Source organism: Phaseolus vulgaris, chromosome 9 (assembly GCF_051622355.1).
Source record: "Phaseolus vulgaris cultivar YP4 chromosome 9, ASM5162235v1, whole genome shotgun sequence".
NCBI classification, from domain to species: Eukaryota; Viridiplantae; Streptophyta; class Magnoliopsida; order Fabales; family Fabaceae; genus Phaseolus; species Phaseolus vulgaris.
The window spans coordinates 19,033,030-19,105,118 of NC_143506.1; the positions used below are offsets into that span (position 1 = coordinate 19,033,030).

Sequence of the window (72,089 nt, forward strand, 5' to 3'; positions counted from 1 at the left end):
AATATTTTTAGTATTATTGTCTTTCGTTCTCATAGTAGTTTTGGAAAATACCATGTGATGCTTGGTTGTCTCTATATACAGTACGTGTTTTTCTTCCTTCACACGTTGTCAATGCTTGTAACTTCTAACCTGTTACTTTCCTTCCTTGTTTCTTCTTCAAATGCAGACAACATATTACTTCGGATTTTAATTTACTATACCCAATAAGAACTATGTTTAATCGTATTTTAACTGCGAATTGCATTAATCTACTTGATTATCTTAACAAAAATTATTGTTTAACATATATATATTTATAACAAGATATAATATAATGTAATTATATCATGTTAGAGAGATGAGACCTAGAGAATCATCGAAAACTTCGTTTTCTTCCTTGCTATCGAGCGGTCGGTCTATTACTACAAAAAAAAATCAGTATTATCTACGGATTTTTATTCACGGATTTGAGTCCGTAGGTAAATTCAGCATTATCTATGAATATTACCTACGGAGAACATTACATACGGACATTACTCACAGATTCTGAATTTGTAGGTAAATTCAGCATTACCTACCAACTATTACCTACGGATCTTATTATCTATCAACTTTTACCTACGGATCTCTATTACATACCAACTATTACCCATGAATTTTTATTACCTACGAACTATCACTCACGGATCTCTATTACCTACGAACTATCACCCACGGATCTCTATTACCTACCAACTATTATCATAATAATTATATACATAATATTAAAAATATTAATATAATATGAAGAATTATAAAATCATAATTAATATTCATAAATAATAATAACTAATTTATACATATTATTAATATTATAAAATTAATAATATTAATATAATAATTTAAATAATAAAATTAGTATTAAATTAATAATATTAATAATAATAATATTATTATTAATTATATTAGTAATATAACAAAATTAATAATATTTAATAATATTAAAAATATTTAATAACATTTAACAATATTAATAATATTTAACAATATTAATAATATTTAACAATATTAATAATATGTAATAATATTAATAATAATAATGATATTAAATATATGAATAATGTTATTAATTTTTATTTTATTAATTATATTAATATATAATAATAATAATCATAACATGACAACAAAACTTGACTGATGTAATGGTTAAAGCTTTTATTAACATTCAAATCACACTTACTGTAATTGAAAAAAAAAATTCAAATAATAATTAAAATTTTAAAAATAAAGTATACCATTACTTACCATTACAAATCAAAATTTTATTTGAATTAAATTATCTGTTTGTAAGTATGTATTCATTTTCATTATAGAAAATGAATACACATTATCATTAATGTAGAACATAGACACCTAATATTTATGTTACCAGAATAATTTTTCAGATAAATTCTATTATTTAAAACAAACCCAATGTGTTTTTCTACTATGTCTCTGAATGTTTTCTTTAAATTGATCTACTGTATATGTACTGTGGATTATGTTTTTTTTTATAGAATTTTGGTAGTACAGTGTTCTACCCCCTGTACGTATCCATAACTATCACAGACTGAATTTAATTAGTTGATTCCACATCCTCAATTCCCTTTAGTAATGCGATCCACTAATGCTTCATTTTTATTACTGTATATCAATAAACCTTTTATAAAATTAAAATTGACTACTCAAACACCTAAAACATTTTGATAGTAAATTGTTTGCACCTAATAATTTATTTTCAACCAAGTGTAATTTAAATTTATACATCAAGATTAATAATAAAAAATGTATTTAAAAAATTGAATTTATCCTTTTATTAGTGACTTCTTGTAACATTTCATTTCGAAATAATATAATAGTTTATAAATATAATAATGTATATTACATCATATTGCAAGAAAAAAATTCTATTTGTCAGATCGAATGCTTTTCAGAATATATATTGTATTTAAACTTGATTAATTATTAACATAACAAAAGTTTATCATCACATTTTTATTTAACTACACTACATGCATATATTTTTATGAAGCAATATATCACACGTGTATCACAATATATATATATATATATATATATATATATATATATATATATATTACATAAATCTACAATTAATATTACATATAAACATCAACATCATATCTGTGTTAGTTATTATTTGAGCTTCTTATTATTAATAAATATTTTATCGTTGTAATATAATGTTACAAAAAAATTATTAAATAAAAATTAATTTTAGAAAAAAATAATAATTATATTATTGTAAAAATTAAAAATTATTAATATATAAATTAATTTTTATTATTAATAAATAATTTTTAAATTAATATTTAATCAGTTACTAATTATTTAAATTATAGATTTAGTAGTTAAAACTTGATAGTTAATTAGATATTAATTTAAAAAAATTTATCAATAATATAAACTATTTAGATACGAATAATTTTTTTAGTTTTTAAAATAATATCTAATTTAGTTAATATAACAACTAATTATTTTTTTTATAAAATTAAATTTTATTTAATATTTTTCTAATAATAAACTCTAAAAAGCATAATTAATTTTATTTCTTCATCGTTCAAATGCTCATATTTGTTCTGAATACCCATCACTTTGGAGTTCTTGTAATGTTTAAGTTACTACAGAAAAATTCATTAATAGTAACTAAAAATTAAAGACAAAAAATAATTAGTTATTATATTAATTAAATTAGATATTATTTTAAAAATTAAAAAATTATTTGTATTTAAAGTGTTTTCTATTATTAATAAAAATTTATAAAATAGTTTTTAAATTAGTATCTAAATTAACTATCAAGGTTTTAACCATTAATATTTTAGATTTTAAATTAGTCTCAATTAGTCTTTTAGAGACTAATTTAGAATCTAAAATATTAGTAGTTAAAATCTTAATAGCTAATATTATATATTAGTTTAAGAACTATTTTATAAATTTTTATTAATAATAAAAACTAATTTAAATACTAATATTATTTTTACTCTCTAAAATATCTTTAATTTAATCTAATAACAATTAATTATTTTGATCTTTAAAATTAATTACAATAATTTGATAATTTTATTGATAATGTACTCATTGTCTCCCCCAAAACAAGTTTTATAAATATAAGGTACACCACTTCAATGTCATATTATAGAGAATAAATTTGTCTGAATCTCTTATAAATTTGAGTTATACACCTTATGATTTGAATAATATATTTTATTTATTAAACATCCATTTGTTTGTTGTGGAGTAATAAATAATAAATATAATTATACACACATTACTAAATACAGTTGAAGGATACTTCATTGCTTGACAATATCATGATAAAGAACGAAATTCCACAAAAACAACTATACAATTTATACATCCAACACTTCACACTATGAAATATATTCACACCTATTTAAACTTATATAAAGTTAAGAGAAATTGAGTTTAGTGAGATAAAAGAGTAGAAAGTGACGGTTTATATTATACTTATAAACTTGTTTATTTCAAATGTGACTTTATTAAATAACGGGTCTTACCCTACTTAATTTGTTTTTTTTAAAAAAAAAAAAATTGTGTTGAGATTATTAACATTTAATAAATGATAAAGAAAATTTATGTTTAAAAGGACATGATATAATGATATTTAATGGAAAAAAAAAACTAAATGTTAAAATCAGAATAATTGGCAATCAATAAAGCCATGATTCATATTGTTGTTGGACTTGGCACATCGTGTGTATGCTGATGTTGAAGCTATGAACTGTAACAGCAACAATAATTATAGTAATAATAATGAAAATAAAAGTTAAAAAAGTTGATAAATGTTAAGAATAGGGAAGGAAAAGGATGAAGGCAACAGCTGGCTGATAATGGAATAATGGTTCGTTTAGACTTTCCACTTCTTTTACGCGTTCTTGCCACTACTATTCCACACCAAAAACACCGCAATCCCAACCATTTAAGAAAAACATATAATCAAATAAATCCTATTTTAATTATTTTTAGCACATATTTAGTTTTTAAAATACATGTCAAAATAATTTCTAAAAAAATATCGATGACTAATTTATTCCTAAAAATCTATAAAGTTCGGACACTTCTCTTAGATGGTGTGTCCGTGTCGGACACACGTATCGCTGTCGACACTCGTAGGATACATATCGATGAAATGTTCAATTCAAAAAATATTTATTGAATTTCTAACAATTCTAGCATGGTTATAACACAATTTTAAAAAGGATAAATATAATAATTTTCTAAAAACTCAAATTTATTTGTATAAATTTTTATTACGATTATAAAAGTAAGATTTTTTTTTTAAACTAGTCATGAAAAACATCTTCTGCTTTCAAAAAAATCTGAAACATACTTATACACATATATATTTATTATCAATTTATATAATTCATAATTATATAATATATAGATTCGTGTTTCATTTCCTATCTCTTAAATATACGTATATCCGTATCCGTGTTCGTGTCAATCTCACCTATCTAAAAACATCCATTGCATTAAATGAATAATAAAATTGCCTCTATAAACTAAATTCACATGAATAATGCCTTAACAGTAAAACTATATACTTATGCTCGATTTGTTTTAAATGAATTCCAAAATTTTAATTGATATCCTTTATTAGATATGATGATAATACAACACCATGTGATTTTTTAATAATTATGTACAGATACTATACTTTCCAGGTTTGTATATATATTAAGTTCACTTTAGATCTTAACAGAATTAAATTCACTGTACATACTAATTTAGAATTTAGAATTTAAATTTAAAATATTTAATATTTAAAATCTTAATAATTAATATTAGATATCAATTTAAAAGTTATTTTATAATTTTTTTTATTAATAATAAAAATTATTTTAAATATTAATAATTTTTTAATTTATAAAATAATATTTAACTTAATCAATATAATAATTAATTATTTGTTGTCTTTAAAATTAATTTTTATTTAATATTTTTTTAAGTGATTTATCATATGTTTCGTTATAATTTTAAAAAGAAAATTCTCTCTTAACAATAAAATACTAGTTTAATAGTATAATATTTCATATACACGAGTTTTTATTATTTTTCGTGTAAACTCTTTTTATATCTACGCGGAATATTTGAAATATAAGAATTTGAATAGTCATATTATGTTTTCCTTTTTCAAAGTTCTGACACTCTAATTAATTTAAGTGTTTTTATTTCAATTTTTAACTATGACTAATTTATCATATATTTTTCTTTTGGCAATTAAGTTCCTAAAAAAAATAATTCTAATTCAATTATTGACGAGTTCAAAAAATTTGAAGAAACAAAAGACATTCCTTTAAGTATGTGAAATATTCTTTAGTTTAGTGATAATAATAATATATATAAAAATATATTATTTTGACTTCCTAAAATTATTTTTCAAGATTTTTCATCCGTTATAATTTTGTATAATTGTGTGAGAATTTATCTAGGTAGTAATCTAGTTCGACATGAGTATAGTAAGTATTGGGTCATAAATGTATCAAAGAAATTATTTACCTTAAATATAAGTTAAGTATTAATCTCACGTAAAAGTATTCAATATAGTTTTTTTTGAAAGTTTTGAATTGAGTGTGGTGTGATCCTAAGTGACCCTTCTAAATGCAAGAAATGATATTTATATATTTGAACTAAAGAAAAATGTATATCTCAATCATTTTTCCGGAGCTTATATTGTGTGTTGTTGTGATTGTGTAAGTTATGTGACTTTGAGGCTGAGATAAACATAAATATACTTACTAAGATAGTATTCGAGTCTACTCTAGCGAGATTTGTTGAATTTATTGAATTACTTATAAATATTTAGTTTCACATATAATATATTCACGTTTAAGTGTGAGAGAGTGTATTCAAGATCTCATATTTACTAAAAATAAGATTAATTTATAGTATATAAGTTAAGAAAAACTTTAGCTTGCAATTTAATTTTGTAATAATGAGTTACACTCAAATTAATTTCTTAATTTCATTTTCCATAAATTATAAATAAAAAACTTTATATCTATATATAATTATTTGATGTCTCATTTATATTAATAAAATGAATGTAATCTATATTTCTCAAAATATTAAAATATAAATCATTAAATTATATTGTTATTATTGTTCAATTTTAATCAAATTTAACATGAATAACTATATGTTAACATTTAAATAAATAAAATCCACTTTTTTATAAATATAATCGACCATATAACATTTAGTTAAAACTACATTAGTATAATTTGGTATCTTTCCTTTTCCTATGTATAATATGATCATGTATATGTAGTTTATTTTTACTACTTTAAGTTTGATTGTGAAATCGTTGCAAGAATACTAATAGTATATATACTTTTATTGAATCACAAATTGTTATATAAATTGAATTCATGAAAGTTTAATTTACATTAAATAATGAAAAAAAAACTTAAACTTTATTCAATTTGTGTGCATAATGTTTTCATTGTATGTCATAGGTGCCATTTATTTTATTCATTTTTTCAATATTAAGTAAGGACAACCTTCTATACATTTAAGAATCTTAATGGAGATTATTTTTTCTTATACCAACCATAGCATTTAAAGGTTTTTCACTCTCAATTATATATAATTGACTTTAATCCAGTTTATTTATGGGTTAAACAATGACTTACCAACTATCAACTTTCTTATTTAATGCATTTCTTTTACCACCATTAACTTTACCAATGCTACAACCGACAGCCAACAAACTCTTTAAGAATAAAGTTTGCATTGATTAAAAAAAGAAGAAGATGAAGTGGCTCTCATTGTGATCTTCTTAACATATTTGGAATAAACTACCTTAGATATAAACATTAGATATAAACATGAGTGGTTGATGATATCAATGGAAGTTGATTTCTTCTTTTTTGGTGAATACCGAAAGTTTACTTCTTTTGTTAAGGTTATGTATCACTCTTTATACATTTCACAATTTATTACATTTTTTAAGGAATAAATTAAAATTATTATTATTATTATTATTAAATAGATGCATGCATAATATGTGTTATATATATACACGATAAAAGTTGGAATGTGTGTTAATAAGTTGACTAATTTAAGATTTATTCATAAAGAAACATTTTTTTTTATAATAGATTTCCATTTAATATGTTTTTAGAATTATTTATGAATATAATCTATCTTTGTATTGTTTTTTTAATATATGAATTTTGGTATAGTCTCCTATATTTTTGTATTTTTTTTCATTTTTTTTAATAATACTATTTTTTTCATGTGAGATGATTGTTGTTACTTGAAGTGTCAGCTTAGTTGAAATGTCATGCATAATGATGTCTATCATGAAAATTTTTATAAAAAAAAAAAGAAACAGATGCATGCAATGTGTTATATATATGCATGATAAAAGTTAGAAGCAATTTATCATAAATTGAATAAAAATCAATAATTTAACATATTTTAAAATTTAATGTACACTCACAATATAAAATGCAACTATATAAGATATGAGATTAACAAGTGGTTGATTTAGATAATATTGAATAAGGCTTTTATGTGAATCTTGTGATTAAGGGAAAAAAATATGGTTAACCTATGTTTGAATGGATTAATTTAGAGAAGATTGAAGCTCATGAGTATATTGAAAAAGGAAATCATTTTAATGGTTTAGATTAGATTGAAATGAAAAATAAATAAATAATTAAGCAAGACTTCAAAAGTTTCTTCTATTAATTTTTTAAAATTGTTATTTTAAAATAAACTATTGTTATTTTCAATAATTTTTATCCAAAAATGTCTTTTCAGCTTTTATTTTAGGAAGAAGAAAAAAAAGATAGACTATATACTACATAATACATAAGTTTAGGTATCATAATAGTGCATTTTGTTTTCCCAAATTTCATTTCACGAAGAGGTTTTTGAGGTATAATAGTTTATAAATTGTGTTTATTATTAATACTCAATACTAATAAAAAATGATATAGCATTCAGCAATGATTGTCAATGTGTTGTGTAATATATATATATATATAAAAAAGACTTAAAATTTTCTTCTTCTAATGATATGAAAAAGTAAAAAAAAGTGTAGTCAAAGACATGTTAACATATATGTGTTAATATAATAGTGGCATTGTCATAAGTGTTACATTATCATATATAACTTCGAATATATGTTGTGAAAGTTACAACTTTTTTTAATGACACTATAAAATTATTTTACATAAATAGTCTATTTTTACATTTTTTGAAAAAATATACAAGTATTTACATTAATAATATATTAAAATTATTTAAAAATATTTCCCTTATTTATTATTTTTTCAATAATGATTATTTTTAAATTTAATTAAAATAAAAATTACAATGCGTCCAATAATAAATCGTTATGTAATTATATTTGATTGTTTCTGATTTTTTTTTCTGTATATAGAAATTAACCTTTATTATTTTAAACAAAGTTTTTTATATTATAAAAAAAAATTATTTGAGGAGAATGCATTAAAGACTGTGTATTAGATGACAATTTTAAAGTTTTTTTTATATATAAATAAATATATTTATATTAAATTAGAGTAATATTCTAAAAATAACCATAGAATCCGGTAGTAATTAATTAGGATTTTTAATAACGTATACACATTTATTAATATTTTTAAGTATATAAATTCTGATGAATTATTTTTTAGAAAAAAAAAATTGATTGGATTTATGGGATATTTTGAGTAGGAAGTATAACATCCCTCAAATAATTTTATAAAAATCGTTTTCTTTTATTATATTATTTTGTCGGTTGATATATATTTTCCCTATCTTCCCGCATAATTCATTATCCATTTATTAAAATTGACAAAGACATTCATATATAGTACTTGTGATATCATTTTTTTAGGCTGATTAATATTAATTGAGAAAAAACAAAAGTGTTCATTTTTAATAAACCATGCATGTTTTTGATAGATGTTGCATAAAAGATAAAACAAATTTTCTTTTCTACACTCAAATAATTACTTGCTAATTATAAACTTAATTATAAAGAAAATAAAAGAAAAAATAAAATAATAGATGTAAACTAATTCTATGAATTTATTACTATTCTACTCATTCTATATTGTAGTTTTAATATTCAAAAAAATTTCAAACTTAAAAATATTTAAAGTCTAAAAAAACAATATTGAGATCCAATTACGTATGTAGAGTTTGACATTCAACTTTTATTTTTCTCTAAGCAACGTCTCATATTCAAATATATATTTATACTTTTACTTGCTTCAACCACTTATTAATATTCTCACTTCCTATCGTATTCAAATTTGACCCAATCTTTATACAACTCTTCAATTTTCAGTAACTGCGTCAGTTCGCAAACACAGCATGTTACACGGATGAACAATTCAAATAATACGAAGAAGAAGACATAGTGTATTTCAATTAAAAAAGGAAAATAATTAAATGAACCTAAACTATTGGTGTAAAATTATATATATTATGTAATATAATACACATCCTCATAAACTAGTTTAAAATTAATATAAATTCTCAAATACATAAAATTTCAATTTCTACTCATTAATAATCAATTTAATCAAAATTCCAAATTGCTCATGATCAACTACAATTTACGATTGATTTTCTTAATTGCACTACAATTAATTATTATAAAAAGTTAATAAAACACCAAAATTATTGAAATAATGTAAAATTTTTAGTCAATAACTAAACTAGTTGAGGATATAAATTTTCTCAATATTAATGAGCTAAAATACTAAGAAAATTAGTAAATTTTTGGGGAAAAAAGACATTTACACTAAATGAGAAATTTATTGTAGTAAACTTGGTCCTTGACATACCTGTAGAATTTAATTTTGAGAGAGAGCAAAAAATTAAATTATGAATGGAGAGAAGGATTTGGCATAAAAGAAATTGAATGAAGAATAAAGAGAAAAGAAAAAACTGATATGATTTGTCGAAGAAGAGTGGGCGAAAGTATGAAGAAAGAGAGAGATAAAAATATAATGTGAATATGAAAGTTGTGAAAAGAGGAAGAAGAGTGAATTGATTTAGAAGGCATGAATAAAAAAAGAATAGAAGAAAAGTAAAAAGAGAAAGAGGAGAAAGAGTGTGTGTCGCTATCTGATCTGAACGGGAGTTTTACCGTGTATGTATGTAGTCCATAGTCTTGACTCTCTCATCTCTTCTCTTCTCTTCTCTTCCTCTTTCTTTTCTTTCTCTCTGTTCACGCAATGGCTCATCTCTTCAGGGACCTCTCACTGGGCCATTCCAAGAGAGACACGCCGCCACCGCCGCCAACAATAATGCCTCCAAAACCTTCCGCTCTTTCTTCCGCCGACGACCTCCCCTCTCCGCTCGGCCAACTCGCTGCCACACTCTCCGATTCCGACCTCTCTCTAACAGCCTTCGAGATCTTCGTTGCCGCCTGCCGCACCTCCTCCGGCAAGCCTCTCAGTTCCGTCGCCAACCACTCCTCCGCCAATTCACCCGGCCAGAACTCGCCGAACTCGCCGGCACTCCAGCGATCCATCACCTCCACCGCCGCCAGCAAGGTTAAGAAGGCCTTCGGCTTGAAATCGCCTGGTTCGGGGTCCAGAAAGAGCCCTGGCTCCGGTTCGGCTTCCGGTTCGGGCCAGGGAAAGCAGAGGCGGCCGTTAACCGTCGGAGAACTCATGCGGAACCAGATGAGGGTTTCCGAAGCCATGGATTCGCGCGTGAGACGCGCTCTTCTCAGGATTTCCGCTGGCCAGGTCATAACACTATTCGTTTAATGCACTCTTCACGTTTTTCGCGCGTCCTGCAATGCATGTGACAAGTGATGGTTGATCTGGTTCAATTTTACTTGCTTATCGGTCATCACTGAGGTTTTAAATTGCGGTCACTATCGAGGTTTGAGCGCAATCATTGATATTGCGAGAAATTGCGGTCGCCGAGAGTTCAAAATCCTTTGATCTGTAATTGGATTCTCTCATATTTTTCGCTTGATTGTTACTTTGATCCAAATATAACTAACACGTTCTCGAATAATGATATTCACGAAGTGCTAGTTAACTGTTCTTAATTGTTGAGTGTGTTGAATTGCTCGATATATGAATCAATATTGTGTCATTGAAGCTTAATTGAGTGTTTGTTTGTTGTAGGTTGGAAGAAGGATTGAGTCTGTGGTGGTTCCGCTTGAGTTGCTGCAGCAACTCAAGGCTTCGGATTTTACTGATCAGCAAGAGTATGTTGAGTGGCAGAAAAGAACCTTGAAGGTTCTAGAGGCTGGTTTGATTTTGCATCCACAAATGCCCTTGGATAAGTCGAATTCTGCGGCACAGCGTCTGCGGCAGATTATTCATGCTGCATTGGATAAACCTATCGAAACCGGGAAGAATACTGAGTCTATGCAGGTTCTTCGTAGTGCTGTCATGTCTCTTGCAAATAGATCGTATGATGGATCATATGCTGATTCATGTCACTGGGCAGATGGGATTCCTCTGAATCTGCGGCTTTATGAAATGCTTTTGCAATCATGCTTTGATGCTAATGATGAATCGTCTATTATTGAGGAATTTGATGAGCTGATGGAACAAATCAAGAAGACCTGGGGTATCCTTGGGTTAAATCAGACATTGCATAATCTTTGTTTCACTTGGGTTTTGTTTCACCGGTTCGTTGTGACTGGCCAGGTGGATTTGGAACTGCTATCTGCTGCTGATGGACAACTGGCAGAAGTTGCAAAAGATGCAAAGACAACAAAAGATGCAGAATATTCCAAAGTTTTGAGTTCTACGTTGACTTCAATAATGGGGTGGGCTGAGAAAAGGCTCCTTGCATATCATGAAACTTTTGACCGGGGAAATGTTGAAACCATGCAGGGCATAGTCTCTTTAGGGGTAGCAGCAGCTAAGATTTTGGTTGAGGATATATCCAATGAGTATCGCCGGAGGAGAAGAAATGAAGTCAATGTGGCACGCGAAAGAATTGAAACCTACATCAGGTCATCACTACGCACTGCTTTTGCCCAGGCAAGTTCATCTGTCACCCGTTGGTTTTTCCATTTAGTAAAAGGTTAATGACTTGAGGTTTATTATCTCCTCGGGTTGCAATAGTGCTTGAAGAGGGAGATTGGGGGAGGGGGCGGGGGTTAAAATAACTCTTTAAATCACTAGTTTGTCGCGTATGACAATATAACGTCTGTACATTTTTTACTTATTATAAAATCATTGTGAAATTATATTGGTATGCAAACTGCAATTCCAGGTGATTGCAAGTGGGAAAACTAGGCAACATATTGTACAAGGTCTATAGGGAACAAAGGTTTGGATATCCATATGCGGTCTAATGGATAGTTTTGTTGTGTTAATAGATTTTGATCGTCAATTACATTTATGCCTTTAGTATTCATGTTAAATTCTTCATCTATCAGCCTCTCTGTTTTTAATGGATGCATATGCTGAAACTTGCTTGTTTTTCTGCTGCATAGATAATGGAGAAGGCAGACTCCAGCAGGAGAGCATCCAAAAATCAGCCAAATGCTCTCCCTGTCCTTGCCATCCTTGCAAAGGATGTAGGTAGCCTTGCAATCAATGAAAAACAAGTCTTCAGCCCAATACTTAAGAGGTGGCATCCTTTGGCAGCAGGTCTTGCTGTGGCCACCCTTCACTCATGCTATGGAAACGAATTAAAGCAGTTCATATCAGGTATCACAGAATTGACACCTGATGCTGTTCAAGTATTGAGAGCTGCCGATCAGTTGGAGAAAGACCTTGTGCAGATAGCAGTGGAGGATTCAGTGGAAAGCGACGATGGTGGTAAAGCAATTATCCGTGAGATGCCTCCTTATGAGGCTGAAGGGGCAATTGCTAATCTTGTGAAAATATGGATTAAAACTAGAATAGACAGACTAAAGGAGTGGGTCGACAGAAATCTGCAGCAAGAGGTTTGCATCCATTATCTTTTCTTTTGTTACCAGTTGATGATTTTCATTGACACCATTACCCATAACAATTGTTGCGGATGAGCATTTTGATACAAATTAGGAGGGGTTTGGAAGAACTTTTATGGAGATTATTTGAGTCTTTGAAAAGAATTTATGACTCCTAGAAATTCTTTGAAGAGAGCTATAAGCTCCTTGGTAAAGATTATCAAAATAAGCACTTTAGCTTATTTTGATGTTTTTATTGTCAAATATATAGCAAAAGCTATCATGTGATAGGAACTTGTTGGATAAGCACTTAGTTAAGTTGTTTGTCCAAACACACCTTTAGACTCACGATTTTACAGATCAAACATCATAAATTCATTTCTGAACATTTGTATGCTGTGTATTTCTTTGCATGATGAAATTCTATTAATTGATTAGAGATAGCATGTTCATTTATGCACGTGATTAATTTTCATGTTTTCTGGTTATCTGAATTAATTGAAGGCCCATATCATGAACTGACTTAGTTTACTGTGTTATCCAATCCTAGGTTTGGAGTCCTCAAGCAAATCAGGAAGGATATGCTCCATCTGCTGTTGATGTTTTGCGAATTATAAATGAGACTTTGGATGCTTTCTTTCAGCTTCCAATTCCCATGCATCCTGCAATGCTTCCTGAAGTGATGAATGGCCTTGACAAATGCCTTCAGTATTATGTCATCAAAGCAAAATCTGGCTGTGGTAAATGATGTTGAAATTTTATAGTTGAGCACTTGAGCTCTGATATTTGGCATCTTTAGTAACTATTCTTTGTTTTAATATTCAGGATCACGAAACACATTTCTTCCAACAATGCCAGCGTTGACTAGGTGCACTATCGGTTCAAAGTTTCAGGGCTTTGGGAAGAAAAAAGATAAATCTCCAAATCCTCAGAAGAGAAACCCTCAGGTTGCAACAAATGGGGATAGCTCTTCTGGAATACCACAACTCTGTGTTCGCATAAATACTTTGCAATGGATCATGGGTGAATTTGATGTTCTGGAAAAAAGAATAATTACCCTTCTACGGAACTCTGAATCTGCTCACGTGGAAGATTTTTCAAATGGATTAGCAAAGAAGTTTGAACTATCTCCAGCAGCGTGTCTTGAAGGAATTCAGCAACTCTGTGAGACTGCAGCGTATAGAGTTGTCTTCTATGATCTAAGCCATGTTTTGTTGGATGGTTTGTATGTTGGGGATCCATCATCTTCAAGAATTGAGCCATATCTTCAGGAACTTGAGCGGAAGTTAATGTTCATTTCAGATACTGTTCATGAAAGAATTCGCACACGAATTGTTACTGAAATAATGAGAGCTTCATTTGATGGGTTCTTGCTTGTATTGCTTGCTGGAGGTCCCTCACGTGCTTTTACCCGTAAGGACTCTCAGATCATAGAGGATGATTTCAAATTTCTCAAGGAATTGTTTTGGGCTAATGGGGATGGCTTGCCTTCTGAATTAATAGATAAGTTTTCAACAACTGCGAGGTCTGTCCTTCCCCTTTTCAGAACTGACACAGAGACCATCATTGAGCAGTTTAGACGGTTGACCATGGAGACATATAAATCCTCCGCCAGGTCTAAACTTCCATTACCTCCCACTTCAGGACAGTGGAATCCGTCAGAACCAAACACATTGTTACGTGTTTTATGCTATAGAAATGATGAATCAGCTTCCAAGTTTCTGAAAAAGGCATATGATCTACCTAAGAAACTTTAACAACCTTGAGAACCAGTTAATGGAATGGAAAACTATGATGTGCTGGGAATGGGAGATGCAATCTGTTAATTGTCTGGTTCTGCTGGTGTTTAGTGCAACGTTGCGAAGCAGGTAATTTATGTGAATTGTTGAGCAAGACCTACATCAGGATGGGGCCGTCCTGCAAGGCATTGGGAATATTATCCAGAGGCTTAGTGCTACCGGCAGCGTATTCTCCAAGTCTGAAGTGAGGCAGCATAAATGTGGGCCATGATTATGGCTGGCTTATTTGCGAAGGTAGTTGGATATTCTTTCTGATTCATTAATTATTATTAGAGATATCTCACGGTGGTTTATTCTGTGATTAGCTTAATTTCTCTTTTTTTATCTTGAGAGTTCTATATATAATATGAAAATGGTATCTACGTTCTCATTATTCTTTTGTTAAATTCCTTTGGATTGGGTTGCCCCTTCTACTAGTATGAAATGCAGGAAATGTATAATAGCCCATTTGTTGATTGAAGTTTATGCAACTTTTTCTTAGTATGAATGAAAAGGCCGGCGTTGATTGTAAACTGGGATTTAACATTGTATTTGTGTATATATATATATATATGCTAATTCAGTACTTTTATGTTATACTTACATCCTTCTTTAGTCAGACATTTTTTATTTTTGGACTTTCCCGAAGGAAGTTTCTGGCCATGTGTGGACAGCTAAAAACACCTTTATGCTTCATCATGGAAAACGCAACGACCGGAATAATTGATTGCTCTTATTGTACTCGTCATCTAAAATTTTACACTTTACTGATCCACCAAAAAATAAAATATGAAAGTAATAGCCAAAGTTACATAAATGCCGCAGTCACACAAATTTCTGGATTATATATAGGCCCTTATACCAGCAAGTTCGGTTAGCTTTACATTCATGATTTTTTTAGAAAAAGGGAAAATATGTAGTAAAATGTAGAAGTGAAAAACGAAAAGAAATTTAACACCTAGTAGTCTAATAATGTGTTTTGGATCAGGAAATTGGAGATATGAATTATCTCAATATATTTTCTTTTCTGGTATGATAAAAAATTAAAATGAAATGAATGCCGTGATGCTTTTTTCCCGTTTTATATCTGGTATTGTAAGAAATTAAGAATGTAATAAAATTTATACGCAAATAAACGATGTTATCATTTTCGGTTTTGTTCCCGTGGGTTCCACTGGCACTAAACACGTAAGGGTAAGTTTCTGATACCGATAATGTGGTACCGAATTATACAAGTGGATGATCAAATAGAGTGAGTAATAAATGGACATACCAATGGTGCAAAATGGAATGATCAAATAGCTTATAACTTTTTATGTGAGAAATCCTTTTGTTCGGAATGGTATCTTGTTTTTAATTTTAGATACTAATTTTACACCTCTGAAGATTGGAGACACTCCTTTACAATTTCCTTGATCCTTCTCCTCATTAGTTCATCTTTTACTCCAGCAAGCATGTCTCGGTAAAACATTTCCAACCTAATTAGCTTCCTATGATCTGCTGTACCTAACATCTTCTCCCATTCTTTTCCAATGTCAAGTGAATCTGAATTCTGTAATGAATCGGGAATATCTTGCTCCTCAAAAGGCTTTCCAAAAACAGAACCATGAAGTATACTGACATATTTTTTCATCACAGATAGCTTTGTTTGAAGCAGCTTCAGCTCAATCAATGCTGAGGATAGTTTCTCTTCTGCTTCTGTTGTTGCTTCAGTCTCTTCTTCTCTAGCCTTATCTTGCTCACCATTGCTTTTTACTTCCTCTTCCTCAGAATCCTCCATCATTTGAGGCCATAGTACGAGCGTAGGAGTGTAACAATCTTCGCCTTTGCCATCTCCAAGAACTCCACTTCTTCCCCTACCCCAAGACCACATTCTATGTCCCCCTTGCGCAATTATAACAGTATGTGCGGCTCCACATGCAAGTTTAACTGGATCTGGAAATTTAGGTTGATTTGGCTTCCATGACATAAGACGGGGAGACAGTGCATCACCAGAATCTGTTCCAGCTCGACTAGCATCAGGGCATAAGCCAAGACCCTTTTCCATTCCCCATGACCACACATCCCCACCTGAGGAAACTACGCTTGTATGAAACAAACCACAGTCAACACAAATAAGGGATACATTTTGTGGCAATTCTTTAACAGGTGTAGGAAATATTGTGCTTTGTGTTGTTCCATGCCCAAGCTGGCCATTGTCTCCAAGGCCAAAGGTCCAGCATGTGGTGTCTGATGTATCACTAGTTTTCTTCATACGAGTGAGCAAAGCAGTGTGATAGGCACCACATGCCACCTCATAGGGTGATGACTCCTCATCAAATGTTTTAACTACTTCCGGATGCAGCCTGCTCTCTCTATCCCCCAAGCCTAATTGGCCACGGGTGTTATAACCCCAAGAGTAGCATACTAGATCTTCACCATTGTATGATTCCCCAGCACTAACCAGCACTACGACATGCTCATTTCCACATGCAACCTTGACAACAGATCGACCCTGAAAATCCCAAACTGGAGTTGGAGTGAAACTGCTTACAAGGGCTAACTCACCTTCTTTGATTTGTTGTGGGCAGTTTCCCCACATCCACAGGGTCCCACGGTTATCAATAGCCAGAGACATCATTCCTCCAGCTTTGACAGCACATATCTGCGAAAGTTGAACGGTTCAGAATACATCAATTATAGAGTCACCTTGCTTTACGTTTTAGATTAAGAAAATTAATGCAATTCGTGTTAACCTTCAGTGATGTTTTAGCTTCTGCTTCAGACACACCCAATGAAGAATTGACGGGGTGCAATTCATCAAACCTCTTCAGTAAGCGGGGCACTAAAGAAGAGTCTCCAACATCAGATTCATGGTCATGTGATTCCTCTCCATTTGTACCAAGTTGACCATCCATACAGTAGTCAAGGGTGTAGGTGCTAGTACAGAACATAAATTTAACAAACGTCTAAAGTAAAAGCAAGCAATGTATATTAACTGAGATGAACCAAGGGACTCCAAGCATATTAAGGATACAGAAATTGTAACCCCAAGACCAAACAGCTCCATCTTCTGTCAACACAGACTGAAGAATTAGATGGTGGAATACCTTCAAATTCAAAATCAGAAGAACCAGCCTAAGTTACATTAGATAACCAATACGCACGGTGTTTCTAAATGCAAGCACACATTTGAACCTCTTATGAAAGTTTAGTAACAAGGTTAATAATAATTGGGCAACTTTAGCTTGGGTTATCAAGAGAAAAAGATTTAAATCTGGAAATCCATCCCTTGTTAGCAAAGTCTAGCTCTTAGACTAAAAGCAAAAAAAAAAAAAAGTATTGAACATATATATTCATTCACTTCATTGCAAATGCAGATTTTGTTGAATAGCTTCAAATTATTTCATTTTCATAGACTTGGTCTTAACCACTGGTACTTACCGGTGCAACAGTAGCTTGCAAGCATGTCAGGTTACTTTTAAAAATGCAGTCAATAAAATAGCAGATGTCTGTCAATGCTCGTAATAAAAAATAAAAATGTTTTTGACAATTTTAAAAATTACATTCACTCAACAACTCAATTTTAATAATATAATAATATATATTCGAATTTTAAATAAAAAAATAAAGCAAATTTTAGAATATTTTTATTCTAGGATGTCAAGTGAGTGTTTTTTTATTTGGTGGGTGTTAAAGTATCATCACCCATTAAAAAACTTAGTAATATATTAGCAGACAACACTTAATGATTTGACTTCTACATTCACATTTCAGCAAACAACAATGAAAATGAAATTATACAGCAGGACCTGCTCGTTATGGAGCATTCAAGATGAAAATTTATTTCTCCAAATAAAGAGGTAAACTGTTCCTCTTATTACTAATAAGCTGAGGAAGTAAGTTACTGCATTTTAGTGAAGTTTTTATTTGTTTTTTCCAGGTGACCTAAGAATTCAGCAAAAGAGAAACAAGGTATGATGTGTATGAAACTAAAATAACATAGCGAAACTTCCAGCATAAAAAGAAAACTACACAGTCACAAATGCATGTCACATAACCCTTTTTCAAATTATTTGGCTTTTATAGTACCAGTGAGTAATTACTGTGTTTGGATCCACATCCATTTCGTTCGGAAACCAGATCAAAATTGTATCTGATGTAAAAGCAAATCTTATTAGTTTTAGATTTTGCAAGTCACCCACTTAAGCAAGTTTTGTTTGTAAGCATGAAACCAAACAGGCATTAGTGTTTTGTATGACCTACAGATTTTTTTAACATTGTTCTTGAATCAAAATTGAAATTCTATTTGAATAACTTATGTTGACCTTTAATGCAAACATCTATTATCCGGACTACTAAATGAAACTCTAACTCTGATCAAAGAATAACACTGAAGGTACCCAAGGAACCACACTTAAATGTAGTTGGATGCACTTTGTTAGTAACCGAGCCAACTCTACTTATAAAATACCTCTCAATTCATCAAATAGATGCCACGTGCTTCTAAAGGGTGAACTGGACAATTCTAATAAAATTTTATTCTTGAACAAAATTCAATTTTGGAATTTATTTCTTCTACTTCTAACCAGAACGTTACACCACAATTTTGAATCAGAAGACATAATCAATAAATAATAGATCTATTTAAAGAATAACACTAAAGACACTCAAAGAACTGCACTGAGTTTTGTTATCTTATCAAAATTGAAACTGTATCTTGATAATTTATATTGACCTTTTATGTAAACATTTATTATGCAGATTTAGAAGACGAGATTATATAACTAGTTAGAGTACATCACTAACAGCATCCAAAGAAATGCACTTAAGTCTAGCCATTGGGATATCTATATAAAAAGAGGGAAATTGAAAGGTATGAAGTATTGGATAACCTGCAAGAGCGAGACTATGATAAGCTCCAGCAGAAATTCCCACTATCTTGACAGTGTCTTGTGTTCCGTTTGGATTTGGGTTTCCAAAGTTGAGTTGTACTGGAAAAAGCACGTCCTTTTCTGAGCCACTCCCAATCCGTCCAAACATTCCTCTACCCCAACTGTACACACAGCCATCCCCTGCAAACAACAGCAAACAATTCAACCCTCAACTCAACACTTCACACCAAACAGTGAAATTTGAGATTTCAATTTTCTTTCACACAAAAAAAATGAATTGGGTTACTCACCAGTAAGAACGAGATTGTGTGCCTCTCCCACAGCCAAATCAACCACCTTACGCGACAGGTTGCCGGACTTCAGAGGCTTCCCGGCGTCTTCCATTGGTTCCGATGACAACTCGCAAAGCCAGAACACACGCTCTGTTTATCCCAAAGCATGTAAATACACAACCCAATACGAGACACGAAAAAATCGAAAAGAAAAAAAATAATACTTAGACTCTCATAAATAAATCCGAAAGACGACAAGAAAAAGGAAATTATATTAACCTTAATTTAAAATTTATTAAAATTATAACTTTTTATTTTAAATGAACTAATATTATACATGATTGGAAGTATTCTTATTATGAAATTTGTATCAAAAAATAACTTTAGAGATAAGTAGTATATTAAATGACATGTGAATATTTTATTATTAAAATGAAAAAATATATATAAATAGAAAATTCAGTTATTCAGGTTTCATTATAAAAGAATTCTTATGTTTCTATAATTTGTTTTTCCTTTTTTCTTCCTTCTCTGTAAGATTCTGACCTCTTTGTTCATTATTTTGATTACAAGAGTGTCCGGTTAGGATATCATCTAATAGAGTAAGTTCATCTTTGCTCTTCTCTTAGAGTCAAATTTTGAACTTGTTTGGTTGTCTCTGGTTATACCTTGCATGTGACTCTTTTACCTTCATGGTGAATCTATGTTAGCTCAGGTCTTAGTAATATAATTAGATTTTTTATTAGAACTTTGTGGTGCAGGTTAATTATCTCTTTTGGTAGATTTAAAGTTCTTAGAGAGGTTAATTATCATCTGCTAAAGTTCCGGTAAGGCAAACTAATTTTAAATTTCCAATAGAACCTTAGGCTAGAAGATTTAGATGTGAGGGTGACATGGTCACCAGTCTCAAATCTTATTGTATGATTGTCTCTTTTAAGAGTAAAGTAATATATTGACTGAAATGGTTGATTTTGAATATTATATATTGATTTTAAGGTGAAGAAGTTATTGAAAGTGTTGTGATTGAGAATTGGTTGTCTGATTTAGAAAGTATATATGAGTAAGAACTGTCACTTTTAATGTGTAGATTATTAAAATTATGAGTTGAATGACAATTTGGTTCAACAATATAACTTGAGAAATATAAAATGTTTCTGCATATTGAGCGAGATAATTCTCGCTCAAATGAGTATAAAATGAGCTCAAGCAAGTATAAAATGAAAAATGAGATGCTCCCGGGTCCCTTCTCGCCTTGTTCAGACGAGATCTATGATGAATTCTAGGTACTCTCGGGTTGAATCTCGCTCAAGCAAGAAAATTTTCGCTTGGGCGATACCCATTCTCGTAAAGAGTAAATTTTCGCTCAAGCTGGACTCCCGTAAAAAAAACTTAAAATTGTTAGTTTTGCTTATGAAAGCCTAGTTTATTATTGCTTATTGTTTTTAAGTGGAAATTCTAAATTTTATTTCAAAATATGATTAAAGGAACTTAATTATATGTTTAACTGAATTTTGAAATATTTGGATTGTTTAGAAAAGTTTAAAATATGATGTGATTGAATGGTATATTAATGTGTTACATGAGGTATGAAATGATGTGAAAGTGTGATCAATACATAGTATTTTCAGGAAAGGAAATATCGTGTTGAGATTATTTCTAGGGTGTATTGATTTATGAGTGTCTTGTGAATGATACGATCTTGACTTTATTGATATAATGGAACCACATAGATGAAGTTATTTTGTTGGTGAGAGTCGAATGATGTTCATTTGGTTGAGTCTGAGGTTTGAAAGAACTTATCAGAGCAAATCAAATGGATTTACCATGTCATATGAGATGATTTTGCGCATGAATGTGTGGATTAACAGTGAGTAGTATGACAAGTGCAGGTCTCTGGATGCTAATTTCAATACACAAGTCTTCCAGAAGTAGAGTCAAGTGTTTGAGTATGTGAGTCGGTAGAAATTTGACAGGAGTAATGTGGATGATGAATGTAATAGACACTTGATGACTTTGTACAAAATATGAGAATTTGATGGATTATGCTTGTTTTTAAGAAGTCAAATTTATATTAGAATTCTTAAAAATAGCTAGTTTACATTGTGTTTTGTTTTGTGTTTGTTTTATTTAATCTGTGATGATTATGTTAATTTACACGGAAACAGAAAAAGAAGTTGCAGGTGACAGAGTTCCTCAAGAAGCAACCAAAGGAACAAATGTTTTTATTTTGAATATTTTGTTTGTAAACGTTTGTGTATATATTAAAATCCCTAAGAAAAGGGATATATTTTGATATAAAATATTAGATAATAGTATATGTTTCTATGTTAATTTAGGGATGACAATGCGGGCTGATCCGCCTCGCGTTTGGTCTGCCCCATGTAATGAACGCGAGCTGATTTCTTTGCCCCCATCCGCATAAGGGTGAGCCCATATATAATTTTTTTTTTAGAAATTCAATAAAATGTTTGCTACTTTTTGCTACTGAAAGATTAAATATAAAGAATTTCAATCAAAATATTTGCTACTTTTTGCATTGTTTTTGAAAAATTGAAGCAAGAAGCATGTTAGTACATTTCTCATCCATTGCTACATATTATTTTTCAGTATCATCTTTCTCAATTTCAAACTCACAAAGAGGTGTCTTAGTACATTCCTCATCCATTCCAATTTGTAAATTAAGATTTTGTTCCAAAATATAGAATAAACATATAATCTAAAAATAATTCTAAAAAAATATTACATATCAATATAGGTAAATTAATGAAGTTAAATGTTCTGTTGTTCAAATGTGTAAATTAAAATTAATGGTTCAACCAATATGGTCACAGTACAAAATAAATGGTCATCGTATAAAATAAGATATGATTATACTCTCACAATAAACCGGGAGAAAGAAATGATGGTTCAATTAGTTCAGTCTCATTTGAAAAAACATTATTTGTCTCTCTTTCTATATTTTGAATTTGAATGTATGTATTCAAACATAGGTGATTGACATAAGTATTCCATAATTAATTTATTGGCAACCAATCAATATATACTACCAAAATCTTCTGCATCATAAGGCCTATTCCAATCAGATTCTATTTTGATAAGCAATAATAACACAAGGTCATGTTTTCAGTTGTTCAGCTGTGTAAATTAAAATTAATGGTTCAATTGAAAGAAATGATGATTCACTTAGTTCAGTCACATTTAAAAAACATAATTGACCTGTTTTTCTTTCTATATGAATGTATTCAACCTAGGTGATTGACATAAATATTCCACAATTAATTTATTGTATTGTCAACTATTCAATATATTACCAAAATCTTCTGCATCATAAGGTCTATTCCAATCAGATTTTGTTTTGATAAGTAATGATAGCACAAGGTCATGTTTTCAATTGTATTCAATTGTGTAAAGGTGATGTTTTCAATTGTATTCAATTGTGTAAAATAAAATTAATGGTTCATCAACCAATAAGGTCATAGTACAAAATAAATGGTCATCGTATAAAATAAAATATGATCCTACCCCACAATAAACAGGGTGAAAGAAAAGATGATTCAACTAGTTCAGTTCAATTTGAAAACGTTATTGGTCTGTTTCTCCATTCAAACATAGGTGTTTGACATAAGTACTCCACAATTCATTTATGGTATAATTATCTTATTAGTCCATACATTTAGGGTTAATATTCAATTTACTACCGTGTTTTTAAAAAAAAATCAATTTATTCCTTATGTTTTCTAAAAGATATCCAAATTGGTGTTAAATCACACCTTACGACGTCAAGTGTTGCAGTGTTGCAGTGTTGCTTATGTGACAGAGAGATGTGAGATTAGGTGTTGTGTGAGGTGACAAGTGGAGTGAATTGACAAATTAGTGAAAAATCAATTGGAGGATTAGTATTTTTTGAATTGTAATGAGTGAGTGGACAATTGGGGTTAGAATTTTTTAATTGCAATAGTGTGCCTGCACCACGCTCAACACAAATTGTCTCTACAATTTCATAGCCCTCAAATGTTAGAAGTGCACCTTCACGTCATCAGAAACATAGAAAGTTTCTCAACTGGATACTCTTCGGCTAGGATAGATAAGATGGTGTTGCAGTGACAAGAGGTGGTTCTTTATCAGAATTAGCAGTAAAGACAAAAACATCTATGCTTGATAGATCTCCATAGCCAAATTGCATCGTTACTTTTGTGCTTCACCCTCCATGTCAAGAACAATACTAAGACAACCAACCGAATGAATATGATGAATCTAAAAAATTTGATGTAACAGAAACAATATACTTGTTAGAAGACATATGATTACACTTGATTAGCTCACATCAATCCTAACTCCAATTGCCTACTCACTCATTACAATTCAAAAAATTCTAACCCCGAATGATTTTTCACTAATTTGTCAATCCATTCCACTTGTCACCTCACACAACACTCAATCTCACCTTTCTCTACCACACGTAAGCAGCACTTGACGCTGTAAGGTGGAACTTAATATAAATGATCGATTTGAGTACTTTTTAAAAAACATATGGACCAAATTGTTTTTTTTAAATCACTGTACTAAATTGAATATTGATCATAAATGTAAAGACCAATAAGATAATTATACCTTAATTTATTGTGAACCATTCTATATGTACTACTAATGATTTAATATTTTGTTATAAAATCGTCAATTTTATCTCTTATCTTTTAAAATAATTATATATATAAACAAATTCATAAACAAATTTTCAAATAGTAATAAATTGATTTTTTATGATTTAAATTTATTTTTCATTTATTCAAATAAGCGTATAGTTTACCAAATACTTGTTAAATATATAAAAAAATTATATAATAGAAACTTGTTTATTCCTTTTCTGAGTTTTAATTGGATAAAGCCTTTAGAGAGTAGGAATTGTATTTATTTAATTGATCTTATAAGACTTGGAGTATCCTTGACAGTTTTTAATTTATTTTATTCTTTACTTAAAAAAAACTTGTCTCATAAACCAATTATCCTCATAAATTTTAGAACTATACTAATTAATCTAATGTTCAAAATAAAAGAATTTGTAAAAAAAAAAACACATGAATGCAGAACCTTTTGTTCGTTTTTAAGGAAATAAATTTTATTTTAATTGATTTTATTTAAAACTATTGGAAACATTACTTCCACAATTTTTCTATAATACAATACAATAAATACAATTGCAATTTTTTTATATAGCTATTATTATAATAAGAAAAGTTACTAACATATAAGAAATAAAGCTATAATAAAATATTTCTAAAAGTGATTATTTATTTTTTCTTATTTGTCTTATTTTTAAAAAAATATGCTAAATGAAATAAGAATTTAATTTCTATAATTACTTACAAAAATAGTTAAATTAATATTTATTATTATTATTATTATTTATTTATTTAAAATAGTAAGAAAATGTGTTTACCTAAAAAACTTACTAAGAAAATCAACTTATTAATTGTTATAATTATAAATATAAATAAAAAAGTTTTTAAAAATAATTATAGTTTAAAATTCAAATAATACTAGATACATTTTGAATTATATTGGAGATTTATTTAGAAAACGATCTTAAACCATTTCATTAAAAAAAGTGCATGCCATAATATTCTATATCTTTATTTCTTAAATAATGAAAAAGGATGGAAATAAGTTAAACATATTTATTAGTTTAGTTTCATTTCATTTAAGATTTGGTGCAATCAACGAAAAATAATTTTAAACGAACTAATATTTCAAAATATTTTCTTTTTAAAAATTCAAAATAATTTGTATTTTAAAATTTTAGCTAGTCACTTAAAATCAGTTCTAAACTAATATGTCGAATGGTCGAATTATCGAAACCGAATGATTTATAGGAGGATTTATTAAAACAACGCTCAATATTATGTATTTTCTTGAAACAATGACACGTAAATATGGTCGAAAGATATTTATTATTAATTAAAGATAAAATTATAAAATAAATTTTAATTGTAAAAATTAATTAATGGACCTATTCTAAAGAAGTGAAGACAAGGTAATGAATCCATTAATAATTATTATAAATAGAAATAAATTTAATTCACTAATTAGATCATTAATAAATACTTAAGAATCAAAACTGATAAATACATCCACATTTTGTGTGTCATACCGAGAAGTTAATACCTGATTCCGTATTGTTAAGAAAAAAGATCAAATAGTTAAAAAACAAGTTGATGGGAATGAAGTAATTGAAGGATAATGAAGACTTAGCTCAATCTACTCTTCCCTACATATTGTGTAAGAACAAGTTTTGTTTATTCAAAAAATAGAAAGTTTAAATTTTCTCAAAATCAACATTATAATTAATTTCGACAGTGGCTTAATTTTTGAAGTATTTATTAATGAATGAGTGTTTTTACCTTTCATGGTTTCAAAGTATATTTTTTTGGAAAAGGAAAGGAAGGAAACTTTTGCACTTGCATACTAAATTTGAACAGATGTTGGATTTAGTCTGATAAAAATGTAGCCCAAGCGCAGAGCCGTAACATCATTCTGACAAGGTTCGTGTTGTGCTGCTCTTGCTGAAACTGATAATTGCTATAAACATAGAAAAAGAACCAACAGCAATTAAAGGAAGTATCAACTACAGAAACAATACACAACTATTCTGACTGATCATAATTTCAACATACACAATTTCCGACCCTTCTTTACAAATAGCAAACAAACATTGAGTTTTGATTTTGATTCTTTAACCACATTAAACATTATGTACATTAAACTCAGCCAGTGCAGAGTCCCCCAGCAGGTTCTCCCATGTCATCTTCACTAACATACGCAGAGAGGTTCAGATACTTATCCTGCTCCACCCTGTCCCTCCACCTCGCTCTACAAATCACACAGCTAGCCGTTCTTCTTCCCCTTGTTCTCTTCCACCTCATCAAACACTCTTCATGAATAGGGTTACGGCATGTCCCACATGCAACCAGGTTTTGCTCCTTCCCCATTTCCTCAAGGCAAACCGGGCACGTGGCACCCTCCTCCGTCTCTATCTTTGGCCTCGTTGACCCTCCGCCAAAGAAGAGCTGGTGGAACCTCTGCCGGAGGGTGCCGCCTGCCACTGCCTCCGGCAACGTGGGCGTGCCGAGGAGGCGTTCGATCTGGCAGGGTCGAAGGGTCCTCCTCCTTAGACACACGTCATCAAGGGACACGCCCAAAACTCGAATGAAAACAAAGAGAATGTGCTTGCATGGGGTTGTACGGTCAGGGCAGGTGCACGAGGGCGTGGAGGAGAGGGTGACCGTGTAGACGTTACCAGTGGCACCGAATATGAAGAAGGTGGAGCCGGCACGGTGGAGGAGGCGGAGACGGTGGCGGAGGGCACGGACTATCCGGTCCGAGATGGGTTGGCTTGGTTTGAACCTAGGGTGGTGGTGGTGGTGATGGTGATGATGGTTGTTGTTGTTGTTGTTGTTATGGTTAGAATGAGAAATGGAATTGGAGGCATGGGATTCCATTGTTCAGAATGAAATGGGGAAATTAAGGTTGTTGGTTAGTTGAATAAGGATTTAGGATAAGGAGAATATGTTGTTGGTTGAGGGTTATGTAGGAGGGGTGTGGCCGGGATTCGTTGTGTAGTTTTGGGGGACACGTGAAGGAATAAGATTAATGGATGATGGGGCAGGGAATTTTGTAAGGTGTACAATTCCAAACCTTTACTTCCCAACTTCCCTTTTCTCCCTACAATGGTGGTAAACCATGCAGCACGCTTTAGCAATATATCCCAAGACCTGTAACTCATACGTACAATGCACACTTTCTTATTTACTTCACCACATTCAATTTAACACGTATCAATACATGGATGGTTTCTAAAAGAGGGCTTCCAATTTCAAATTTCTACTATATAATCTTTACTTCCTATGAGGACTTCTTATGCACTTTGGTTAAAGTATAAGAACAGATCCAGATACTTGCGCTCTAATAAATAAACTCAACAGTAAAATGTTTAACATCTCATCATACAATTTTTTTCATTCCTCTTCTCTCTTCCTAGTACTCCCTACACTCTTCTGTCTACATCCATATGTCTTCCCTGATCCTAACATGATCATCTAATAAAAATGTCAGTGGGAGCATTATGATTTAGTGCATATGTGATTCATTCTAAAAACTTCTATTACCACACAATTCGTTTCGTTTCGTTTTGGCTTAATTTTACTTTTGCTGCCATTAAAGTAAAGCAAAATAGAACAGTATAAATGGTTGAATTGATCCAAACAGATGTTGAGCATATATGTTTTGAATCATAAAAAATGCATTGTATTCTTATGTATTTAAACATCAAATTAGTTCTAAAATATGTATTTTGTCAATCAGGTATAATTCTTCAAGATTCTTGTGACTTAGATAATGATTCAGACTTTGATAAAAAGAAAAACCTTTAAAAATCAAGAATATCTACTTCAGAGACTATTATATAACTTAGAGAAGGTAGCTAGATTGCCAAGTTATTAGAAATGCTTAACACTCTAGTGAAAGTGCTCTTGGAATTGACTGGACATAGTGACAAAGTGGGACCAAATTGTCCCTTCTACGCACTTGGTTTGAGTCAGGCAATTTCCTTACATCCCTCTCAAGATAATTTTTTTTCTGTGAAAAGAAAAATAATATATGAAGTCCCCGAGGAAAAGAAATTACAAAATATTTTCTAAATAAATCTAACGGTGTCAGAATTTTTCTAATAAGAAAGAAAAAGGAAAATTATAAATAAGGGATATGATGATAAAAAAGAAAAGGAGAGATATCAAGAAAATACGATCGAAAGATGCTAGAAAGAAAAAAAATGAATATATACCTAAAAGTAACTTTCAAATATTACCAACAAATGGAAAGAGTTATAATAATATATGTTTGAACACGTTATTTTTAACATTATATGCTATTAGTTAAAATTAATTAAAATAAAATACAGTAAGTGTGGACTGTTAAAAAGAAATAATATTTAAAATATTTTATTGGTTTCAATAAATTTCAGCCAAGGATAAAGAATAATTTTTAAAAAGTGAATTGTTATAATTTTTTCAAGAGTTGAATAGATGGGTTTAAGTGCTTTATGATATATGTTGTTTTAACCTGGAAAAAAAAGTTAAGGTTAGATAAACTCCTCAGAACAGTGTATATAGTATTGCGCCATTGGAGTCTCCTCAGAATAGTGTATATAGTATTGCCCCATTGAAGTTGCTCAACTCTCAGGTTTGTAATTTTTATACAGGTTTTATCACGATACATTATATTAAACCCTTTATTAATTTAAACTATTACTCACTATACAGTTTCTCTTTATTTTATTGTATATAAAACAGGGTTATGTTATGCCTAAAATTGCGTTTAGGCGTTTAGGCATTTTACACTAACCAAACCAGGTCTAAGAAACTTGAAAAATATTGTAACACTGTATATACACGACAGGATATATTTTCTAAAACATATATAAAGAGAGTCTTATTCTGAACATTGACATAAATAGTATTAAAGTGTAAACTTATGCAAAAGCTAATAAAGAACCCATTTTCAACCATGATGCTTTTAAGTTTTCAAGCAGATAAAAATGGCACATTATGATGTATATATAAAATATCAGGAATACAGATAAAAAAGGGTTTTAACAGAAGTAATAGAGGCAAAGATTTTCAATATGAGGGTTTAAACCTTGCTGTCTAAGAATGGGAGGATTCAAGGCCCAAGTTGCCGACTATGCAAAAGTGCTGACTGAGTTGGAGATTGTAAAATATATGTTGGAAGGAAAATATATATGAAGCAGACCTGGAGCATATCACAGATCTTAAACAAAGAGTTGCCATGTTGCAAGATCACAAATGCAAGTCAGCTGCTAGTGATCAAGATATTCAAAATAAAGCTAAGAAGGCAAACGGATCTTAAGTGAGGCAGAACAGTAGAAGACATCTAAATTGAGAGTGCAGGTGGACAATTTTGACTCTGCACGAACCTTTGAAATGCTATTCTAAAAGACTCAGTGAGTGGTAATAAGATCACTTATAAACAATCCACTCACTCAGTCATTGTGTTCTAAACCTACAAATAGATATAATTACACATCTAAAAGGGATCCAGAGACCAATAATCAAGAACATCAAGACCCTTTGTTCCCCCAGTCCCCAACTCTAGCCACAATATTTCGACATAACAATGATTCAGCTTTGCTACCAAAAATTTCAACACTGCATAGTTAACTTTCAGACTTCTGTTTGAGGTTCGGGGATTAAATATAGTAGTAAATAAACGACAAATAACATCCAAGAAAGCAAGAAAAAAGAAATAATTTGACCTGGTGAAACTAGTTGAGGAAAGGAAAAAAAGAGCATTACTAGAAACCAGAATGGTATAGAATAATAGCATTATTACCAACAAACAAGGGGAAATACAAACTTGAGATTGAGTCAACACATTCATAATCACAAATTCTTATAACTCGTATTTAATAACTCATGTCTATAAATTTTCAACAAATTTTAATATAATGGAACTTGCATTAAAATATTAGCACTTGATAACCTTTTGCATTTTTTATCACACAAAATGGATGTGAAACCTAGCTGTATATTTGCAACATAACTTTTCAAGAGCTTTTACGTCCACAATAAACAAGAACAACCTACGAAACTGAAGAAGAAGATGGGTAATAGGATGCACCTGACAAGCAATTCTCTCTGACCACGAATCACATACTAAGTTAGAGCTGCGCAATTTGGTCACAGTGAAATTGGTTTTGTGCATATTAATAAAATACGAAAAAGAAAAAGAAGAAGATGAAGGAGTAACGAGAAGGAATGGAAAATGGAAGAAAAAGTGAGGGATGGGAAATAAAACTACAAATCTCTGGAGAATTCAGGAAAAATGGAGATGGCACTCTGTATTTGAGCATAGGGATTAGGGATATAGCCTCTGTTATTTTCAAACTCTGCTTTAATATATTTTTAAGAAAAAATGTTATGTAAGAAAAAGCATATTTATTTTCTAGCAACTATTTTTATTATCCATAAAATCGGTTCTTTTGTAACACTCCTTAGGATAAACTTTTAATTAATCTAATATCATATTATAAAGTAAATTTTAAATTTAATTTAATTCCATAAACCTACTTATATAAATGATTCAATACAGTGGGTAATGATTTAAGTATAAAATAAAATAAAAATATGTATTTTTTAATTTATCAAAAATTTCAAATAAAATAATTGAAAAACATATTGAACTTCATTTTAGATATTTGTAATTATATTGACAAATTTTAAGTAAAAAGTATTTAATTTCACATCGAAAGAAAAAATGGATCATGAAATGAAATGGATAAAAAGTTATACTAAATTCTACAGCTAGCTTGTTTATAAAGTCTAAAATTATACTTTTTAAAATCATATAAAAGTAAAAGATTTTTTTTATTAGTTATATATGCAGTTTTAGCTACTTTTTAAAAATAAATAAATTAAATGCATTATTTTATTTTTAAAGCTTATCCATCTTAGATTTCACATGAGCTGCACGAAATAATTAGTACAATACTAAAATTCAATTCGTATAATTTTGACGTGCTGTGAGATAAGAGTATATGTATGCCAACTAAGATATTCCAATATCGATTTAACTAAAAGTCACAAATTTAGCTAAATAAATAAGAAGCTGAAAAAAAAAGAAAAAGTGTTATAAAAATAATATTTTTGATAATAGAATAAATAAGAGAATGATCTTTTTTTCTATTTTCATCAAATGGTACATCAAATGGCAGTATATATGTAAGTATGTAAATTAAATTATATAATTGAAGAGTTATAAGCTAGGTAGCACATACATATCGACACGAACGTGAAAATACGTATAATCTCTAAAATGTAGGACACGGAGATACGAATTTATATATTATATAATTATGAATTATATAAATTGATAATAAATATTTATGTACACAAGTATGTTTCAAATAATTTTTTATAGTAGAAAGATGTTTTTCATGGTTCAAAAGAATTTGTTTCTTTTTTATAATCATAATAAAAATTTATACAATAAATTTGAGTTTTTAAAAAATTAATGTATTTTTTCTTTTTAAAATTATGTTAGAACTGTACTAGAATTTTCAGAAATTCAACAAATACTTTTTGAATTAGATACTTCATGGATACGTGTCATACAAGTGTCATGCGAGTGTCAATATCCAATACGAATATTCAACACCAATACGTCATTTAAGAGAATTTTCAGAAATTCAACAAATACTTTTTGAATTAGATACTTCATGGATACGTGTCATACAAGTGTCATGTGAGTGTCGATATCCAATACGAATATTCAACACCAACACGTCATTTAAGAGAAGTGTGTTAGTTTCAAAGTGTTATCATTTAATTGAGAAAATTGAAGATAGAATATAACAAAAAAAAAAAAGGGTTAACGATCAAGATAGAAATTTCAGATAGTATGAACACACAAATAACAAAAAGACCAACAGAAGGAGTTAAAAAAAAAAAAAAAAACCCGGCAGCATAATCATTAAACCTTTTCTTCCTTAAATGAAAAAACTCAATTCTAAATTTCTAATGCGGCATGGTCTCTCCACTGCCCAAAGCAGCCACCAGTAAATCTTCATCTTCTCAAAACCCGCTTAACCTTTTGGCCTAAGACTAAGATAATACCACTTTTCAGTTCCAGACATTTCAAATTTACCCATTCATGTTCCTTCTTCCTTCACTGCAAAAACTCCATGTTCCCTTCAATCCTAAATTCTAATCAACCTCGGGATAAGGTTAGTTCATGTCTTTCTCTTCCCATATCTGTCTTCTTTCGCGTTTTTTGTCCCAACAACTGAACAAACACAGGGTGTTACCCTCTTTCGCTATATCCGCATAGTTTTATTTAGGGAAACTCAGTTTTTGAAATACAAAATGTTTCACCATGGGTGGTCCAAAATTTCAATCTTTAAGTTACTTCTTTTTACCCCTTATATATTGGGAACCATGGCAATTCCATTTTGTGAGTTTTGATACGCTGTGTACCTTGAATATGCTATTTGTTTGTCTGAGTGTTGTGGGTGTTGTTTGTATAGCAACAACAAAAGCAAAAGGGAGAATGGTTAGCAGGAAGTTTCAAGGCAGAGAACTTCATTCCAGGTCTTGTTATAGGTTTCCTTTTTGGGTTGTTGTTAGATTTATCAAAGCCCAGTAGAAATAACTTGTCCAGAAAACAATTGCCATCGACCAAGAATCAAGAGCAACCCTCATTTTCAAGCAATTGTGACCGAGAACTTAAAATGGTTTGTCATTTCATCGCATTTACCACTCTCTCGTATTATTCCATGCCTGTAATTCTGTTGTAGTTGACTGTTTGTACATCATGTAAGCAAGTCATATTCAAGTTTACTGGAAGGACATGCATGATTGAAATTGTGCCCTTACTATCCATCTGCTATTTCTCAATCAGGAGGAATGTTTGCCGAATGAACTTGTTTGATCATTGATGATTAAGCTTAGGTAATATACATGTCAACAGTTTTCTCTGCGAAATCACTGAACAAAACCCAGGAATAAGTTTTATAATTTTTTTTAAAACTTTTTTAGAATTAATCTGAAGCAGCAGTATATACAAAGTTTTCTGTATCCATGCATGTAATTACTCAATAATTAGATTAATTGAACTACTCTTCTGTTTCATAAAATTTATGGGCAGGGTAAATAGATGTAACATGCATTCCTTTTAATTGTTAGAAACATTTACCATTGTATTGTATGTATGAAAAACAATTCTGATTTCAAAAAATGCACGGTTCTTTGTTAGGTTCTGGTTGTTCGCCAAGACTTAAAGATGAAATCTGGAAAGATTGCATCCCAATGTGCTCGTAAGATATAAAGCTGTTGTTAACTTTGGAAGTGTTGTTATCTCAAATTTGTCCAGAATCTCTTTCCACCCATTACAAATTTCCTTATTATTACTACCTTTTACATCTTTTTGTTTATTAGTTTCTGCCTTTACATTCACATTTTGTTGCAGATGCTGCCACTGGAATGTATGCTGAGTTAATGCAAAGGTACTTTTGTTCTGACTAGTGTACATTTCAAAGCATTGGGGCATCTTCTAGCTTTCTAATTAGTGGTCCTCCTGAGTCATGCCAATCCACTCACCAGCATCTCCTTCACGAAGAAACAAGACCACATTTAGGTTAACATAATATTTGAAAGACCGTGTCATGTTGTTAAACCTCCAGGACAATTTTTGTAGGCTCTGCATGATGGCCGTTATGGTTGTGTGTAACTTCACATAATCCGGCATTGGGATGGTTGTCAGTTTTTTTAGATACATATTGTAAAGTTGGTTATGGTCAGGAAAATAACTTCCCTTACCTTAAAGCAAATGAAAATAGGAACTTGAGATGTTTAGTTCTAAAACGTTTCATTTTGAACGTGAAAATGATGGTTATTTCATTCCTGTGATTTTGCTATACTTCATAGCCATGTTATTATATGTCAATAAATTCTACCAGCAAGTTTATTGATGTAATAAACTTGAGCACCATGTACTTTTGCAGTAATCGGTCTCTACTGAGACAATGGGAACAGTGTGGCCAGCCCAAAATAGTTGTGACTTGCAGGAATCAACAAGAGATGTAAGCATGTGATTTTAATCTGGATACTGTAAATTCACTTGTTCAGTAGAACAAGACCTACATTGCATTGATGACTTCTCTTTTGATCAGGAATAAACTGAAGGAAGCAGCTGAGAGTATTGGCCTTCCTACATTTGTTGTTGCTGACGCAGGAAGAACACAGGTAATACTTCATATTTGCCTAGAAATAAAGTTAGCATATAGAGTTGATAGTTAGTTAGTGCCGAATTCTCCTTGGGTAATTGTTAATAGTAACTTAGTAACGCAACAGCTTGACTGTTGAAGGGTTTTCTTTCATCTTCTCACATCCTCACATTGTGGCTTTTGATAGTATCATTGCTAACGCTTTTATATGTTCAGGTTTTAGCAGGATCAAAAACTGTTCTTGCTGTTGGACCTGGTAAGCTTCCTGTTGCTTGTATGTCATGTAAGACCAAAAACACTTGCAAGAAAATCCAAATGCTTATACAATGAATTAAACAATTGAATGTTACAGTCTTGGATTTGATGCTGATGTTTTTCAAAGTTGCTACCTTTCTTCTTTGTTGACAGCTTTTGTAATGTGCTGCTTTCTGATGCATTTGTTTTGTCAGGACCAAAATCATCTGTGGATGCAGTGACTGGTAGATTGCCCCTGCTTTGACAGCATTCCAGAAGCATGTCCTAATATGATAAATACCTGAGCTTGTTGCATGATTAGTCATCGTTACAGTGGCCTTAGCAACATGGCTATGGTATGGTTGTGTTCAATAGGTGTAATGTAATTCTTAATCGAAGTCCTTTCCCTTCCCTTTGGTACCTCTAATTGCATGAATTTCATCATCCTCTCTACCATGATGAACACAAAGCTATTTATTTCTTATTACTTTAATCTCTAAAGAGATTTCTCAATTTTACAAGAGCCAAATTCAGAAATTATTTACTACAAAAGAAATAATGAACTTGATAAAATTTTCACATGTGCTGAATGTTTACAAAACATGATATTGTACAATTCATTTTAATTTAAATTGAGCTTAAAACAAAATAATTTACAATTAGAAGTTCTACTTAAAAAATATAAGTTTATAACAAACATAGTTTTAATATTTTTAACTCATTGCACACGGTTCGTTTTCTATTGTCTGATTCAAAATGAGAAAAAAAAGGAGAGCTTTTAATTAGAAATATAAAGTAAACCTTGACACATTCAAGTTTATGCATTGAGAATTTTTCTAGTTAGATTAGACTAATTTAATCGTGAACCAAAAATTATTTGTTTAATTTTGAGTACAAGCCAAATATCTAAATCCAAATAATCAACAATAGAAAAAAATTACAAGAATTTGTTTGGCTAAAATTTCTTAACAAGCATTTATAAGACAATAAATAAAAATTATTTCATAAATTACAATGAAATTGTGTATATATAATTTATAGATTTAAAAAATATATATTTAAATTCTCTATAGAATAATTTTAACTAATAAAAACATAATTATTTTGTTCAAAAGTTTTCATTCAAGAAAAATTTGTTGAACTTAAACTTAGCCCCAGACAAATTTATTAAATAAATGAAAGTAAAAAAAATAAAAATAATAATCAGGTCAATGATCCTGTTAATATTGTGGTAGCTAAATTTTAAATCAGCTTAAATTAAACTAAAATTCAATTAAATTAACCTTTTTTTTTGGTGAAAAAGTTAAATTAACCTAGTATATACAACTTAACAGGTTAATCGGATTAATTTGACAATCATAACGAAAAGAAAATAAGTAATCTTTTATGGTTTGGTTTGCAAGTCAGAAAAAAAATTATCTTTTTGGATCACTATATTATTGGTACTTCATTAATTTTATAAATGATTAATATTAATAAAAAATTAATTATTTTTTCCTAAAATATCTTTATATATATTTTTTCATTTCCAAAATTTGAATTTAAGTAATTTTTTAAAGGAATAATAGTATATGAAAATATCACATTTTATTTTAATTTTTATAAAATGAACTAGTTAGTTTACATTTTTACATGTAATAAAAAAATGTAATTGTAGTTTCATATTAAATACTATTACCTTGTGTTTTTTAAATTTTGGGAATTAGAAAAAAGTAAAAGAAAGGAGAAAGGAAAAAGGAAAGAAGAAGAAGAAGAATAGTGAAAGGGACAAAACCCTCAGCAAAACCCTTTCCCGAACTGTGACTCGTGAAAGCCCTAACTCTGGAATTTGGCTGCAATGGCTTCTCGTTATAGATCTGTTTCGCAACCAGCATTGTGCATTATCAAATCCACCATCACCAAACCAGCTTCCAAGCCCGCGCCCTCTGCTTTTTTCCTCAAAACTCGTTCTCCCGTTGCGGCCAGGCAAGTCCGTTTCACCTATGAAGTGATCGCTTTTCTTTGACCCAATTGGATTTTATGTTATGCTGCATTTTTTTTTCAGGTGGGTGGGTGGGGAGCTTGGTTGCTTGCAGTCGCTGTTTCCGCTGCACTCGGCGGTGTCATCGGCGCGCCTCACTTCTTGTCTAGGCATAGATTCGAGTAGGTCGAGGTCGTTGTCCCAGGGTATGCTCTGCAGTGCCAACCCCGGAGTTTGATTTCTCCAATTCTTTTTTACCCCTTTTTTCTCTGTAAGCTTCATTGGTACTTCCCCTCTTTTCTTTATGCCATCTTCCCATCAAACTTAGGTACACTGAGTTTTTTCAAACTAAAGGCATTCTCATGTCGTGGAGTCTCAATGCTTGTTTCATTTTGTTCATGATTAGGCAACTTGCACTGTCTATATTTTAGCAAAACAAGGAAGTTGCTATCAGGTTGTTTTTAACTAATATAAGATTGCAGTTTTGCTTTGAGAGTGGCCAGTGAGCTATTGTTAATCATAGTGTCATTGTAAACAACTGATAATCAGAGGAGAATAAAAAACTAAAAAAAAAAATGACGTACTCTTGTGTCAGAGGCTCCTCGCAATGTGAAGGAATGGGGAGTGTCATCAGCCTTAACCTGGCATTGCATATTCAGGGTCATTAACCTATATAATGTTATGCTTAGGCAGTAGCCTCAACTATTGTATCCATATTCATTGTGAAGAACTGATAGGTGAATAAATATAGTGAAGTTTAGCGGCATGTAAAATATTAGGAGCAATGAAATTTATATTTGGAGGAGAATATCAGTACTATACATTTTGATAGTTCATTCTATGTCCATTGTTTCCTTTTAAGTTCGTAATTTTTGTGTGCTTTTCTTTTATTATTTTCTCACTGATTTATACTGCGTACCTGTTGGATTGCAGTAAAATTGTAGCTCTAAGGCTGTGTCTGAATTGGAGTTTACAAACTTTATTTTAAATGAGCATTCTCTTCTAAAATTGATTTTGGTTAAAATGGGGGATTGGGTGAATGGATTTACGTGAGTTTGATTGAACTCACATAAATGATTTTGAAATGAAGTGATTTATGTTTGACTGTTTTTATTCTAAAAGCTAGTTTGTAGTAGTAAAACTCTGAATTTTTTTATCCAATGCCAAAGCTATCTAAAGTTACTTAAACTCAATTAATGTTGGACTCATGATCAACAGCTTGAAGTCGGACTAAGCATATGAAACAGTCAAACATAAATAACATCACATCTTTACTCAATGCAAAAGCAGTAAAATGTTGCTTTCAGGTTGAGGGCTCAAAAAACACAAGAAGTTTGGGTTCTGAACTTGTCAAATGATCTTTACATCTTTTAATGCAAAATATATCCTACAACCTGATTAGTGGCCTCTCCAACACAGAAACAAACACTCCGTAAGTTGTTTGTGCTTGTTGAGTGTCACTTTCGAAGGCCATGCATATGAACCAGGAAAGCCTTGATTTCTCCATTGCAAAAGTGCACACATGCTCACCACCAACTTGCCATTCCAAAGCCCCTCACTGTTGCTCTTGAATTTGACTAAGAACCGATTACTTACTTAGGTTGCATAATTAAGAATATGATCTGTACCTAAATGATATCAAGGTACGTACAATAGACCACATTTTGAAGCAATACTATATTTTTTGTTAAGCCAAAATCTGAGCTCTGGTTCTTATTATTGCATTTAATTTTTCCTATCTAGAAAGTCACTAAGTATACATAGTGGATTATCCCGATTCTTGGGTAGAACTTCTGCAGGGGTAGCACTTGTCGTAGTGAATATTCACCTTTCTGCCATTTTGAAGGCATCGTATGTATTTCATTTTTTATAGTGCACACTAAATAACGAACTACCCAGTATATCAACCTTGGGAAGGAAAACACTGAAAATGCTATAGTGGGGCTGCTACATTTAGATTAGGTTAGGTATTGAATAGTATGAACTAAAAAAATTATATTATACATGTTAGTTATAAATGTTTAAAAATTTAAACCCAAATTAGAGAATTAAAAAGTGGTAAAATAGAAGAAGACACTGTAGAGAAAGATGAAACTTGAATGACCTGTTTCAGAATGTAGAATATACTACAACAAAAAGGCTATCAAATTAAAGAGAACAAGGGGGCACAACACAGCAGTAACTGAGGGCTGAGAGAACATACGACAGACCAGAAAAGAAGGCCACTTACATTACATCAAGGTGTGGCCAGAGAACACTTGGGAGTTTTACTAAAATTCTGATTTCCACAAGGGTTGAGGGGAGATTGTAACTCTCCCAAAATTGAGTACATGTTAGTTAACGGTCTTAGTTATTTGTTAGATTCAGTTAGTTTTTTGTTATTAGGGGGCTGGATAATACGAAATAAGGCATGCTGTTGGTTATAAATGGTACGGATCGAGAGAAGGGGTATGCTTTCAATTGAGTTAGGGGCTTTGGACATTGGAAAGTGCAGACCCCTAAAGCTCTGTGAGCGTGATCATACTATAGTCAGGGGACTTTTATCATTTTCTCTATAATTCTGATACAGTTTCTGTCATACACGATCATACTTTTCCTAAGCGTTCTCAGAATGAACAACTTAGATGACATCAATTCGCCATACTTGTAATTCATTGGCTTCATCCATGTCATAAATAGCATTTGGAAACCCATTCAAAAGTAAGAACTGATACTTGAAATGTAGAAAGCTACAACCATTAGAATCTTAGTAAATGTGTAAAACCACATCTGGGATGTGAACCAAATAATTCATCTATAATTCTTGTAAAACCAAAGGATGCAACACTCAAGTGTATATATTCCAGCTCAATTCCTGGCTGGCTGCTGCTAGCTTGTACGTTTATTACCTTCAGGCTTCAGCCTTTTTACATATTCATATAGCCATTTTTTCACGAACTGCGGCACTTAGTTGTTTTGCTGTGGTACTGTTGGTGTTAAACGTCACTTGCTTTGCTTGGTTATTCTATTGTGTAGAAGAGACTTCCTATTGTAATCCTGTGCTTTTGTAATTTTTATCTTTTCAAACTTTCTCAGAAATGGGTCTCAGCACGCCGCGATAACAGATTTTGAAGACCATTGATGGGCAGATTGGAGACATTATTTGCTTTGCTGGGATGCTGTACTTGTTAATTATTTTCAATTTATCTTGACAGTTCACTGTAACTTCCTTTGAACTTCTTGTGTCTCTTGCAATGGTTCCCATAAAATGTTTGATCATTCCAGTATTAGTCGGTTCTATGCCAACCTCACTTGGTGAATAAAAACCAAAAAAAATGCTGATTCAGCTGGTTATCATTTCTGCTCATGCATGTTCCTTAAATTGTTAGCAATAGCATTAGAATCAGTGCATTTGCTTCAGGTAAGACGTGTATGTATGTATGTATGTATGTGAAACCGACTTTTGAGTAGTGGGAGGGTATCTGGTGGAGTTATGAAATTATATTGAGTATAGTTTTTTGGGGACATGATGTGCAGGTAAATAAAGTGAAGTGTAGACAAACAATGACATGTCTCCATCTTCTCTGAAAACAGCCTTGACGAAAGAGACTATGTCTCCGTTATAACCATACATGGGCATGTGAGAGCCTCACTCCTTCGTACCTCGTAGCCTCTGCTACTTTTTTTTTTTATCCAAAATGCCTAATAATACACGCAACTGTTGTCACTTTGCTCTCCTATGCTTTTTAAAGACTTTAATAATAATCATGCTAATTAGTGAATATAATGATTACAGAGGAGAGCTTAATTAACAAATGAATCGGATTAATTTATTTTGATTGTTCAAGAGTTCGATTGAATTTATGATAATATTTTATTTCCTCACAATTTTTTTTTTAGTTTGTTAATAAATTTCTTGGTTAATTATCGTCCGTATAATTGGTGAGAAACTTGTTTTTTTTTATTACTTACTATGTAGACCAAATGGTGGTTGTTTGAACATAATTAGTGATATCAAGATTGAGTTTTTGATATAGCTAACTATGTCAAATATTTTTAAAAAAAATACTTATCATCTCATAACAAGTCTTCTCATGAATAAGAAGAACAAGTTGGAAGAACATTGTGCCTTTAAATGGATTTATTTAGCTTGATTTACGTTATACCAAATATCTAATAAAAGAAATAATTTATCCAAATATAATGAACTTTATTTAATAATAAAAGGTGTTTTAATTTTTTTGAAAGAAGTGTTTTAACATTTTAGTTTATTCCAACGAGTTCAAATTCTTATCAATAAATAAATGAATAAATGTTGAATAGAGTTTTTACTAAGGACACTCTAAGCAAGCATATAAAATGTTTCTAAACTGCATAAAACATAGTTTTTTATCCTCCTAACGTGTTTTCTGATATTGTTGTTTATTTAATGCATGTTAGATGATAAATTTATTTATACTGTTCTAACAATATGGAGGGTATGGTGGTTATCATGAAAGGGAGCATAGAATAAAGTATTCATGAACATGGCAAATACTACCCCATGCTCAGGCAGTTTAACAGTATTAATTTTTGTTGGAAGACCTGCAAATTTAAATGCCACCATGCATATGGCATGGCATGTAGCTAGCCATGATCTTAATATTCTAAATAGTAAATATGAAGGGTTGTTTTGTCCATTTCATCACTGGAATTCGAATGCCTTCAAGCAACTTCTTCTTGTTTCTGCATGAAGCTTGGTCAAACCGTGGCTTAGCTAAGGAGGCATCAATATCTAAACTTACTTTATTTACAAAATATGGCGTTCTTCTTTATTTATATTATCACGTTTAAACGCTCATTTTGAATGAAAAATATAAATTTTGAATGATGTATATAGGCAAGTCATAAAATTGCAAAAGTAGGAAATCAAAAGGGAAAAAAATCAATTTAAAAATAGCCAAGGGGAGGATTGATTACTATGTTTGAGAGGTTTTTTTATTAGTTACAAGACATAGAACATTAAGAATGTTAAATTGTGTGTGAAGTTTCCAATATTAAAAGAAGAAAAATTATAGAGAAAATTTGTAATATAAATGGAGGTTTTCATTAATTTAAGAATTTTAATTTATTTATATAAGTAAATATTATTGTATCTTTATGAGTCTTGTCCCAATTAAGGTAGTCTCTGGTGTCTTTTCTCTGCGTTTCTTGAAGTTCAGACTGCTCTGGTTGCTGAGTTTTATGGGGGTTATACATGCTATGGAGGAAGCTCAAAAGATGAGACTTACTAATGTCTGGATGGAATGTGATTTTGCTTTGATTTGTGTTGCGTTTACTACTAGGACTAATGTTCCTTGGATGCTTCGTAATCGATGCAATACTTGTCTTAATTACTGTGGAAAAATCAGAATCAGGTTTAGAGTTACTCATATTTTTCAGAAAGAAAATGCGTGTATTGATAAGTTGGCTAATTTAGGATTTATTCAGAGATAATCTTTTAATTGGTATAATAGGCTACCATCTAGTATGTTCTTAGAATTCTTTATGAATAGATATAGTTTAACTATGTATAGTTTTTGTTAACATATGAGTTTTGGTCTAGTCCTCTAATATTTTTGTATTTTCTTTTCATTTTTTAATAATGTTTTTTTTCATGTGATAGCAAAATAATTGTTTTACTTGAGATGTCAGCATAGCTGAGATGTCAAGTTGCATAGTAATGCTAACATAAAAGCTTTTATTTTAAAAAAAGTAGTCTCCTAGTACCTTTAATATATTATGTTATTTCTTATCCATTTAGATATTTTTTCACTCACATAATATAAGAAAAAAGTTCCACGTATTTTTGTTATACTGTATTTGAAATATGTTATGAATCCGAAATATAAATCTGAAACATGATTATGAAGTGTTGTTACTGAAGTATGAGTGTGAGAGAAGAAGTTATAGAATTTTCATTAGTTCGGGCTTTCGTGGGAGGTCAGGGCCAGGTACATTAAGGTTTTCGACCCATTAAAAGCCCACAACAGTAACAAACCTAAGGTATTGTATGGCAAAAAAAAGTTCAGTGGTTATATTTTATTATTTTCTTCAGTTAACTACTGAGTTAATTTTTCATGAAAATGCTTTGTCAAAGAATCTTTATCTGACTTGTTATTATTTTAATTGCAGTATTAATTAATTATATAAAGTTATCTAATTGATAAATTTATTCTGAATCAATTTAAAAATGTTTCATGAGAAATCATGTTTGCATGAGGAAGAAAAAAAAAAATTCCCAAATCAATCTGTGCAAAGGGACAATAGCCTTAAATAAATGCATGAAGGTAGTGTGAGTAAAGAGAATGACTTGCGAGTACGTATGTGGCATACATGTATACGTACAGTACTCTGTATTCGTACACCACTCATTGGTATAGTGATCTCATTGACACTCACTGGGAAGAGTGTCATGTGACCACCGCAATCTTAGCTTCCTCTCAGTGTAATAATGCATTGCTTGTTAATTTAATATAGTTTTAGTATTTGTTTATAAATAAGATTGGGGTAAATTAAATAACCTTCTCTCCTTTTCTTTTTTGCTTTATTCTCTGCATATTCTTTTGTGACTTTTTATAATATATTCACTGAACAAAACACGCAACCTACAATTTCAAGCAAAAGAAAAAGGAAAAAAAAAGAGAGAAGATTCATATTTAGCTATTAAAACGAGTAGTTTAAAAACACAATATATAATATAATTGACACTAATGGGAAGACGTTATGCTGATAAAGTAATGATTTAAGATATAATATAGTCCTCTGGATTTGTGTTGTCTGAGGTCGTACATACACTCCCACAATAATATAAAATGTATTCATGAAAATTCTTTTTCTCGATTGCATTGCATTACTTACCCAATCACCTAATTAGTTCAAAATATATGGATCACATGGGAGTGATGGGAAGGAGAAATGCCTCTGAAGTTTCCCTTTTCCATCTCCTGTCACATGCACTGTGAACTGGGTTGAGAGAAACCATTAACAACACTCAAGTAATAACCCATCCATAACACAAACAAAACAACAAATCAAACAATTAGATCAAAATATTTTGTTTTTAAATTAGTTTTTATTATTGTTAAATAGTTTCTAAATTGGTATCTAATTAACTATCAAGATTTTAACTACCAATTATTTAAATTCTAAATTTGGTAGCAAAAATTTTCGTAACTAATTAGTTACTAATTTAGTAATGGGTTGGTGTTGTAAGTGAAATCTGGTAACACAGGAACTCTGTCATCTTCGATAGGGGTGTGACAGATATGCTTGAAGTGTTCGAATTTATACAAGTAAAATTTGGTCTTGAATTAATGTAAAGTCCCGTTGTGCTTCCTTTGCTTATTCTAATTGGGTTTTGAATCTTTGGCTTGTATGAGGTTTGTTCATTAATGCTTCTTAGTGTTTGTTTTGATTGTACCTTAGTCAATTTGGTAGGCGTTTCTAGGTAGGAATATGGTAATGTGTTTTCCTGTATAAAGGTTGGACTATCCCTGAAGTGGTTTCCATTTATTTATTTTTTATTGCTGATAAAAAAAACTAATTTAAAAATAATTTAACAATAATAGAAACTAATTTAAAAATCAAAAGTTTTTTTAGTTCTCAAAATGGTGTCTAATTTAGTCATTATATCAACTAATTATTTTTGTTTTTAAAATTAGTTTCTATTTCATGAATTTTTTATAATGAAAAAAATATGCAAAACAAAATTGGAAGATACAAATTTTACTCATAAAGTTGTGTATATTTCAACATTACAGAAAAAAAAAAACATAATATTAGATTCCTCCACATGGTAAATAATCCAATAAATCAAGAACAAATTATTTAACGTTCATGAAGATTAAACCTATAATATTTCAAGCACTCAAAAGTTTGAAGAAGAAAGCAAGTTTAATCTTAATTTATTTACTTACTCTAGCCGTAGTAGTAATAATAATATCCTCATATTTACTCACAGTGGATAATGAACTTGCAACGGAAATCAAAGTGTGATACAATGAGATATCTCATGTCTGTTTAGTGTTTCACAGAGGGACCCTCTTTTCACTTCTTCCCATGTTAGTTCTCTCTATAATTGTTTTTGTATATATCAATCTTATATTCATGTTCTTCTTATAATTTAATCCACTGCCTCTTTTCTCTAATATGTTTTAGTTTACAGAATAAAGTTATTAAATAATAAAAATGGTAAAACATAATCACCATTTTTTTTTATTTTAAAATTATAAGTAGAATACATTTCCAAATAATTAATATTTTTAAAACGTATGCAATACCTTACAAATTCAGATTTATTATAATATGCATTTCCTTTATTATAATTTTAGAAAATTGTTAATGTAACTAACAGTGAATTTGGTCCATCAATTCACTAAAATCAGTCTATAAAGAGAATTTTGGATATATAGTTTGCATAATGTTTTCATATTTTGATTAACTTTATTATTTCTATTTAAAAAAAAAATATCGAGTTAGGCCTTCTTAATCTCGAGTACAATAAGGTGGAAAATACATATAAAAACTCTTAACACTCGTGTCTGTATATATGATACCAATAAAGTGAGTGACCTTATTTGTAATAAAAAAAGTCTACTTAATATTTTATTTTAAGAATACTTTGTTTATAACACGTTAATGAATGTGATTGAACCAAATTGTGTATATGAGCATTAGTCATAGAAAAATTCTAATAGAAAATGGACTAACTGTTTAGGAGTGGATGCCATTAATATTAACTGAGGATTCTTAGTTTGGTGGAGCATCATTTTGATGAACTTTTCAATGGAGTTTTGAACTTTGGAATCATCCTTGACTCTAAAAAGGACTATTAAGATTGCAACTTATTTGGTACAGACTCTAAATATTGGAAAAAAAAAACATTCATTCTCATATTACAAATTCTATGTACAACTGCGTGTTTTAAAGAAGACAAAGAGAAAATAAAAACATAAGAAAATTAAAAGAACATTTACACAATATATAATATTGTGAAAAAAAAATTGTGTTTCTGTAAATATGTACATGAATTTCAATGTTAACAGCAATTATAGTATGGTATGATGATAGGTATAGTAATGGGATTCATTCAAATTACACTGCACACACATTAAGTTTCTGATATTAATAAAAGAAAGTAATTGCCAACAACAACAATTTTACTGAAGAGATTTATTTGAAAAGAAGACAATGAAAAACAAAATAAGGGAAAGGAACATTTACCAAAAACTGAAAATTTTATGCTGACTACTCAGGAACATGACTGGTACCTAGATTTGCCACCAATAATGCCCTGACATGAATGGATGCGGGATCGATGCATATGCATGCAATTTTTATCAGTTACCTATATATTACTAAAATGTCTGTCACGTCTTCTTTTTCATTGTTTTCTATTAAAAAAAAAATTCTATTGAATCTTCTACCTTATTCCAGTGCTTATCCTTTATCACATGAAATATACAGCATACAAACAATTTTTTTTCTGATTTTCATCCCTCCCATTCCAAAATTAGGAGATTTTTCTTACAGTACAGTGGTAGCTCGAGTCTTTAATTGCTTCGACATAGTTAACAGTGTGCCGGAAAATTGAGTTAGAATTCGTTGAGGTGGTCCACACAGAAGCAACTGCTATGACCTACTAGTACTATTATTAAACACTTCAATTAGTAGTTTTGTTGAAGTTGTTTAGGAAATTATTAAATCTAACTAAAAACAGACATAAGTATTAAGTTATATAATTCAATGTTATTTCTCTTAATGTTTTACCTAACCTATAACATAATTCGGAGAGAAAAATGTTGAGTTTCGAAAGAGTTATCAAGTCTGTCAAAATGACTTGAAGAAAAGTGAGAGAAGTCTACATGTAGCATAAAGTGAAAATTTTGAAGTTACAGAGAAAGAAATAAAATAAATTCCTAGAAAAATTAGGTAGGAAAATTAAGGAAAAGAACTGTAGGTAGCTACAAAATACCCGAAGCTCCACCCGAAGGTTCCTAGTCTAGGAGGAGATTAGATGAGGTGTGTGAATTCGGGACCCATTGCTGATGGATCAAGTAATCCTCACCGTTGGATGGAACTTCGAACATCATGTTTTGCTGATGCTGCAGGTGGAGCAACTGCTCCTGCTGGACCCTCACCATTTCCTTCTGCCGCCGCAGCTCCAACACTTTCCGATGCGAGTTTGAGTGCTTTGTCAGCACAAAAGTTGGGCTTGCGGCGGGCCTGTACTCGGGCACCAGCCTGCCGGACTTGTACCTCACGCCGCATGCATTGCAAAGTGTTTTTGGGCCCATGGGGCCGGTCCGCCACTGCGGCGTCTTGTCCGTCGCGCAATGCAGACACTTTCTGCCCTCGCTGCTGCCCTCGCTCACATCCCTCCTCCGCGGGGCAACCTTCTTACCGCCGTCTGAATGAAAAGACTCCGACACGGTGTTCGGAGAAAGGACGACCAGACGAGATGTCCAATTGCATGGCGGTCCTCTAGTCCTCTTACTCCTCGCCTTGCCCCGAACCGATACTTGCGGGTTGAATAAAGCCGGGTTCGGGTCACGTGTTTCCGATGTGGCATCCTTTTGCACTCCGGCGCCGGATATCAGCTGCAGCTTCTGTAAGTCCTCGCTGGAAAAGGATTCCTCCGCGAATTTCGACAGCCATTCCAATTCCGCAAGATCATCATACTGCGCACACATAATTCATTGATTAATACAAAAAAAAAAATGAAATTGAGACATTGGCAGAAGCGGAAACGGAAACGCATATATGTAATAAGGACAAGAATTATTTGTTGTATTGATTGGACGTGGCATGAGAATTGAGAAAAAGAAATAATTAGAGGTTTTGGGTGGTGGAGAGAGTGTAGCAGTCACACATAGACACAATGGTGTTTATTAAGAAAACACATGTATATAGACTTTAGAGACACGTATGTATGTACCGGGACAGAGAGGTCACCGGAGAAATGTCCGTCGGTGACTGTGAAATTGGAGTTGTTGGTGGAAGTGTCGATGTTGGTTAAGGTGGGAGAGTGGTCAGTGGGGAGAGAGTCGAAGGTGGTGGCCTCGGCGAGGGGAGGGTCGTCGTTGTTGGAGAAGTCGAAGAAGTCTTCAACAGTGAAGTGGTCAGTGACGGCGGCGCTGGCGTTAGAGGGAGGTGTGTTGTCGGAGGGGAATTGAGGATAGAAGGTATTGTGGAAGAACTCTTGTGCTTCCATGGCTTCTGGTTGTTGTGGTGGGTTGAAGGAAAGTTAAGGAGAGGGTGAAGTGAGAAAGTATAGGGAGTTGAAGACACAAAGTGTGACAAAGTTGTGGTTTTGAGTGGTGAGAGAGAAAAGCCCAAGAGGGTTTATTTGCGTTTAAAGGGGACAAACGGACACCTAAATGGGACTACTCTTTTTTTTTAATTATTTATTATTTTTCTCTCTTTCAAGGTTAAAAAAAAGTCTCCTGACCTAAATTTAATAAAGCGTATAATATAATTAATAAGAGACTTTAATTGAGTTAAAAGAAATTGCCAAGAATTTGTGATTCAAGTCACTTTGCTTATTTGCTGCTACCTTTTCTTTTGCTTTTGAACTCAGTTTTAGTTTTACAAGTTTTCTCTCGTTTTCTTAATCTAGGGTTCTTATATAATTTTTCTGTGTGGTTATTCTAACATAACAGGAGAAAATAATAAGAAGAAAGAAGAAGAAGAAAATGTTTTAAAATTTAAAATGTTACCTACTCTATTATGTTTACTATAGTGATCACTCTACCTTATTATAACATATAATAAGTCTTAGTTTGGTCTTGGTAATTTCTAAAACTGTTTCTGCTAATTTTACATTGGTGCATGGATCTTAAGGCTTGTATGTTTTCAATAAAGTGAGCATTTATAAGAGTTACTCTTTCGGTTGAGTTGGTTGTAGTTCTAAGCTTCTGTTCTTCTTTTTGCCCCTAGTTGCAAAGATATTGTATTGAGTTTAGTTTTGAGTTTGTCCGGGTTAGATTTGAATTTGTACGGGTTAGTTTTGAATTGGTACGGGTTAGTCACGGGTTTTTAGTGGTAGATTTGTTTGTCTCCCTATTTGTTGGTTTGGAAAACCAGAGAAATTGCCTCATATTTTTAGGTATGTATAAGGGTTGAACCACCTGAAGTGGTTACTGTTATTCAATCTTTTTTGCTGATAAAAAAAATATATAATAAATCTTAATCAATCGGTATGCATATATCAGAAACTGCAAAAAAAAAAAAACAAAATAATAATAGTGAGATTATGTACATGCACTTGTTTTTATATATTTGTTAATTGTTGTTGATAAATTTGTTAATTGTTGTTGATAATCGGTAATTAAGATAGATAATGTACTGTTATAGAATTATAATTTACAGAGTGAATGAGACTGCAGTCAGGAGCATCCTTTATACCTGAGAAAAAGACATACAAGTCTGAATGGTTTATTTATAAGAATATACGTGTCAATATATATATATATATATATATATATAATACTTTTTATTATTTATCAAACTAGTACTGTTAAAATATTAAATTGTGATATTAATAACTCAAGATGAATTAAATATGCAACAAATTATATGATTGTAAAATATAGAAATATCATTAATATCTCTAGTCAAAGTTTAGATGGACATGATAGTGTAATCTATGAATATTTTGTGGATAGTTATTCAAATATATTACATAAATATTTCCTATAACAAAGTTTAACTTTGAGTTAAATCTTAATTATGATTCCTAATAACTAAATATTAGTGTTTTTTTTTTGTGTGAGGACAGAGTGTACATTATAAAAAGTAGAACTGTGAAACTGTAGCATGAGAGCTAGGTTTGAAGATGGAGAGCTAGTTAATTAAATATGGTAAAGGAATAAAGGGATATAGTTGTCACTTTAGTTTGCCTCAAACTAAACCCATTTGAGAGTGATAGAGTAAGTTTTATAGCTGAGAGCAGAACATTAGTGTCCAAGTTTTCAACCTCATTTGCCAGCCTTTTCTTTTGAATTTTTCATTGTTTCTTGGGAACTGGGTATCTTTTTATTATCTTTGTTCAATTTTCTCAGATGCTCATCATATACTAACATATAATACTATTTTATCTGTCAATTAACTAAATATTATATATATTTTTAAACACTAATGAACCCTTGTTTTAAACACAACAATCCAATAAGACAAGAAAAATATTATGTGGTCCACCATATCATTTATCTTAGCAGTAGATTTTCAAGTGATAAGCAGCCACGTTCATTGATTCATGAGAATAAGTTAATAGAAAGTTGCTACATGTCATAAGCATTGCCTTGTAAGAATCTCTTCTCCTTCTATGCATGTCAATGGATTTTGTTTGTGTTTTAACCTTCCTTGCTAGCTGCCAGAGGAAGGAATAAACTGGTTAAGCAAAATTAGGGTATCAAAATTTGTTAAATTGACAAATACAAGTAAATCTATATATAACCCTAGAAGAGTAGTAAAGAAAATAAAACTATATCACAAAAGACAAAACAAAAAAATATATATATATAAAGAAAAAGCATATGGCAATATGATTCCTTCTCACAAGCTTTACTAATTTAAACAAAAAGTATGAGTCTACTAAGCACAATTTACAATACCTAAACAGTCATATAAACAACTTTTTAATCATTTGACTGCTTCACATGTAAAAGTAAAGAGCAAGTTAATTAATGCATAATTATTACATCTAAACATATTAAATATAATATATTTTGTTATTTTTGTTGCTCTCTTCTCCAGTTTTTCAAGCCAGATATCTCTTCTTAAAGTTTCAAGTTTCATTTTCCATCTTGGGACAAGGTTTTTCAGTTGAGATTTCAGCAAGTTCCAAGATTAATTTTGTGGGGTTATTGTGGGAAAAAAAAACTTTGTATGAAAACTACAAATAAATAAAATAATTTAATTAATTGTCCATTCAGCTAGAAGAAACCATATGTTTTTTTTTATTCCAATTGATAAGACTAGCTACTTTGAAAGTGCAGAATGAACATGTAATCTCTCTCAATTCAATTGTTTTTATAAATTGTTTTTATACATTTAAGTCTAATTACTTTTTAACTTCCTTCAGGTTATGTTAATTTAGATAAATTACATTTTATATTTCTGTAAAATTTTACCATTTCCTTAAAATATATATTCTAATACCTTTTTTTTATTAAGGAATAAGATACAAGGCTCTTACCATCTCAACAATTGTATTACTAAACTTCTAAAAAGAACAAGTCAACAATTATGTTATTGCTTATTAACATTATAAATTTATTCTTTAATCCTTATTCTTTTATTTTCAGTAATATGTAGTATTGCTACAACGTTAGTAATTAAAAAAAAAAAAGGACCGTAAGACGACTTATGACTATTATAATCACTTCCACGTTTTTACACACATAATTTCTATGCACATTTTTCACAGATAAATAAATATTTAATTTAAATCTCTTTATTTTTTTCTCTTTTAATTAGTTTTTATCTTAAATAATTTTATTATAATTTTTCATATCACTGAACTATTCCTTAAAAGTTATATATAAATGGTTAAAATTGTTGTCAAAATATAAAATTAATCATAAGTAAAAAAATTGTCTAGTCTTTTGTATATATTCAAAATAAGTTTAAGTTTAATTTAATATATAAATATCCTTTGTATTGATATAAATAATTAATTTTTTTTAATCACCAAACAATAAATAAATAAATAAATATAACTGGAACATAAAGGGTATTTCAACTCTTAATATTCCAACTCTAAACACTTTACGGTAAAAGCAAAAAATGTCATGCAAAACAAAAATGCTAAACAACTCCACGTCAAAGGAAAATTGTGTCTCTCAAACAATAATACCAAAATCCAAAGCAAGAACAAGAAACAAAACGTACACCAGCTGGGTCGAACAAAGGAACGGGAGATCAACCTCTAAATCCACAAGACGATCAACATTTAGCTGCTGTAGTAATACAGGTAGTTGGGCTTTGGACCCAATTTGAAAAAGAGAAATACACCCTTGGAACATTGTTTTTTAATCAAGTTCATGTCTCTACTTGAACCAGAGAGAAAAATTCACTTGCGTCCACTTTTTCTTGGTTGAATACTATCCCATTCCTATGTTTCCAAATGCACCAAATGATGGAAAGACACACTCCTTTCCACAACTTATTACCTTCTTTGTTAAACCAAGAACAATCATAGCAAAATAGTTTACAGAACTAACCTCGATCCAGTTGTGCATAGATTCCAAACAACATTCGCAATTGGACAAGATATCAAGAGGTGGAAAGTTGTTTCCTCCTTACTTCCACATAAAACACCAAGAATCCACAACGTGAATCGACCTTCTAAGAAAATTTTGTTTTGTATCTTGTCTTGTAATGCCCTCCAAGCAAAGCATTGTAACGAGGGTGGAATCAACAGACCCCACAGGACTCTAAATTCTAATAACACTACTTTATGAATTTTTATTAATAATAGAAATTACTTTGAATACTAATAACTTTTTTAATCTCTAAAATAATCTTTAATTTAGTCCAATAATAATTAATTATTTTAGTCTCTAAAATTAATTATAATTTGATGATTTTCTTGTGTTTATTGAGATATATTTATTTATATAATTTAAATTGTATATTAATTTTAATAATTTTTCAAGAGAAATATTAAAACTATTTTTTAACTTCTTTTAATCAATAATAATTTTACATACACCGCAACATATTCTTATTAAGATAAATAATCATTATTGATATAGTATAAGACAATTGCTAGAGAATAAAACAATACTTAAGATAGATGGAAATTTTTTGGACTTTTCTGTCATCTTGCTCTATCATGTCAGAAGAGTATTGAAGATGACTTTTGGTGAAGATATTTTAATATTTCAAATTATTTTTATATATTATTTTAGTCCCTAATTCTTTTACTCTTATTTATTTATTTAAAATATGGTTTTATTTTTTAAAATTTAGTGTCCTAAAGAGGTAGTTATTATTTTGTTTCAAAATAAGACTAACAAAAGACATTCAAATATTAAAAATTGTTTGAAAACATATATCCTTCAAAAATACATTATAGCTTTTTAGTAAAAAAGTAAAAAAACAAAATAGAATCATCCTTTGTAATATAAAATTATAAAAAATATTTATTTGTATTAATTTATAATAAATTAATCCAATTTTTAATATGACATGTTATTAAAAATAAATTCAACTATAATAGGTATATATATATATAATTAAATTTATAAATGTATCATTTTGTGTTTTATTTTTGTTTTTATTTCAATTTTTAGAACAAAGTAGTCAATTTATTACTAAAAAATATTATTAAATAAAAATTAATTTCAAATATTAAAATAATTAATTACTAATTAAATTAGTAACATTTTATAAACTAAAATATTATTAGTATTTAAAATAATTTATATTATTAATAAAAATTTATAAAATAGTTTCAAAATTGATATCTAATTATTAACTACTAAGATTTTAGTTACTAACTAGATATATTTTAAATTAATCTCTATTAATTTTAGAAACTAATTTAAAATCTAAAATATTATTAATTAAAATTTAAATATCAATTTATAAATTATTTTATAATATTTTATTAATAATAAAAGTTACATTAAATACTAATAATTTGTTAATTTTTAAATTAATATTTAATTTAATCAATATAATAATTAATTATTATTATTTTTAAAATTTAATTATTATTTAATAAAAAAAATTAGTAATATAGTGAATAAATTTATTATTTCTAACGCTTTTACTTGATTCAAGACTCTATAACTATGTAACTATATTAAATCATATTGGTTGAAGGTAAAAAAAAGAAAAAGAAAGAAAAAGAAAGAAGAAGTATAGAAGGAAGACATGCATGTGATGTTGATGTGAGTGTGAATCAATTCTGGTGTCCTCTGCCACGTGGCATCCACCGACAAGTGAAAGAGTGTGAAAAACTATGAATTTAGGGTGACGAGAATCCCTATGCAGCCACGAGCCTTCTAATTTCGTAGAAATTAATGAAAATGGATAAGGTTCTGCTCTTAATTACTTTATTGCTTCAATTACAAGAAAATCTCATCATTTAACAACCATACTATTTCAATATACTACTTCATCTTTCATTCACATCCCTTAAATCTTTAACTTATGAATTCAACTTTCAACATTTTAAAAATAATCTCAATTACAAAATAAATAAAGAAGAGATATGTAATTGTGAATAGTTTTTAAGTAAGTAAGAATAATAATTTATTTTCTTTTTTTAATTATTATCATATTAACAGTTAACAATCTTACTATAGTAATAATTTACAATGATTAGTTATAGAAAAAGTAAAAATAATTTTATCTATAGGTATTCTTTTTTAAAAATTTGTTTCATAATTAAAGGTAGCACAAGAATTATTCTGATTCAATTGTAAATAAGCATGTTTTGCACCTCATTTTTATATATTTTGCTATATATTTTATGATTTAAAATTAATAACTATTGAAAAATAAGATACATATTGTACAACATATAGTAAATAGGATTACTGAGTTTAGAAACTTGATGTAATAAAAATCGTTCTATTGAAAAATATCAAGTACTGATACATAATATAAATTCTTTATAATGAAATTATTAGACTATTCGAATGGATAATGTAGATATACATTAGTAATATGATATATTATTCTAAATAGATATTATAATAATTATCAATTATTTATTTGAATAATACATTAAATTTGTAGGACAGATAGTAACATTTAATAATAATAATAATTTATTATAAGAAATGTATGAGAAGCAAATGGACTTTAGTAACCGTTAGTGCATCCCATACCTATCTGTGACATGAGAAAGCAAGAACAAGTTAATTTTTTAAAATAAAATAGATGTAAATTTTATCTAGTTAGTTTCAAATATTTTTATTTTTAAATTATTTTAAATTAAATTTTAACTAAAAAAAATATAATAAAATTGTGATATATAATTAATGTGATACTTTTTTTATTTTATTTGCATAAAATAGTTATGCATCACATTATGTTGTACAAGTGTGTTCATTATGGAATAGAAATATTTGAATTTAATTCAAATAATTTAAACAATTAAAAACAGAAAAAATTAATAAAAACATCAAATTTTGTAAAAGTAAATAACAAAACACAGGCTATAAATGAATAACTTGTGTGGAGTGGTAATATAGGAGACAATGTAATTATATAAATTAAAATAAAGTGATGTGAAAAAAGATTGCACATGTAAACTAAAATTATATATATTAATTAAGAAATTGGTATTTAAAATTGAGAGGGATGATTATGATTATTTAAGAGGCGGAGGCACAAGGTGCACGTGATTGAGAAGGATGGGTAGTGTGTCACCCTGTCAGCCACCATGTGAGTGCTTCGCTCGTGTTAAAAGCCAAAACAGACGGTGGTCAATCACACGTGGCAAGAATCTATTTTTTCTCAACTTTTTTTTCTACCATCTTTTCTTAATTTTAAATATCCTACAAGAACCTACCTTAACGTGAGACCACGTGCCTATCTGCCACGTGAGTTGGTTTAGGATGTTCTTGCTTTTTCACACTCACACTACTACTTAAATATTTTTTTTTTTAAAAATCTTTTATTGAAATCACCTCTCCGAATAATCCCTAGTTATAGTTTTAAATTAATCTAATCAATTTTAATTTTAGAGAACAATCATGAAATAGAAATTAATTCTAAAGATAAAAAATAATTAATTATTATAGAGACTAATTTAGAGACTAAAACAAATTTAATTTTTAAATTAATTTTTATTATGGTTAAATAGTTTCTAAATTGATATCTAATTAACTACCAAGATTTTAACTACCAATATTTAGATTCTAAATTTGGTAACAAAAACTTTGGTAGCTAATTAGATACCAATTTAGAAACCATTTAATAATAATAGAAACTAATTTAGAAATCAAAAGTTTTTTAGTTTCTAAAATGATCTCTAATTTAGTCACTATATCAACTAATTATTTTTTATCTCTAAAATCAGTTTCTATTTCATTATTTGTTATAGTGTCTTCATTATTCAATTGAAACTCCTTCTTTAGAGTATTTTACAAGTTTTAAAATTTAATAAATAAGATATTATTTAAATATCTATCTATTTACTTTCTAACTAATAAAATTATTACATTTTATTATTATTTAAAGTTTATTTTCACTTAATTTTTAGATTTATAGATGGAACCACTCTCTTATTAAGAGCACATATGAGAAGTTTTGCTCAATTTCCTACTTTTATGTAAACGTAAGTTAATGTAAACTAACCGACAGTTCAGAGATTATGCACAGACTGTATGATGAGAAAATGTGCACGATTGTGTTTATATGCACACTTTGACACTGGTTTTATGCACGATCATGCAACATGATCAAAGTTAATTCCGATTTTTATGATCCACTCACATGGTTCTAGTAAGAAATGTTTAAATATCTCTATTCTAGGTTCAGAAGCAACTTATTCTTGCTATACCAATGGCTAATCTTCTTCGTATCCAACAATTAATGCACAACAAGATCTTATTCCCACTCAATATGTTTCAAACCTGCATAGATGAAAGAGGACTTCTTGTACAATGAAAAGTTTGGTTTGAACTTTGTTTCATTTGTGATTAGGTTTGTCCAATGCTTTTTTGTGATTTTCAATATTTGATATACCTTGACATTATCTTATAATTATTTGGGTTGTTGAGAATGGTATATTTCCCAACTAATACATTTATAAAGTGAAAAAAACTAAATATTTTGTAGGGTAATTCACTCCCTTACATATAAGGGAAAGAGTAGCCACTGTTAAATGTTTATATCAATCATTTACAAATATTAGTTAATACAAATCTTAAGGCTATTAGTGTCCTAATAAGTTTGTTGATGGTTGAAATTGTTTATAAATGTTGGTTGTTTTTGGTATTTTGGATTTGATTCTCATTGCTTCCTTGACAATTAAGCCTTGATATCAATAGTTGTCAGAAATATCAAATATCTAACATCTAAGAATGATGAAACCATGACAACTACATTTGCATAGCAAAAATATTTGTCTTTCATTCTTATTTTATTTAACCTTATGCATGCACTTGCAGTGATAAAGGCAAAGGTGTCTCATAGTGATGCTCTTGAAACAAATTGTAAGAACAAAGACAGTAATGCACAATACAAAGGCTGGCAGTGACAGACAATTAACTGGACAAGCTTGAGAGAGAAGCAGAAGGATGAGATAATTGTGCCTCTTTTTTTGGCTAACTTCTACTTCACCTCTTCTTTATCAAATTTTCATTCAGCATGAAAGCAAAAAAATATGTTTCTTCTTCGATCCTCAATGCTCTACCATTTTTAACACTTTAAGCCACCAAATGTTGTGTCACTCTATAAATCTCTCACCCTTTCTTTTTTGTTGCTTCTCAAATTGACAAACAATTTTTTTACAACTTTGACAATCAATCATGACTTCAACAAGTCTAAATTTGGAAACCTGTAAAGTGTATAAGTTATTTTATTATATTAATTAACAAAACTTATGCGTGTTTTTATTATTTATTATTAATTATTATTTTTATGTTCTAATATGTTAAACTTTTATTACTATACTACTAGGATCCGCATGATCGAGACCAAGATTCGGCACATGATTCAAGTGGATTGATACCACAAAGATCATTACGTTTAAGCAGGATTAATGAGGTTAATCAACAATCAAATATTAGATAATGCATTCCTAAGCATGATTTAACTCCCAAATCCGGCTTAATAACAAAGAGTTCATGATAATAATATAAATAGACATAGATTCCAAGAATCAGGTACGTCATCATACTGAATTAATAGTGTCAAATACCGAATTCTTACTTGAGTGTCGGAGTACCTTCTATAGGTACCATCCGAGTCTAGACTTCAGGAGGATGAGAAACAAAGCAGCGAAAGAAGAGTGAGGAACTCGCTTGGAGAAGAAGAAAGAGTTGACCGACCAACTGAGGAGTGTGTGAATAGTTCTCTTTATTTGAACTCTGTTAGAGAATAATTATATTTTTTCAATAAAATAGTTTTTTGAAACAAAATTAAAAACTATATAAAACTTTTCAAAACTAATGAGCAATTACATATTATTTTTATATATTTAAATAAATCGTTAATTATCATTATCAAGAATTTTATTAAAAGTAAACTTTTAATATAATAGATATATTTATTACATTGGGTTACTTGATCGTTATAAAAATCAACTCACTGTAAAAAAAAATGGATTGGATTCTCTATAAGATAGTAAATGGTTCAATTTATTTTATTATTCTATTAATTAAATACATTTTTTTAAATATTAAATTACTTAATTATTCAAAATTTTAAATAATATAATATTTTAAAAAATAAATTTAAAATATCTAAAATTATATTTTAATTACAAATTTGAGTGAAAAGAAAAAAGATGCAATTCAATTCAGTTGACAATTCAATTCAATTTAACATAATCAAAAGTGAATTGAGTTGAAGTATAGGTCAATACAAAAAAAAATATATAAACTCAATCCAACCTGAGATTTTTTTATCAAAATGGGTGATGAATTTGCCTAAATCCATCCAATCTGATCTATATACACTCATACCTTATAGATATATTTCGTCAAAAAAGATATCGATTATTTATTTTTGTATAAACTTTATCAATATTTTTTTTTTTCAATACTGATATATGAAATAAATAAATAAAATAAAAAAATAATAGGTACTTATAGTTCTATTATTGAGTTCAGCAAAAACAAAATTACTATTGAACAAGAAAGGCCTTTTTTTATTTTTAAGGGCCGAGCAGTAGTTTAAATCTAAAAGTCACAAGACTGTTTCTTCCTCACCACCATATATTTTTATATTTCCAGAAATACCCTTCTAATATTTGGATTACGTAATTTGGAAATCTTTTTTCATATGCATGATTAGTTTTCGGATTATGTAATCTGAAAGTCTTTTTTTAGCTTCCGGATTACATAATCCAGAAGTCTTTTTTCAAATACGTGTCTGGATTACATAATCCGAAAACTACTCTATGGGGGTGACTCAAAAAGGATAAAAAGATATTTTCACATTTTGTATGGCATTGCAGAAGAACTTATGGAGGTACAGGAAGAAACAGTCAAGTCATAAATGGGTTTAAGTGCATTGCATTTAGCCCATTATCTGTTGGGCTACACTGTCTTTTGACTCCATTTGAGACTGTTTCTTCCTGCACCTCCATACCTTCTTCTCTCACCTCCATATATTTTCAAATTTCAAAAAAAAATCCCTCTATACTATTCCGGATTACATAATCTGAAAGTCATTTTTCAAATTTGTAATTAACTTCTAGATTACATAATTCGGAATCCTTTTTTTATATGCATGATTAATTTCCGGATTATATAATCCAGAAGTCTTATTTAGCTTCCAGATTATGTAATTCGGAAGTCTTTTTTCAAATGATTTCCGGATTACATAATCCGGAAACTACTATATGGGAGTGACATAAGAAGGATAAAAATGTATTTTCATATTGTGTATGGAGGTGGAAGAAGAAGATATGGAGGTGCAGGAAGAAACAGTCCCATTTGATGTTCCCTAGTGATATTAGCAAATACCACACATAGTGGACTTGGTGCTCCTACCTCCCAAGGTAGGGAAATATAGAAATTATTTTTCAACTTTAATTCTGGATTAAATTGAACTATAGAAATACCACTTTTTTTTTTGTAAATTATAAGATAAAATCAGTCAACAATATAAACTCTATTTTATTTTCAATTTAATATAAAAAGTTAATCATTTTTTACTTTTTTTTTGTTTTCTTGTTGAAACAGTGATAAAATGAAAATATTTTTATGCTAAAATTATCTTATATATGATATATGACAATAAATAATATTAATATCAAACTCTTATAACACTTTAATACCATTTCATATGTATCATGAAATCAACCTAAAATAATACGAAAAATGAGTAGAATCTGAATTAAGTTATAAACCAAAATTTGAAAAGCTAATATGTCATAATTCATTTTAAGATATGAGAAAATATGAAAATGTGACAGGTGTTGTTTATAGAGGTTGACATTTAGTAATTAATAATTGGCATGCAACATATCAGGACATTGATGCTGTGTATGAACCTCGGCCCAGTTATGTTATCCAAAAGTCTCGTGGCCATGCCATGGATATTAAAGATTGGACTTTTTCTTCCTGCACCTCCATATGTTCTTCTGCCACTCCATACAAAATGTGAAACTACCTTTTTAACCTTCTTGTGTCATCCCATAGAGTACCTTTAGGATTATGTAATTCAGACACACATTTGAAAAAAGACTTCCGGATTACATAATTCAAAAGCTGAAAAAGACTTTCGGATTATATAATCCATAAACTAATGCATCTGGAAAAAAAAAACTTATGGATTATATAATTCGGAAGCTAATTACGAATTTAAAAGAAAATTTCTGGATTACATAATCCAAAATATTAGAAAGGAATATTTTTGAAAATACGAAAATTTATGGAGGTGAGAGAAGATATGAAGATGATATTCACAATGGTACTAAATTTACTGTAACCTTAAATTTTATTAAAGAAAATGAAAACTTTTTTACTTTATTAATATTTCCAAATCTCATTATTCAACTCCCAAAATATATTTTTTCTATGAAGAAAATATTAATTTACAGGTATTAGACTTTGTCAAAGAAAGAGAACATTTTTTTTTCCAGTAATTTTGGGATATTCTCACATTTAGGAGATTACAAAACCTTTATTTTTCATTCTAAAGCTGAACCTTTTCAAAAATTAACATCCCATGAAAGTCCTTTTTCTTTCATTCCTTTTGCTGATTGGAGATGCTAATTTTAACAATACATATTTAGTATAGGTACTAATGAACTTTTTGTTATGCATAAACTAGTTATTTATATGCTAGTAATTTTTTTAATTAATTTTGATTATAAGTATGTTTAGATGTCATTGGTGTTTTTGCTAGAGTTCTAATGAAAAAGAGTTTGTGAAGGATAAAAAAGATTAAGATGAATTTAATTGAGTTAGATGAAGATCGATAACTTTGAAATTCATTTCAGATTTCAAAAATTAAAAAAGTAATAAAAATTGCATTCAACTTGTTGCTGCTATTTTTTTAATGGTATCTTATAATGTTAAAATTGTATTTTCTCTTTGGGATTTTTAAGTTGATGAATTGAATGCATTCTTGTGATGGAAGATGTTGTTAATTTAATTATGTTATGAATCATTTTTTCATCAAAACTTTAAAAGAGTTTTTTTACTATGGTTGTCACTATTTTACTAATTTATATATATATATATATATATATATATATATTCACTATCTAACATTTAAAAACTTTGTTAATCAGATAAAATGTTAGAGAATATTCACTACAAGAAAATAATGAAATAAAAACTAATTTTTAGAGATAAAAAATAATTTGTTGTTATAGTGACTAAATTAAAGACCATTTTAGATACTAAAAATTTGTTGGTTTCTAAATTAGTTTCTATTATTGTTAAATGGTTTCTGAATTGGTATCTAATCAGTAACCAAAGTTTTTGCTACCAAATTTAGAAACTTAATAATTGGTAGTTAAAATCTTGGTAGTTAATTAGATACCAATTTAGAAATCATTTACCAATAATACAAACTAATTTAGAAACCAATTTTTATTTAGTTTCTAAAATAGTCTATAATTTAGTTACTATAGCAACTAATTATTTTTTTGTATCTAAAATTGGTTTCTATTTCATGTTTTTCTTGTAGTAATTGAAAGTTTTCTAGTCATTAAAAAAATGTTTTACGGAGGTTATTTAGCATATGTTAATATAGTCATAGAAATTGATTTAATTAAGAGAGGTTTTTTAATATTCGCTAAGTTCTAAAGGTTATTCAAAAATCTTAGCAAAACAAAGGAGATTTTTTTTAAACTTCGTTAAATTTCAAAGTTTTATTTTAAAATCTCGGTAAAATAACAAAGACTTTTTTAACCTTCGTTAAATTCCAAAGATTTATTGTAGAACCTCAATAAAATACTCCAATTTTTTCCAACTTCAATAAATAAATATAATTAAATATATTTATGAATAAATAATTAAAAATTATATAGTTTTAATATATTTTATAAAAAAAATTTCTAAAATTTTGAAAGTGTAACTTTACAACAAATAAGTTTTCTAAAATTTCAATAATTTATTTTAAAAACTCAACAAAAGAATCATGGATAATAAGTATTTCAATAACTAATATGGAATAATAAGTATTTCAATAGTACTTGCATATTTCTTATGATTAATGGTAGTTGGTTTATATAATTCTTAATTTTTTTTTGTTACGAGCTCATACTTCAAACAACTTGACTTTTTTTGTTTAGCTTTTGATGTACATAGACTTTATGTGTAATTTTATTTTTAGTTATAATTGTTAATATTTAATTTTCATAATTTTGAAATATATTAAATTAAGGCCTTTATTTTAAAATGCATCTAATAATTAATTCACTATGAAAGTGGGAAGTAATAAAGTTAATTTCTCCTCGCAATATATTCTTGCAATCTTTAAAGCTTATATCTGATAGATAATGCAATTATTTAAGATATATAAAGTAGTGATAAACACTAGTTGTTGTCGAGCTAAGTAATGGTGGCTTGTGACCCAAGTTGGGGCAGTAAGGTGATGAAAGAAGCAATATTGAAGTACGAAGAAGATAATGTCTTATTTAATATATTTTATCCTTAGATATAATAGACATAAGTGTTGTTGAATTGGGATTCCTTACTAGGATTGCCCTCGACAGCCATTGAGCCTGTGTCGGAGAGTAGTGTGTCTTCGGTGGAAGAAAAAAGTCAGAAGGATAGTTGAATATGGTAGAAATTGGGGTTGAAGGTTATTTCAAATGACATGTCATTTTATGGAAATTTTGATACCCATGGTATTTTACGGAGTTTCTTAAACTCAAGGTATTCAACAAAGGTTCTTAAAGACTTTTTCTAAGATTTAAAAAAAAACAGGGAACACAATTCCTAGGGATGGTTTAGTAGAGAAAATTGTAATCCTGGGTATATGACTTAATACACATTTTATCTTTGAATAATGTAAAAATAAACCTCGATTAAAACCATTTTTTCTTGTAGTGAGTTCACTACAAGAAAATCATGAAATAAAAACTAATTTTAGAGAAAAATAATGATTAGTTGCTATAGTGATTAAATTAGAGTCAATTATACAAACAATTTTTTTTTTGTTTAAATAGTTTCTAAATTGATATCCAATTAGGTACCAAGGTTTTAACTGCCAATTATTTAGATTCTAAATTTGGTAGCAAAAATCTTGGTAGCTAATTAGATACCAATTTAGAAACCATCTAACAATAATAAAAACTAATTTAGAAACCAAAATTTGTAGTCTCTAAAATTGTTTCTAATTTAGTCACTATATCAACTCACTATTTTTTATATCTAAAATGGTATCTAATTTAGTCACTATATCAACTAACTATTTTTTATCTCTAAAATTGGTTTCTATTTCATGATTTTCTTCGTGTTTGACTTAAATTAATATTTTTCTTGAATTTATTTCTAATGAGGAGTTCTTGGATATTACTAAGAAGCAATGGAGGAGTTAAGAAAAAGTCCTCAGGTGATTTGTTTTCCTACAATTATCTATAATAGAATTTATTCATGTTTAATTTAAAAATATATAAATATTTATTTGTCATGATGATTCTGATAAATATTGATAATAATGCAAATACAATGAATATAATTATTCAGATTATAACATATGTATAATCGTCAAAAAAATATTTTTAAGATAATTGAGCATATGATTTAAATTATTTTATTTAATTTTTATGTATTGGTTTATATACACAATTCTCACATTTTTTTTATGTAAAGGTGTTGAACAAGGTTTTGGATAAAATATTTACATTTGTATAATTGAGTGTGAAGAGCTCAATAATGATAAAGGTTGGTGAACTTAAAAATAAAAAATTGGTTAATTTTTTAATGCAGATATTTTATATTTGAGTGGCACACAATCTCTGAGTTAAACAGGTTTTATAAGCAAACTCAATTTAACCTAAAATTAAATATTTAATTTTTCCTACTGCATTGAAACCAATGAAGTTAAAGATTCTCTATCACTTCAATTGCATAGAAACTCTCGCATAAAGATGCATGTGTGGGATTGTAAGAAGCTCATCAAACATATCAAAATTAAAGAAAAATAAAAGACAATTTGTGAAAAATTGAACATTTTTTATTTTTCTTTGAGGAGAATTTAATTTTAACTTTTTAAATTGTAAAAGGTTTATACTCATTGGTTTGCATTGATAAGTTTTTTTTTCAATGAAATGTATACTATCACTGCAATTAATATATTCATGCATAATTTTGTATGTTTACACCCTTTTAAAAAAAAAATCTATTTAATGCAAACTATATTAACTTTATATATAAGAGATTAAATCTATGTATAACTCTTTAAATAATTAAAATAAGATATTATTTACTTTAATTACCGTTGTAACCCATGATGGTTGGATTGTAGAGATTATGTTGATCTAATCATATTACAATGAAACAATATAAATTTCAAAGCTTAATATAATAAACATTTAGAAAAATTATAAATTTAAGTGTTCTTAAAGAAGGTTTGAAGATAAATGCGTGATTATTGATAATGAAATTTATTCACCAAGATTGTTATAGAATAGGTCTTATATATAATACAAAATTTGTTTAATTTATTTATATATTATCCCATTGTGTTGATTATCTCAACATATCTTTATTTGTAAATTTTATATTTGTATCATCTTGATTTGCAAAATAAATTACTTCTTACTTTCATCTTCATTTTGCAAATTCATGTTAATAATTGAGCTAATCCAATATTCAAATATTTATATATCAAATTAGTGTTGATACGATGTAAATAGAATAATTTATATATCAAATTTTTATTTATAATTTGTATCATATTTATTTTATTTAAATGTGTTGAAGTATCATAAACATGCTAGAGTTAATAAAAGATTATAAAACAGATTATTATTTATTTTTTGATGATGAAAAATATTACGGTAGATGTTTATAAATAATTATATTGATTAAATCTCACTCCAACCTCAAAAAAAAATATTTTTTAAATGTCTGTCTCATTAACACATGTGATTATCAAACTCTAACTTGTCCTGTTTTCTTTTTCTTTAAATCAATTAAAGTAAAGAAAATCCATTCTGAAAACTTTGAAGGGTCCTATATGTTCTTACAGCATAGAGTTATTATTTGTAAGGTGAGTAAGAAAAGAAAAATGATACATGGATAACTTTGTTTCAGTATACAACTATTTTTCTTTGTCTAAAATTTCAATTTTTTTTTATGAAATGATAAAAATACCTTTTTTTATATCATTAATTAAGGGTTGTATAGTAAAACAGGTTGTACATATATATATTCCTCGTATGAAAAAACCCAGTTTGAGTTGCCAAGGTAAAGTGTTTGAGAATGTGGTGACAGGATATAGTAGTTTGAGAAGTGAGAAATGTGTTTGTTCCCTATGTGGTGAAAAGAAGGAGGGTGAATAACGGTGGAGCTACAAAGAAGATGAAAATGATGAGTGTGGCAGCAGTTGCATCGTAGCTACCAAATCTCATTCCCCAATAACTTTAACTCGTGTTTCGGGATGTAGCCTAAAACCACAGACCAAACTCTTGAGCCTGCTTCCATTTTGTAACAATTTTAGTATACAAAAACTATTCTTTTACTTCACCACTTTATGCATATCACATGCACACAAATTGCTTCACCTTGTAACAATCTCACATGCTTGGTATGCAAATGATTTATGTGTACAGAAAGGGCTAAAAGAAGATGTGAAAAATTGAGGCGTGTCAACTTTAAAAATATGAAATTGTAGAAGAAGGTATAAATTTGAGATATGGTTTTGAGAAAGTGGGGAGTAAAATATTAGAGATGTTGAAAAGTTGAGTTTGGAGGTTAGTGGAGGGGTGGAAGTGCGTTCCGTTGACTATAAGCGTGGAAAAAAGAGGGGGGGGGTGTGTGAATAGAAAAATAGGAAAATGAAGAGTGGTAAGAGTAAAAAGGTAAGAAGAATGGGGGAGGAGAGAGAAAGTGCGTGACAGAAAAGATGAGGTGGCAGTGAGGAGAGGTAACAGAGGAAACGGACGCCGAAAGAAAAAAGAAAGAAAGAGGCGTATGGTTGGGAGTGGTCCCCATGCATGGAATGGAATGTCACTGTTTGTGTCGCACCTTATTCTAACACTTTCTGTCATCTTCGATCCTTTCCACACACTTCTAACCTTCCTCTACCATCACTTTTTTCTTTTATATTGCTACAATACACACCACAACTCATTTTTTATTTATTTTTAACCTAGTTAATCTAATATTAGCCAAACCAAAATTATTTCTAGTATCTTATTTGCCTCTTACAAATCTAACACGACTAGTAATCTTATAAAGCTTTTAATATATCTTAGGTCACTAATAAGATCATTAAGCAACTAATAAAAAATTTAAATAAATATGAATATGTATGGCATTATTAGCATATCAGTACAAGTCAAATCATCACAAACAACTAATCATTCTCTAAATAGGATTAAAGGGAGCATTAGATATTCATGGGCATGCATAATCCTTAGGTTCATAAGAAAGTTATAAATAGGAGAAGACATCAAAGGAAAAAGATAATGATTCTATGACTATAATACCTGTGATCAAAACATATTTACTATTGACTTGAACGTTGAAGTTTCTTTGCAAATATTCACCCCCAAGACACTGAGAGACTGAAGAGACAAAGAGCAGAAGGATCGAATAAGCAAAGAGACTGAAGACTTGATTGAGAAAATCTTACCTTGTTCAAATGTGTAAGAACATAATACATCATTAAGTTTTATTTAAATAAAATCTCATTAAAATAGTATAAATAAGATGTACACTATATTAATGTGTTGTGTATTTATTAATTTAGTTATTTATTATCTAACTTGGACATAAAAGTGATTTTCCATAGATAAATCTGGAGATGATATTATGGAAGTTTCCCTCTCATCAAATTAGAAGACTTTAATTAAGACCCAATAGTACAATTGACCTTGTCAACTACATCGATGTATATGCTACCCAAATTAGCCTTTATACAATGGATAAAACAATTCATCATGCAATTTATAATCGATTTATCACATAAGACATCCATTGCACTAGTCAATATTAAGAAAGACAAAACAAAATCTCCAAAGCCTTATGGAGCGATTCAACAAGGTTTCATTGTTCATTCGAAACCTTGGAAATGACATTACACTTCATGGTTTGACACTCAAAGTTAGACTACTCATTGATAGTTTGTTAAAAAAAGTCAACATTGGACGAGTTGAAAGCAATAGAGGAAAATTTTACGTAGTTAAGAGATTTCAAAGAAATTCATAGCAAGATTTTACAAATGTCTTACATATGTTCTAGACTATTGGTTGCTTGCACCTACTCGAGCTTGGGATCCAATGTAGGTAAGATATGGTCAGACTTGTTGATTAAAAAAAATAATATTTTTTTCTTTTGTTGACTCATCATCTCTTATACCTCCTCTATTCAGAGAGGTTAATGCATAAACATATAATAAAAAATATCTCAGAGTACATCTTAACAATAACCTTATAAAGTTCTGACAAATCTTGATTATATGATGATGAACTCTTATACTACTAACAAGATGAGTAAGCAACTAACACTACAAGAAAATCATTAAATAGTAATCAAATTTAGAGACAAAAAATAATTAGTCACTATAATAACTAAATTAAATACTAATTTAGAGATTAAAAAATTATTCATATCTAAAATGATTTCTATTATTAATAAAATTTTATAAAATGATTTCTAAATTTGCATCTAAATTATCTACCAAAGTTTTAGCAACTAATATTTTAGATTCTAAATTAGTCTCTAAAAGATTAAGACAAATAGAGATTAATTTAAAATATAAAGTAGTAAGTATTTAAAATCTTGGTAGCTAATGGTTAGATACCAATTTAAAAACCATTTTATAAATTTTTATTAATAATAAAAAACTATCATAGATACCAATAGTTTTTTTAATTTATAAAATGGTCTCTAATTTAATTAAATAATAACTAATTATTTTAGTCTATAAAATTAATTTATATTTAATGATTTTTTTAATATAATCAAATATTAAAGTCTATATGATATAATCATAAAAATTCATCCAAACTAAAAACTCTTTAAGAAAATATAAATGGATGGAAATCACAAATTATATATTATTTATTTATTACTTATTTATTACTTATTTATTACTTATTTATTATATCACTTCTTTCTTATGTTCATTCTAAAGTGTTTTTACACACATTCCTTTATAAGCAAAAATGATACATTGGTTTAGAAAAATATAATGAGACATTTTGATTCTATAAAAGTCACCTCAAACTCTTGTAAGAACATTTAATAAAATCAATTATGTTATTTTTATTATAATCATGCATGAAATTTTATGTATGATAATATTTTTTAATTATTGTTATTATAATAAAAATATTATTTTATTAGTTTTAATGACAAGTTATGAATAAAATTGAATTTTATAAATAAAAATAAATCAATTGATTTAAACGGAATCGATTCGGCCTTGATTGAGTAAATTTAGTTTGGTTTATGATTTTTTTTTTTTGAAACAGTTGTTTTTTATTTTCAAATTTAATTAAATGGGTATGTAAAGAGCTTGTAATATTAACTTTTTCCTATTTATTGTTTCTTCTCCCAAAACCTAAATGTCTTTATATATTGTATTATAAATTCCTTTTCAATGCATTTATTCCTTATCCTATGTTATGTATCTCCATCTATTTAATGTAAGCCTCTGCTCTGTACGTATGCCCCATGAGTCTTCTTACTATTTGAGATGAATGATCTTATAAACGTGAATGCGTATACTACAAGTAAATTAATGAAATATAAATTAATTTTAAATAAAAAAATAATTAATTATTATACAGATTAAATTAAAAATTATTTTAAAGATTAAATAATTTTTGGTTTTTAAATTAATTTTTATTATTGTTAAATAATTTTTAATTGATATTTAATTTATTATCAAATTTTTTTTATCAAATTTAGAATTTAAATAATTGGTAGTTAAAAATTGGTAGCTAATTAAATACTAATTAAAAATCATTTAATAATAATATAAACTAATTTAGAAATCAATTTTTATTTAATTTCTAAAATTATTTTTAATTTAATTACTATAATAATTAATTAGTTTTTATCTTTAAAATTAATTTTTATTTTATGATTATAGTTAAACGTGCAAGACAATGTTTAAAATATAGTAAAGTTACAGTATATATGAAAATGTCTATTACTCAATGTTTTTGCACGTAGTCTATTTATAACTCATCTAGGGCATGTGGGCATGCTATGTCAAATATGAAAATACCCTTAATTATAAAATATTACAAAATTCTTATTCACACACATCTTTTGTAATAAAATAATCAGATTAGATTAACTTTTTTTTTCTAAAAAATTGATCATATTAATGCTAAATTTCATCTCATCTCTTGCTATTACAAAGTTAAATGTTTGAGTTATTGTTGGGATTCCACGTAAACTAAAAAATTAATTTATAATTTATAAATGATGATAAACCGTTTTTTAGTGGAAAATTAAATTAAATTTCAATTTCACCGTCCTCATAGTTATTTACCCGTATGTGCTTATTACTAGATAAATGTGATGATTATAATACTGTTTCCAATTTTATCTTATAATATGGTAATATTAGTAGCTTAGCCAGAGTCTACTAAGGTAGCTTATCAGACAATAATTTCATCTCGTTGGTTTTCTTAAAGTTTAACAAAAAATGGGTTTGAAATTGGTAACATGTATGATTTTTTTCATAATTTGAATTAACAATACTACTTTTAAACACTTATTTTTGGATTTATATAAATTATATTTTCCTGTTTAAAGATAATGTCAAGTGAGAGTTACACGGTAGAAAGAGTATAGGTTCTCGAAAGAAAGAAAGAAGTGGGTGGAGAAAGAAAGAGTTAAAGTCTAAATTTTCAAGAATATTTCATTATCCATAAACAAAGATAAAAATGTGAACCAAGTAAGTAGTTGGAGTAGAGAAGAAATTTGTTTGTATGGAAAATTTGTTAGGTCGCTCAATTGATGCAACTGTTGGAAAGTAAGAACGTAATAAAGGAAGGAGAGGGAGAAGAAGTATGTGGGTGTGAAAGGAAGGTGAGGATTGGTTTATGGTTAAATCAACCTATAACATTTTAAGGAAAGAGATAGATGGCTAGCATAAACTTTTATTTGAATTTTTTTGGAAGATAAAAACTCTCCTTTCGTCACAACTAAACTACATGGAGAGTTTTGGAAAATATTTTATCTACAAAGGATAATTTGACGAGGTGTGGAATTGTAACCGTAAGTAATTTATGTGTTATGGGTAGTGAGGAAAAAGAGACAATAAGTCATATGATCAATAATTTTCGTGCTCTTAATAAAATTTCTCATCCAATTTACATTTACATATGTAATGATTATTTATTATAATACATGAATATAAAATTATTTTTCTTCCAATCTTTTAACAAAAGGTAATGAACAAATTGAATATAATGATTACTCACAATAAATGAGATCGAATATTAGATCTATATATTATTTCACTTGCAAATTGTATTGAAGGGGTTTTATTTCTAGAAGAGTTCATGAAAATAAGAATTTCAAGAGAGAAATGAACAAAAAATGGTCAACACCAACACGACAAATGAAATGATTATGAAAGACTAGAATACTTTAAGTAGTGACCCAACTTCATTGGCGATAGCGTGTGGTGGTTCAATAACAACTTCTCCCTGTCGAGCCCCCTTTTCTTTGACGACACAATCCTACCAAAGGCCCCGTTGTCGGAGTCCAAAGTAGTGACTGAACTTCTCACCCAGATAAAGCTCCTCTTTGATGTTGTGTTACCACACTTGTTGCCAACGTCGTTGGGGTCACTGATGAGGATGATGAAAGGATTAGGATTGGGGGAGAGAGGGAAGATGATTTTCAAAAGTTGAGTTAACGGTGAAGATGAAACTTTAATGAGAAAATATGGAGGGAGGAAAGATGAGTGTGTGGAATACACACTGGATTACACGTGGAAATATGTGTGCATAACAATGCCACTCTGTTTGATTCATCATCACAATTTAACTCATTGATGGAAATTTTACAAAATATTGCATACTTTGTAAAAAAAACTTATAACTAAATTGATTTTTTTACTACATTACTTAATCTTATATGTTAAAAACAAAACATATATAATAAAATTTACATGTCGATATTATTATTTGAAGACAAAATAATTTACATATACATTACTTAAACTTATATGTTAAAAACAAAAATATATATAATAAAATTTACATGCTTGTTATATTATTATTTGAAGATCACATAATTTACATTGATATAAGTATATATAGTAATTATTTTATCCAGAAGTTTAAACAATTTCAAAAATAATTGTCCAGAAAGACAAAACAGAAATTGAAAATAAGTTTAAACGGCTAGATATTATTTATAATATACTTTTTTTTTTACATCAAACAATTGGTGTTTTTATTACGTGCTCATTTGATCATATGTGTATGTAATAGTGTTAATTTATATGAGCCTTTTTCTTGTCTCAAATATTTGAGTATTCTATGATTAGTTTTTTACATTTGTTTTCTAACTTTAAACTTGTTCATATATGTTTAAGTACTCGGTTAACTGATATTTGTAAGACATAGATAATTACACGTAGAGTATATTAGCCATGTGAGAAAATTGCTATCACTTATAGCCACAATTGACGGTCAATAATTTTAAAAATGTAAATAAAAAATATTAAGAAAAAGAGAATTGGATTTTTACAACTTTATATATATATATATATATATATATATATATATATATATAAAGAATTTAATATAGAGAAAGTAAAAAAACATATTATTATTCTGACTCTACCCAGGTCTCAATCCACTTTCAATCAATTTAGGGTTTAGTGAGATTGGATACTAACTGGAAAGTTGGATTGCAATTAAAAATACACAAATCTCTTAAAGCATAACAATAAAA

The 72,089-nt window shown here is 29.2% G+C and overlaps 6 protein-coding genes across 11 annotated transcripts; 3 read left to right on the forward strand and 3 right to left on the reverse strand.

Annotated features, from left to right (window-relative positions):
* The first annotated feature begins 10,066 nt into the window (after window positions 1-10,066).
* LOC137822900 (elongation factor Ts (DUF810)) lies at window positions 10,067-15,236 on the forward strand. 2 transcript variants are annotated; one of them, XM_068627923.2, is made up of 5 exons: window positions 10,067-10,766; window positions 11,157-12,026; window positions 12,485-12,940; window positions 13,476-13,665; window positions 13,751-15,236. In XM_068627923.2, exons 1-5 carry the CDS (start codon window positions 10,248-10,250, stop codon window positions 14,680-14,682), a joined length of 2,967 nt encoding a protein of 988 aa, XP_068484024.1. In that variant the 5' UTR covers window positions 10,067-10,247; the 3' UTR covers window positions 14,683-15,236. The 2 variants fall into 2 exon arrangements, with proteins under 2 accessions (XP_068484024.1, XP_090151246.1); XM_090295120.1 differs by lacking the exon at window positions 10,067-10,766 and adding an exon at window positions 12,262-12,318 and having other exon boundaries at window positions 11,943-12,026.
* A 570-nt stretch (window positions 15,237-15,806) lies between these two features.
* On the reverse strand, window positions 15,807-20,054 carry LOC137822901 (Regulator of chromosome condensation (RCC1) family protein). Of its 2 annotated transcripts, XM_068627924.2 has the most exons (5): window positions 19,868-20,054; window positions 19,578-19,757; window positions 17,720-17,755; window positions 17,439-17,596; window positions 15,807-17,347 (listed from the first exon to the last, which is right to left on the reverse strand). In XM_068627924.2, the coding sequence occupies exons 1-5, from the start codon at window positions 19,959-19,961 to the stop codon at window positions 16,076-16,078; spliced, it is 1,740 nt and encodes a 579-aa protein (XP_068484025.2). In that variant the 5' UTR covers window positions 19,962-20,054; the 3' UTR covers window positions 15,807-16,075. The 2 variants fall into 2 exon arrangements, with proteins under 2 accessions (XP_068484025.2, XP_068484026.1); XM_068627925.2 differs by lacking the exon at window positions 17,720-17,755 and having other exon boundaries at window positions 17,439-17,622; window positions 19,868-20,032.
* A 6,401-nt stretch (window positions 20,055-26,455) lies between these two features.
* On the reverse strand, window positions 26,456-30,770 carry LOC137822475 (SWIM zinc finger family protein / mitogen-activated protein kinase kinase kinase (MAPKKK)-like protein). 2 transcript variants are annotated; one of them, XM_068627365.2, is made up of 2 exons: window positions 30,542-30,770; window positions 26,456-27,568 (listed from the first exon to the last, which is right to left on the reverse strand). In XM_068627365.2, the coding sequence occupies exon 2, from the start codon at window positions 27,343-27,345 to the stop codon at window positions 26,611-26,613; it is 735 nt and encodes a 244-aa protein (XP_068483466.1). In that variant the 5' UTR covers window positions 27,346-27,568; window positions 30,542-30,770; the 3' UTR covers window positions 26,456-26,610. The 2 variants fall into 2 exon arrangements, with proteins under 2 accessions (XP_068483466.1, XP_068483465.1); XM_068627364.2 differs by having other exon boundaries at window positions 26,456-27,618.
* Window positions 30,771-32,414: 1,644 nt separating this feature from the next.
* On the forward strand, window positions 32,415-35,390 carry LOC137821519 (Peptidyl-tRNA hydrolase II (PTH2) family protein). Of its 2 annotated transcripts, XM_068626147.1 has the most exons (8): window positions 32,415-32,645; window positions 32,946-33,152; window positions 33,674-33,734; window positions 33,887-33,923; window positions 34,422-34,499; window positions 34,590-34,662; window positions 34,860-34,899; window positions 35,093-35,390. In XM_068626147.1, the coding sequence occupies exons 1-8, from the start codon at window positions 32,604-32,606 to the stop codon at window positions 35,140-35,142; spliced, it is 588 nt and encodes a 195-aa protein (XP_068482248.1). In that variant the 5' UTR covers window positions 32,415-32,603; the 3' UTR covers window positions 35,143-35,390. The 2 variants fall into 2 exon arrangements, with proteins under 2 accessions (XP_068482248.1, XP_090151436.1); XM_090295310.1 differs by lacking the exon at window positions 33,674-33,734 and having other exon boundaries at window positions 32,425-32,645; window positions 32,946-33,009.
* A 1,207-nt stretch (window positions 35,391-36,597) lies between these two features.
* Window positions 36,598-40,173, forward strand: LOC137821869 (protein NONRESPONDING TO OXYLIPINS 2, mitochondrial). Of its 2 annotated transcripts, none has more exons than XM_068626660.2 (3): window positions 36,598-36,842; window positions 36,922-37,043; window positions 39,913-40,173. In XM_068626660.2, the coding sequence occupies exons 1-3, from the start codon at window positions 36,715-36,717 to the stop codon at window positions 39,936-39,938; spliced, it is 276 nt and encodes a 91-aa protein (XP_068482761.1). In that variant the 5' UTR covers window positions 36,598-36,714; the 3' UTR covers window positions 39,939-40,173. The 2 variants fall into 2 exon arrangements, with proteins under 2 accessions (XP_068482761.1, XP_068482760.1); XM_068626659.2 differs by having other exon boundaries at window positions 36,602-36,842; window positions 36,922-37,108.
* Window positions 40,174-46,675: 6,502 nt separating this feature from the next.
* On the reverse strand, window positions 46,676-48,163 carry GATA9 (GATA transcription factor 9). Its single transcript, XM_068624605.2, is given in 3 exon segments — window positions 46,676-46,880; window positions 46,883-47,516; window positions 47,774-48,163. Coding segments are annotated over 3 exon segments (942 nt in total). The 5' UTR covers window positions 48,050-48,163; the 3' UTR covers window positions 46,676-46,848.
* Window positions 48,164-72,089: the final 23,926 nt, after the last annotated feature.

Coding starts and splice junctions, on each gene's coding strand:
- LOC137822901 (XM_068627924.2), bottom strand. CDS start 19,961: ATGGAAGACGCCGGGAAGCCTCTGAAGTCCGGCAACCTGTCGCGTAAG. Junction 17,756..19,577: donor TCATAGTCTCGCTCTTGCAG/GTTATCCAATAC, acceptor CTGTGTTGACAG/AAGATGGAGCTGTTTGGTCT. Junction 17,597..17,719: donor GTCTTGGGGTTACAATTTCT/GTATCCTTAATA, acceptor ACTACTGTATGG/ATGGTCAACTTGGTACAAAT.
- LOC137821869 (XM_068626659.2), top strand. CDS start 36,715: ATGGCTTCTCGTTATAGATCTGTTTCGCAACCAGCATTGTGCATTATC. Junction 36,843..36,921: donor CGTTCTCCCGTTGCGGCCAG/GCAAGTCCGTTT, acceptor TTTTTTTTTCAG/GTGGGTGGGTGGGGAGCTTG.
- LOC137821519 (XM_068626147.1), top strand. CDS start 32,604: ATGTTCCCTTCAATCCTAAATTCTAATCAACCTCGGGATAAG. Junction 33,735..33,886: donor GATTGCATCCCAATGTGCTC/GTAAGATATAAA, acceptor ATTTTGTTGCAG/ATGCTGCCACTGGAATGTAT. Junction 33,924..34,421: donor TATGCTGAGTTAATGCAAAG/GTACTTTTGTTC, acceptor GTACTTTTGCAG/TAATCGGTCTCTACTGAGAC.
- LOC137822475 (XM_068627365.2), bottom strand. CDS start 27,345: ATGGAATCCCATGCCTCCAATTCCATTTCTCATTCTAACCATAACAAC.
- LOC137822900 (XM_068627923.2), top strand. CDS start 10,248: ATGGCTCATCTCTTCAGGGACCTCTCACTGGGCCATTCCAAGAGAGAC. Junction 10,767..11,156: donor TCAGGATTTCCGCTGGCCAG/GTCATAACACTA, acceptor TGTTTGTTGTAG/GTTGGAAGAAGGATTGAGTC. Junction 12,027..12,484: donor TACGCACTGCTTTTGCCCAG/GCAAGTTCATCT, acceptor TCTGCTGCATAG/ATAATGGAGAAGGCAGACTC.